This window comes from Nyctibius grandis, chromosome 6, assembly GCF_013368605.1.
Source record: "Nyctibius grandis isolate bNycGra1 chromosome 6, bNycGra1.pri, whole genome shotgun sequence".
In the NCBI taxonomy this organism is placed as follows: Eukaryota; Metazoa; Chordata; class Aves; order Nyctibiiformes; family Nyctibiidae; genus Nyctibius; species Nyctibius grandis.
The window spans coordinates 67,609,646-67,665,438 of NC_090663.1; the positions used below are offsets into that span (position 1 = coordinate 67,609,646).

Here is a 55,793-nt window from a genome sequence, read left to right on the forward strand (position 1 = left end):
TTGCTGAACAGTGTACCACAGAAACATCAGGCCAGCCCAGCACACCTGCTTTTCACCCTACTAAGGTTTTTTTTTTATTCCCATTTACCTTTGAATGTGTTTTCTTTTAAACTTTTTTCTTTCCCACCTTGAATCAAGACACAAGGATCTGTGTTTCTCTGGCCAGACCATGCCCAGTTTGCTCTGAGGGAGGCATCAATACTGAAGTTCAGTGCAGCATCCTTTCCACATGTGCAGAGATCCTGCGGAACTAAGCTGCCCGAATTCTGCTTTTGCTGCAGACAGCAACATTTCTGCTGCTGTGCAGCCCCTTTCCTCCTGCCTTCCCTGTTACCAGGGTCCCAGCATTTCATTCCAAGCTTGCAGAAAGCAGCCCTGGGGGAGAAAAGGCGGAGCACACCGAGCTGTTACCATTCTCATCTGCGTCAGGAGGTGCTGTGTAATATTTACTAGATAATGTGGTCCCAGCAATCAGGAGTGGGGCTGGTGACCTGAGTGTTTTTCCCACTGAGGCAGACTTCCGTTTCCTTACTACCAGTTTCTGGCAGCATTAACATACTTCATGTTTTTGATGTGATTTAGCCAATACCAGAGCCTGCTGGCCAAGGAGTTTCTATTAGGGCATGGATAAATAAAGGATACCTGCAAACCTTCCGAATGACAGGAGCAGAATACAATCTACTTGTAACACTGCTTAGAAACCTATAGCCTAGATCAAGGGGAAGCAAATGACTCCAGTTGTTTTTTAAACTCCTGAAACAAAACAACTCCACATTGATCCTTTATGTTCATCAATTATAAAAGCTTATGAGGTCAGCAAATGCTGGAAAGGAAATAAAATTAAGCTCAATTTTGACAGAGGAATGCAACTGTTTTGCCTGACAAATCTATAACTCTTAATCAGTTTACGTCACAGAAGCCAGCAATGATTTGCATTGTTATTTATAATATTTCTTGCAGTATGTATTGCCAAATCTACATTCCACGGGCATCGATATTTTAGGTAGTTTTCAGGCAAAACTGCTTTTTTAAACCTGGACATTTCTTCCCACTGCTGTTCTTCCTAGATGTACTTGCTATTCATGGCACACTGTTTCAAATTTTTAAAACTAAAGCCAACTCCAACTGTGCCACAGGAAAAGACAGCGTGCTGTGAAACTCAACTGACCCAACTTGCTAATGGCCAGCAGAAGCATGCTTGCAGTTTCACAGCGCAGCATGCCCTCGCAGTGGTAAGCAGGGCAGCACAGGCAACAATCTCCAGGTTCCAGGGACTGCAAGAAACAATTTGCACCTTATTTACACAGTAAATATACATGTCTCTGTATGGGTGACTTAAACCACTCTGCATTATTTCCACTCTTAGCTTTTAAAAATATACACAGCGTTCAGAATCCTCGCTAAACCTTTCCTTGAAATGTAAATCTCTCAGTATAAGTGTTAGGGAGCTTCTAGTGATGAGCATAGAGAAAAAAAAATATCCTCACGCCTAAGACACAACAGAAAGCTGCTCCACTGTACCCTGGGTTCAACATCTCTAAATTGCACTTCATAAAGACATGTTTTAATAAATTAACATTTATTGAAAATACCACATTAGCCTTTATTTTGCTCATTTGCCCCAGCGCAAAATTAAGCTATTTAACATGTAAATTGTAATAACAGAACTGCAAGCAGCTTCATAAAATGAAAGACCAAATACACTTATAATATGATCAGACTCTTTAATCTGATGGATAAGGAACAGTGGGGTGGAAGGGAATAACCTGTTTTAGAGCCTGATACACAACCTATCTTGTTTTAACACATATATCTGTTATTAAAAGCCACTGTTTAGCAGAATAACATGCATCTAAAAATTGACAATATGGGCCATCATCCATTAAATATACTATTTGTAGACAAGAATCATTAGGGATGGGAAAAGGATTAAAATAAAAAGAAAAGCACCAGGGCTCCACAGCCCTCCTAGAACGAAGTATTTTGCAGGGAGAGTGTAATGCCATTTGTCAGTGCTCTACCGTGACATGCTGTAAGGACTAGCATTTGGTCCATTTCCTGCATGTTTGCTGTAGAAATGCACTTCTTTGGAAAAGCAACTGTCAAGGCTTTGCAAATGCAGGGTTACTTCAGACACCCAGCTTATTGGCCTGGGTGAGGACAACTTTCAAAACAGGCATGAAAGCAGAGGTCTCGCTGAAGTTGCTGGTGCTGACTATGTGTGTGTGGATGTTTAGTCCTTCCTGGTAGTTGTGGGTTTCGATGCTCTTCACAATGTTGTGCAAACCGCTAATGATGGCTGGAGAGAGCTGCAAGGAAGCCAGGCAAGGCAGGTCAGCAGAAGAAAAAACAATGCATACACTAGTGCTAGAAAAACAGAAATCCTGAGTATAACATCTGGACCTCAGGAAGGTGCAGCAATTAGTTCCTTTCTTTAAAGGCAGCCGTCTTCAGAGCTGCATCACACTGGGAACAGTCACTGGGAAGTCTAACAGCAGACTTCAACAAGAACATACCTTCTCTGCAGTACTGCAAAGCCCTGCAAGCCTTCACTACCAGCCCCGGGATGCAATTCCCCGAGACCTACTGTGACAGACTGTGGCACATGAAAATCCGACTGAGCTTTTATGCCTTTGGGGTAAAGTTAATTGCTCAGCAAAGATGGCCTGACAATGACAGGGTTAGACCACTCTCATCCTAAGGTACTAAGAGATCTAAGCCCAGTCCTTTATCCTGCCACAGACCTTCTGGAAGGCTTTGGAAAAGTTACCAGATCTTCAAAAGTACCTGCACATCTGCCTTCCAGTGAAGCCAGTGAGCCTCCAACATCTAAATCTTCTGGGTTTTTTTTGACCCCAGGCTGCGTGTTTCTCACTTCCTGCTGGGAGTGGGGGAACTTGCTGTGTTGGCTCATTCTGCCAGCAGCTGGGCACGGGGACCCTTCTAATGCATTCACCCAGTGCCTACTGCAAAGAGCTCTGCTCTTTGGCTCAGTGCAGTCCCCGCACAGCACCATAAAACTCATGGCATGACCCCAAAACACTGTAAAGTCTGCACAGGCACTTGGGGCCAAGCACTCTACCTAACTGTTTCTGGGAAATGCATGGAAACATACAATATATTGATTCGAAGCATGCTTCCAAAGAAAGAACAAGCACCTGCTACATATTGCACAGGGGTCCATACCACCAAAGAAGTTCTTGGCCATACCTGCAGTATTTGATGGGAGGAAGAAAAAAAAAGAAGTAAACCAGAACTTACTGTCTGTTCCCTAAGTTTGTCATACAGAAACTCCAGGCGTTTATTTGCATCATCTAGTTTCCTCTTGGTTTGCTGCAAGAGAAAAAAATACATGAAAACACAGGGATTTTGAGAACACCATACTGATATGGTATCATTGCAAAGAGGTCCACGCAGCACATGAAATTCCTTTCTCAACAACATTCTCCTAACTCATCATTTGGAGTCTTTGCTCTTTACTTTTCTCCCCCAGTTTTGCTAGGAAAGACCGTGTGATATGACTGTAGTTCTCCACATGTAACTAGTTAGCTACAGAGAATAGTAAACTGTAGAAGTGAATCCCAAAAGCCACTGGTCATTTGCAAAACCCCCTGGTATAGCTGATATGGGAAGTGACAGAAATCTGAGTTGCAGCACGAATTTATTTTCGATGGTTCACTGGCAAAGCATAATGATAGCTGGATAAAGTTATTACTGGAATAAAGTATCCAGCAGTGTCAATGAGAGCTTAAGGGCACATACAGTCACTGAAGTCTAAGTATGTACAATTCAGTCATCATTTATGGCAAATCCTAATTATATTTTTCATGATGCAATTAGTAAAACCAGGAGTTTGTTTTTAAGTTTTTACTGTCAACAGAAAAACTAATAGCCTAACCCAAAGTGTCCTTACAGATCCTTTGCACTTCCATGATTTTATATAGAGTAAACCATCCACTGATGTGGCTGGAATTATTTTGCCACAAAAGGCTCCTAAAATAATCCCAGTATATTCCACCTGGAATACCACAGCAGCTGCTGGAGAAATGCATTTTTATTCACTTTTTTTTTTTTTTTTTAAACAAACAGCTACAGAAATTGAAGATTTTAATCCAGAATAATAAAACAGTAATTAAACATCAAGGTTACAATTACAGAAGCACAAAAAAGGTGGTGGTGAACAGCAGGAGAAATGGCATCGGTGCACAAGAGTAATGGAACTTCTTCCTATATCAGTACGCCCATCAATTCATCTTCACTTAGGATAGTGCCATTTCCCTGGCAACTGGAAAAGTTTCCCTGGATTAAATAATTGCCCAGAGAGAAAATAACAAAGCCTATGGGAATGCTGTAGTTCAGAGGTAAAGACAGACTGGTGGCTGCCTGCTGTGCTAGAAATTAGGGAAAGCTGCTCGAATGGCAAAGGGCATAAAGGAGAACATAGCATGTGGATCTCAGGCCACACGTGGAAAACCCCTCAGCAGGAGTTATGCTATCAAGGAACAGAGACAAGTAATGAAAAAGTACCCCAGGAGGAGCAGATAAGAAACTGGTTAATTCTTTTGGACTGGCCTTGACTTCAGATACATGACTTTAGAACATTTGTTTCAAAACCTATGAAAAGGCACACATACTTGCCTCCGTTTAGCCCACATCCAGGCCTAAACAATAACCAGTTGTTCTGTCACCCAATGACCCCTCCCCAGCTGAGAAAGGGAATTGGGAAAAGGAGACTCGTGGGTTGAAATGGAAACAGATTTAATAAAAATAAGAAAACCAATATTAATACTAATGCTAATATGAAATACAGAATTATACTCAGCCCAGATAGTGGTCGCGAGCTGCGCACTCCCAGCAGTGAATGCTAGATGTCAATCACTGTGAGCACCACAGCTCCAGCGAAAGCGTGACAGTCACAATGAATGGGAGAGCAGGCCTTGGGAGCAGAATGACAGGTAAGACCCTCCAGGGATGGCGACCGTTGAGAAGAGGGAGGCCATTCCCAGCAAACTTTCCAATTTATAGTGAACGTGACATTTATAGTATAGAGTACACCTGTGGGCCAGCCTGGGTCAGCTGCCCTGGTTTTCACTGCTCCTAGCTTTAGCACCTGGCTAACTCGAAACTGCTAATGGCCTTGATCACTATGGGAACCTACATACCGTGGCTGGCCACGAACTAAAACAAAGTGTCTTATCACCTTTGTTCCCGCCGTATTGGGTGCTGCAGTCTTCTCAAAAGTGCAGCTTTTCTGAAGAGAAATTTTATTCTATCCCAGTGAAACCAGGACAATGCTCTTTTCATTTCACAGATGGCCAACTAGGGCAAAGAGGAATAAATTGTGTTTAGTAAACAGCCAGACATCTCTCCAGCCAAAGGAAACTAGGTGGGAGAAGTACAAACTGGTTGTTCTCCTCACTCTTTGCTTCCTGTTCCCATTCTCCCCTTCAGAATGTAATAACCGAGTAGTGTCTGTGTTTGTTCTGACAATAACTGATGTATACAGTCAGGGTGGCGTCTCCCAGTGCTGCATGCCGGAAAAGCTTGCTCTGCCTAAGAAAATCAAAGACTTAACAAGAAGCAAGCAAAATGTGTTGGCAGAGCAGAAAAGCAGTTCCTGGGTGCAGATGTGAACTGAATGCTTTTGCCTTCTTTGTGTGTCTGGGAGAAGGGGCACTCAGAGGAAGAAAAGGTCAAAGGGTCTGTGCAGTATATGACTTCTATTCCTGCACTTTACAGCCTAACCTTTAAAGAAAGGATTCTGAGCAATCGAACGCTACTGAACCTTATGAGGTCTGTCCAAAGAAAGGTCTATGGCCTCAAAAACCTTCTGTAAAGGAGCGCATGGGCAAGTCCACCCTGAAACTGCTGGGCTGAGACCTAGACAGGAAAGGAGCACATACGTGCAAGTGTCAAGTCTAAATCACAGAGCCAGCTGAAACTGTACGGCAGACATAAGAGACACCAAACGCCCAAAATACTCCCACAGCCACAGAGCCCTCAGACAGCTCAGCTCCCAGTCACCCTAACAGGAGTGTGAAGTTTGTGCTGCTGACCAAGCACGTTTAATGCACAGAGACCTCTGCACACCACTAGCCTCTTTCATCATCCACCTTCCAGCATGCAGCAGGCACGAGCTGAACAATCAGCATCTGGGCTTTGGTGTAGCGTGTTACTTAGTGACCACTCGAAAGAAATGAGAAGCTCTAAACAAGCCATCCATCTCAAAAAGTGCTGACTGCCACAGGAAATGTTTTTCCTATCCAGCTCCAGTGGTCATGTTAAAGCCCATAACCTTCCACTTCTCTGCTACCCATTGTTTCCTTTTGAAAGGACTTTGTTATCACAAATCACAGATCAAGATCTGAGGCATGTGCTCATGTATGTGAGCCCTGGCTCGGACCTGGCATAATACCAGCTGCTTCCTGCTCTGACTTACAAGAAGCAGTTAAGCAAATGTACAGGGCATGCCTCCACAGTGATCACCTGACAGAAGGAAGGACAGCCCTTTCTGAAGGTTTTAGAATTTTTAATTTTATTTTTTTTTTTAACCATCAACATCAAAACCTCAACTATAACCAATTCCAACCCTCCTCCTTAGAAGAGAGCAGCAGAGGGGCCTGCAATTCCCTGTCCATAAATAGCACCATCATACCCTGCCCATGCTGAGGGCCGTAAGGACCAGAGTCAAAGAGCTCAGGCAGCTGGGCTGTGCTCTGGCCCCAGACTGCCTCATCCTCTGTGCATATGGCTTTTCTACACATTGCCTGGGGCTGCGCGAAGCAGCCTTTAGAAGGAAAAAGCTATCTCAGGAGAGGCTGCGAAGGTTAGCTGTGCTGCAGGTACCCTGTGCATTCACCCAAACACAGGGGTACTCTGGGAACACCACAGAGACCTACCGGATCAGAGGCAGACAGCAGGCACCTCTGGATAAGAGCTTCAAATGTAGTCTTCAGAATAAGGTGCTCCTCAGGGATGGGCTTCTTGGTAATCTTCTCTGTTGGCAGTGCCTGCACATGCTGAGAAAGAGAGAGCAGGTGAGGCTTTTCTAGGTCACCGTGCCCACATGTTCTTTTCAACTAAACCAAGTGGCATTATTAGCCAGCTTGGTACTACTCCTATTTCTTCCCTGTGGGTGTGTGGAGGTGACCTTATCAGCATCTGCTGTCACTCCCTCTGGAGAGCTGTGAAGTTACAGAAGGAAGCAGCTTGTTGGTCCATACTGACTGTATTAACTGCAAAGAGGTAGTGTCTAGGTGGAAATTACAGTAGAAAAATGCAGCATGGTGCAAAGCTAGCGACTAAAAAGTCTGCAGTACATGTTGGAGGTGTAAGAAATGCCCGGCCAACAGGGTCCCAGCCTGCAAGGCTCTGCTGATGTACAAACCAGAACTGTGCAATGCTGGGGCTGCGTTACCTGAATGGCATTGCCGATTGGGGCCCCTGGGGCCCCCTCCGTGCTGGGTTTGGAAACAGTGGGTGGCATGATGCACGGCCCCAGGGGCTGGGGAGCAGGCGGGTAGCCACCCTGCAGCACTGGCTGCCCTGCGGGGAGGTGCGGAGGCTGGAAGCTGGGTGCGCCCGTGAGTGGTGCAGGAGCTGGAGGCTGCTGCATCTGAGACTGTGGATCCGCCAGTGGGTTCATGATGGGGGAGGTGATGGGAACCGGAGGCAGGAAGTTATCAGGGACCTGGGAAAAAACAAACAGTGCATTTATGCTGCTGTGGCTGCCGCAGGCAGAGCACACCACCCCGCTCCTACAGACTCTCCCCACCCGCAGCAACTGAGAGCTCTGCCAAGCAGAACACTGAGCCCCCAGGATACAGAAATAACAGGGGCAGGCAATACAGGATTTCACTCTGGATAAACAAACCCATTCCTCTGGATGCAGCTGCACAGTAAGAAGTGCCCTTGGGCAGTAATATCCTCCAGTGTTTTGAGTCCTGTGCGCTCTGCCTGGCCTCCTGCCCGCACAGGGCAGGAGCAGTCTGCCCAGCCTGCCCCTGGCCGTAAGAGCTGAGTACAGCCACCTCAAATCAGAGCCACTCTCTCTCCCTGCTAAGGGCACAAAACAGACGTTTGGCAGACCACATGAACAGAAGAGTTGCACTAATGAAAACTAAACCACACCTACATCTGTTCTTACTATTGGGTCATTATATTTAGATTTTTGTCTCTTTCAAGGGTACATTTCTGTCCATGCAGTACATAGGTCACACCTAGCAACACGCACCAATAAAGCTTCTGAAAGCTTTTCGAGCTTCTGGCAAACAGGTTTGTGCTAAGACAGATCATGAGCACATTTCAGATCCATCCCTAAGCATCTGCCAGTCTTTACACATGGGCGTTTTGGAAACATTTGGTAGAGGGAAGAAACAACAAAATGAGCTACTGGCCTCTGCTACACATCATACAGGAATCCAAACTAAAGAAAGAACTCCCATGGGAATGCACACATTTCTTTGGGCATGCATGGAAAAAATAAAAGGTTACAGAACCCTGAATGCTACCCTGAGTGAATGATGCCAGAATTAAGCTAGTGGTTTGGGACAACAAGAAAAATATTCCAAATCCAGCAAAGTCAGTTATAAAAGCAATGAATCACAGCAATAAACTTTTGAGTGATGGATAAGTTCTTCAGAGAAAAACAGTTTCAAATTATGCTGTGGCTTGAAATGCCAGACGGTTCTTCTACAATAGCCCATGCGGCGATTCATTTTATAATATCCTAAACCACCCCCTCATACAGCGGACTTTAAGGAAACAAACAAACATTTCTGACAAAGGTTTGTTAAATACCCAACAGGGAATGCAATAAACATGACTCCTCATTTAGAAGGAAGCCAACCCTCAAGCCCTGGCTATGGCAGAAATTCTGGCTGTAACACACACAAACAGCAGTAGCAAAAGCCCTTGTTTACAGAAGGCTGCTTCTTGAGCTCTCAGGTCCAGCAGTTATTCTCACTGACAACTTTCCACCTTCTACTTAAGAGCCTGAAGCCTGGAAAGGCAGCATGCCAGCTGCTGTGTGACAAACATCCCAGCACTGGGGCACAGTCAGGAGCACAAAAAGCATCCCCTACATCCTCCAAAAGCTTCTTAGTCTTGAGCTGCAGAGACCAAAACCCAAAGGGTAAGAGAGACTTCTGCCTTCACCCAGACCTTATATTGCCTGCTCCAACCTTTTTCTCCCCACACTTTACACACTCCTGACTGACTCCTGCTTCCCAAATGCACCAGGCTCAGAGAGCAGCAGATGACACTGACTGCTGTGGAGATACGTAAGACTACAGCAGCACCAAGGGATGAAAAGGCTCAGTCTGCTCTGTGCCAAGCGTCCCCAGTTATTCTGTCCTGCTGCAATCTAAACCCTTTTACAAAACTACATCACGAAAATTGCCTGCTCTCAGCAGATCTCTCAGGGTCAGTCCCTTAATCAGGATAAATTGCTTTCAGCTACAGCAAAGTCAGTAATCTATAACAATTTGTACAGCCTCATCATTTCATGTAAGTATCTCCTGCAAAACTCATCTGCTTTACTGCAGATGAAAATAGCCCGAGGTATTTTCCTCCCTCAAACCAGGATCAATGTTGTTATTCAACCACAACTTTAGCAAAAAGCCACCATCTCTTTACAGGCTTAAATATTTTGAGAGAGAGAATGCATATTGGAGAGACACAAAGGCCATTTCTGCTAACGAGGTGCAGCTTTTGTTCACTGCTAACCCTTCTTTTTCCTTCTCCTGCCAACAAGTTTCCCAGGAGCAGCTTAAGTTACTGCTTTTCAAGTGGTCAGCACTCGATTGTGTCGAGACAGGATTTCCTAGAGTACCTTCTTCTTCTTGGCAGCTCTGTTCAGGGCAGGAGGGTCATTCCAGCCGTTCTGAGGCCCTAAGACAGAAAGAAAACAGAGCCTGTAAGTACCTTGGAGGAGGGCAGTGATGCCTTCTTGAGCTCAACTGGGCCAGCTCCCCACCACAGCTCTACTGGCAGGGACTTGGCAGGGCCTGCCCTCACCTGCCTGCTCCTCTGCCCTTCACTGGGGGCCAGAACAGCTCCTGCACCAGCCAGAGCCTCCCAGCCAGCAGGCCCTTTGGTCTGGCATCTTGATCAACCATTCCCAGGTTTGACAGAAGTTGATTCCTTTTTTTTTTATAATTAACTTTTTCTTCTCTTGCAGGAAAAAAAACTTTGAGCAGACACGCCCTTTGAAATGGCAGGCAGTTGCCTACCATGCCCAAAACACAGCTCTGCTATACAGACTGTATATGTGAACACAGTTTCAGTTACCAGTGAAAGTTTCTCCCATCTGTACCATATGAGAAGAAATGAGAATTGAGTTCTGAACATTTTTTTTTCCATGATCACTGTAACATTATTATAAGCATTAATCAGCAGCAGAGATGTCAGAAACCATGGGTGAATAAGAACACCATTAAGCTGCATCCATTTCCTAAGAGCTGCTACTGTGACTGCATACGGTGATGGATTTATACACGACAGTTAAGACCTGTTCCCTAGCAACACATCACAGAAAGAAGAGGCATAAGAGGCAACAGGAGCCTTAAACATTTCAGGCCAGATTTACCCAGCCACCCTGGAGATACAAAAGAGCCATAAACCCAGGTTTTCTCTGCCAGCTACAGCATGTTTATGGGTGCTTTGTGTCCCAAAAGCAGAGCAGAGCTGCTGGAGCAAGGTGGCAAAATCTAGCTTTTTGCACCAAGGGCATTTTGTTTGCAACTGGAAGAAGCGCAGAGCATGTCTGAGCAGATTCACTCCAGGTCCAGGGTGTTGTTCTGGATCAAACTTTCTGCTCTTCCATGAAAGCACGCTCCATGCAGCTGCAAGATTTGTACACCAAAGCTCACGTTAATGCATTAGAAATAGTCCCCCATCTCATCACGGAGCACATGTAACTGGGACCACAGCATTGTATCTCAGTATTATCGTGGCCTTGCCAAGTAATCAGGATTTATTGCACAAAGCCACAAGAAGCCAACAAAACCAAATCCCTGCTCAATGGACTTTTTCACCACAGTGTTTTTCACTTAGCAGATGATTAATTCACCTTAGACAGCAGAGCTTAACATCACTGCAGAATTTGATCAATTTATCTGAAATTCCATTTGCTCCTGAGCTTTTGTTAAACAAGTTCCACATCCAGAGCACGTTAACGGGTAAATGAAAAACAATTTAAAACCCCTTTCACATCTGCTTTCTCTTTAACCAAAGGCAGTGCTGTCTCCCGACAGCCATGTGCCCCAGGGGCTCCTCTGTTCCTCCCTATTCAGGAAATCCCAGAGTACTTCTGATACAGGAAGTCTAACTTCTGCAGTGTTGATAGTGGTATCATGTTAAGAAAATCTCCCAGACTGTTACTGCTGTTAATTTCCTGGAACAATTTGCTTTAAAAAAGGAAAACCAGCATTTGTTTCTGTGGTTAAAAACTCCAGATATGTTGTTATTGGTTTTAATTAAGGAATTAAAAATTGATTTGATTAAAGTCTAATTGGCAAACAGCATCGCACTTAATGTTCTCTGAAGAACATACGCATTATTGATATCTGCTCAGTTAATTTCATGTAGTAGCTGTAATTATTTTCAAGTTAGGTGGTACCTAGTTCACCTGCGAAGAGACAGGCCTGGTCTTGAGTTGGTAGGCTTTCTGCAGATAAAATGCAAAGAGAACTAAAAAAAGATTTTCTTTGAAAATAATAAAACAATTGGTCTGTAATTTTTGATTAGCAATTTAGTTTCAATAAGCACGAGAAGTCAGGAGAAAAAACGCCTAACCTACTTACAATGCCAGTTTAGAGAAAAGTCATTTGTCCAAACCACCCTGCGGAATTGCTTTTGTCTGCCTTCCCTGAAAACAAGCCTGTTGCTCTTTCCATGCAGTAAGTCAACGTTTCTAGTTGTTTCTTACAGATGTTGCAGAGTCCTTTCTTATCTCTTCCAGTGTTCTCATTTTCTATTCCTAGCAGCCAGCGCAGCTGACAGACCATCACTCTTAGCAACAGTCTTCTCACCATCGTTTTACCATTCCAGAAAGCTTTTCAGGAGATGCTTAAAAGTACTTGACTTCAAGGTGGACATCAAGTATTTTCCCAAATCAAGGCATGCTCTCAACTGCATCCAGCCCAGCAAAAAAAAAACCTATGTTCACGCAGCAGCTTTACACCCATGTGAAAAGACACATTGCCTGCTCAGACTGAACAACAAATCCAAATGGCAAAACACAGCCAATGAAGCCTTCGCCATTTCAAAGAGAAGAGGAATGTCGGGGATGAGCTAACTCCTGTCCCTGGGGTTGGTCTTAGGTGCTTATAGTTTTGGGGCAAACCCTTCCCTTAGTTCAGAATTGCTCTATCACTATTTCTAACAAGATTCAAGACTCTGAAAATTAAAACTTCCTTGAAAGCAGGTTCAAAGATCTATCATAAAACAGAGAGAGACAGGTTGAAAATCAAATCAAATGTGGGCTTTTCTTGCTTACTGGAGCTCCAAGCACAGCTTAACATAATGATGTTGTATGTGTTTGCAAAAACCAGAAGATATTTATAGAATTGTTTTTTTTAAGTGCATCTTTAAATCAAAGCTAGTTCAAAGGTCAGGTGCTTTTCAAGACTTCAAATTTGAGATCTTTTTTCCTTCGTCCCTTACCCCTGCCTTTAAATGAATCACATTTGCAAAGTGAAACATGGCGTTACCAGATTAGATCATCACCACACAAAAGCACACCACCTCAAAGCCAAGACCAGCATCACTACATGCTTTGCACTGGAACATTCAGAGTTACAGGTGAGATCTACTTCTGGCTGCAGATTTCTGTGGTTCTATGGGATCTCATGCCAAGGTGTCCTTCACTAAGCAATGCAGCTACTCTGGAAAATGTGTTGGTGGTTAAGCATATTAAGCATGTACACTGTCATTTCTGCATTTACAAAGCAAGGGGTTTTTTCCTTCTTGTTTACATGTTTTTTTTGAAAGGCATAACCTAAAAATTGCAAGAGGACAGACTGTGCTCTTCAGGTACCTCTTATCTTTTTTCCATACTTGTCCAGCTGCAGGCAGCAGTTGTGTGCCAGCAGCCCACATGCATGAGCCACCTGGCCTTGGCACCTCACTGTGTCCTGGAGTCCACCTCTGCATTTCAGCCCAAGGCTGGTGTTTGCTAGGAATCAGAGATGATGCCCAAATTTGGGTTCCTGAAGGTTTGACACTTTGTACTGGCTGCCTTCTCACCACAGCTGCTGGGAAAAACACAAGCAGCGCCGATAGTTCTCAGAAAGTTTTCTAAAAAGCCTACTATGGACAACTTTTAATTTTGAAAGGAAACCTGGCAAGGCAATGCGGGTAACAACTGCTTCAATTTCCCTTATGACACAGGCAAGATGTGTTAGACTACTATGTGGATTACAGTTTTACACATCACCTGGTATTGTCATTAATGTCCCTAATCTCTATTGTCCAGAGTACAGAGCTTCACCTGCTCTGAGAACGCCACATGGACTACGTCACTTCACTGATAATGCAAGAAACTTAGCAAGTGACAGTTCTGAAGTGCCTGCCAGTGACACAAGTAGAGCAGTAAAATGGATAAGAAAGAATAATCTTCTTGTTCCTTGCATTTATTTGGAGGTACAGAAGCTATGCTGTCTGCATTATAATGTACTGCTTCACATCCCAGGCCTAGAACCTCTTCCTCTGTCCAATTTAATAATTCCTCTGGCTTAGAGATACAAGTTTGACATGTCCCATAACAAGGGGTCAGGAGAGGTCACGGTACAGCATCTCCAAGAACAGAGAGGACACTGAATCTGGCTGCAAGATGGAGGGAAAAGACCTCTTCTCCCTTTGCAGTCCTGGCAGCTGCCCTACACCAGTCCTCTCTATTTTTTGAGAGCAAAAGACCATTTCTCCCCAAAACACGAGTGTGTGTGTGTATGAAGGCAATGCCATGAGGCTCCCAGCATCATGGATGCCAGGAGCACCTACCTACTCATAGAACTGCTGCTGCCAAGACAAAGGCAATATGCCTTTTCTGCACTGCATCACCCCTAACAGACTTTTAAAAGAACAGAGGGAGTCACAGTGTGGTCCTTAGGGCTGGTCAGTAGAGTCAGCATCCCAGGAACATCCCTCAAATCCTGCCTAGGATTCCCTCCTCTCCCTGCTTCCCAGATCTGGTCCTTGACTATCCAAGCTGGACCACCTGGATGTGAAGTATGTTTATGGCCAGGTTTAGAAAAGGACGGCTTATACTTCCTGCACAGTCCGACATATGCAAAGCTGTTGTTCCACAGGCTGCTAAGTGGAGAGACAGGTTTGTTATCACAAGCGATGTCACTGTCCCACAGCAAAGTTATGTCCAGGCAGTCACAAGGAGACACTGAGCCCCAGCTTAGTGCATGCTCTCTCACCATGTGTGCCCAAACGTGCTCTTATGTGTCAGCCACACACACATGCTTTTGATTAACATTCAGGAAAGAGACATGTAAAAGCATTTCTAAATCACTTCTGATTATCTTTTAAGGCATCCACAGCTACAGTAAATCCCATCACACTAAGTGCTTAGGAAAAAAATAATGTAAGTGAGCTGATGCCAGAGGAAATTCTGTTTGAATTAAATATACTGCCAATTCCGGACTTGAAATGCTGCTCACAAACCAGGGACACAGGGACATATTATATTTGCAAAATTGTTCTGTGAGGACAATTGGGATCATCTTCTCTGCAGTGCTTAGGGAAACTTGCTCATTTTTGTATTTCGCTCTCCAGCCACATAGGAGGTTTTGATGCCAGCCTCACAAGGTTAAAACTGTGCAACCACCCATCCACAGTATATGACAGCCTCATAACAAGGCAATGCTATAGCACCCTGTCTTGGGGCAAGACAAAAGCTCTGGGTTTGTGGCAAGGTCTGACTCGACTGCTCACGCTGCTCAGCAAGCGCTCACTGCAGCATCATAGCCATATCACTGCCAGATGCACAGGGAAGATGATGTGTTTTAGAAATGCTTTGAATTGACCTCTAAGCACAAGCAAACTTTGTACAGAGCACTCAAAAGGAAAAGGCGTGCATTTAACTGAGTAAGTAAAATGCAAACCCCTCCCCCTTCCCACCTGTCCCCCTGTCCAAGCGCAGACCTGTTCTCTGGGATGCAGGAAGGTCACTGGTTGCAGGCAGAGTACCTGTTGGTCCAGTAGGTAATGCATAAGCCACAGAAGTTGCCGGAGGTCCTGGCCTGCCATGCTGAAAGGATGCACCAGAAGGAGGAAGAGGGAAGGAAGACACGGGATTCAGGCTCGTTGGGGAGGGTTGAGGCTGCCCAGGGTACAGTGGGGAGGGCATAGAGTGGGCAGGGGCAGAGGGCAGGTAAGGAGAACTGGTGTTAGGGGCAGGGTTCGGGTAAGAGGCTGAAGCAGGGACAGCGACAGGCTGCTGAGGCTGATAGAGAGCTGGTCCCCCTGTTCCACAAGAGTACTGCTGTGTGGCCTGATACGCTACAAACAGGGAGAAAAGACATATTCAGTCAGTGAGTTCATAATAGAGGAGCAGGTTTTATCTGCCTCTGCTTCCTTCTCCACCTGACTCTCCTCTCTTCCTGCCTCTTCCCCCTCAAACCACCTACCTGCCCAACCAAATCCTGGCTCCCACAACTCTGCCTGCACTTGCAGGATTGCTCAAAATCTCAGCCTGCCACTGGAAGCAGGGAGACAGAGAAAGGACTGCCTTGGCTGTAAGGACTCCTATTCTCCACCACAGACTCTCCTGCCCAGAGCCATCATGACACACAGGGTGGGGCTGGGGCACATGGATGCTGCTGCTCTGTATGTTTTCTGGACCACTGCAATCCTCACTGTGCTTTTCAGGGAAGGAAAACCCCAGCCCCAGGTTTGCATGAAGAGAAAGTCTAGTCCAAGGAAGTGATCAGCAGTCTCTGGAAGTGAACGCAAGCTCACAGCCTTTCACTGTGGGCCCTGCAGCTTAACTTCACTGCCCTTCTCTGCCCATCTACATCTATTTTTCCTCCCTGGTACCTGTACTTTCAGTCCTCTGCTTTGAGTGTGTCAGTGCTCTGCCCCCTTCCTCATCCACCTCTACTACTGCCCTTGTTTCCTCATCCCCTTTCCCATCTTCATGTAGTCCCAATGAGAATTAAATGGCCCAGCCGCACACAGATGAGTTGGGTCCCTCTTTGCCAGGCCCATGCTCCATCTCCAGGACTCACACTGGGGGGTTTCTGACCCCAGCACACCCTTGGGAAGGGCCAGCTGAGGAGTGAGTCTAAGAGCCATGGGCAGACACCTTCTCAGCAGAGGAGACAGTGTCTGATAGAGGGTGCTGATGTCTGGACCCCACCAAGAAACGACAAACCTCAGATGTAATCTCAGGAGCTTTTTCCCCCCAAGAAATGTGGGACTGGCTTGGTCTGAACTCTCCCAACCCCAAGGAGGGGACTAGCCATCCCCAAGTAAATGCAGCCTCATCACCTGGCTGGCCCACCTGGGTAGGAGGGACAGGGGAGCTGCTGCTACTCACTCTGTGGGTACGGTGGCCGGGCCCCTGCTTGTGAGTACATGCTGTAATTGGAAGATGTGGCTTGCTGCGGTGGCATGTTGGGGTTAATGGCAGCTGGCATGATAAACCCTGGAGGAGGTGGGTTGTCTCCCTGTAAAAAAAGATTGTCGGAAAAAGGGTAGGGGGAGATAAGATTTAGTCAGCAATGGTAATGCAGTGCTGAAGCTGAACTATAACAAAATGATCAGTTCACATTTCAAGGCCTGAAACCGCCTTCCCTGGAAGAGCCATCAGCACAGGGGCAAATGCCTCCAACCACCCCAGTGCTTCAGGGCGTCCAGCGTAACACTGAAAGCAGAGCCTGTATGTGCAGTGACTTCAGCAGCAGCAGAGCAGCACATACCTTCCTGCACAAGGAAGAGGTCCTTGCCAGCGCTGCCTGTTATTCAGGCAGTCCAAGAGTGCCCTACCATCCACAGCTTTCAACTAAACGACTTAAACATTAACTCTGAAGCTTCTAATTTCCATGGGAAAGAGGGAAAGGAAAAATATCATCACGCTTCAAATTTCCCAGTGTGGGGCAAGGGCTGGGCGGGGGGGGGCTTAGGTCACACTGAGCTCCCACTCAAGGCTTTCCCGAGCCACTCATCTGGGCATTGGTGGAAAAAAACGTAACATGAGACACAGAGGAGCAAAACCAGAGCACATGTGGAAGCTGCTCCTTGTGCCTACCCATAGCAGACTGTGCCAAGCACACAGACTACACCAGGGGACATACTGGGGTGGAGCAGGGGCTCAGAGAGGAATAATGAAGGTTATACCTGTGTGTCAGAGGGACAGCCTGCAGGAGGATGGCTGGGAAGGGCAGTAGGAGTTTTGTTACTCCAGGTAGTGACAGTAGGGGCAATTCTAACCTGAATTGAACAAAGAAATACCAATCATGGAAAACAAAACAATAAAAAAGTCTAAGGGCTTTCACAAAATGAGATGCAAAGAAGTGAACACAAAAACGTTTGCATGCTGGCATTTGTAACACAGCTATAAAATCTCAGAGGAAGAAGGAAAAGTGCATTCAAGACAGACGGAATCACTGTGCACTGGAGCCAAAGTGAATTGCAGAGTGAAGACAAAGCACAGTGGAGACGCAGCTACAAGCAGCTGTGGAGCGAGTGCAGTGTTACACGTGCCAGTTAGCCAGGTCTGCCTCTTTCATCACATTTTCCTATTGCAGAAGCTCCCCCCAGGCTACTGCATGACACCGAGCATCACTAACCACAGCTGGAAGTTCCAAGTTCCATGTTAAATTCAAACATACTGCCTCATGTAAAAGCAGTCTGTTTAAATCGAGCTTAAGATGAATTAAAAAAGGTTAAAATCTGATATTCAGCTCTTGCACATGCACAAACATACATCTTAATGCTAATTGCTTCCCAGCCACTCTCCTACAGTTCCTTTGCCACTCCAAAGCCCTTCAGTTCCATACAACCACTACTACCTTTCTGATAGGACAGAAACGAAGAACCTCCTATGCCTGCAATGTCCCTTAGCAAGGAGAGGGCATGCTGCCCAGCAGTGGGATGCACAGTTGGGGTCAGTAGACTGACACCCCACCTGAGCACAGGTAGAGGGAAAGCTGCAGCGCTGAAGTCCTGGCTGGCTCAGCTGGCTTCAGTCTATTGGTCTCTAACCCTGCACAGTGCTGGGCTAATGGAGCAGTCAGCCATACAACAACCACTGCTGATGTCTGCACAACTCATGACTGGAATAATCTAAAAGACTTTTCCATCCACTTTCATGCCTGTTTTTTTCCAGATGAAAAACTAGGTTCAAAAACCTATGCTGAAAGGAAACAAAGTTTTAAGTACATGTTCCTATTTGGGACAGCAATCAAACAAAGGCTGCCTCAAGCTTGAACAAGCCCTATGTATACACTTTCTTAAAAGAAAGTCAAACAAAACAAGTATACTAAGACTCAAATATGCAATTTCTTTCCATTCTGGTTTATCAGCATACCGCTGGGCACCTTTCTGACGCAGCACCTGTCCCCTTCAAGCCCTTCCTGCTGAGCATGAGCTCCCTGGAAAGCCAAGAACACAGGGGGTAACTCAGAGCGTGCTTGTGGGCTTTTGGTACACTCAGCCTTTTATTAATGGGCAGGCCTTGCTTAAATAATAGCTTGAGGCATTCCTGAAACAGTAGGAGAAAGAGGGAACTCTGGTTGAAAAAGTATTACTCAGATCATGCCATCTAGAGGACAGCTGCTGTTTTCCACAGCCAAACGGGAAATATGCAGCACTGCTTCTCAAGGCAATTCATTGGTTACAAGGAGGAAGGTCAAAGACACAAGAAAGAATAGTAGGAGTTAATTATTGACAATGATGCATTTAAAATCATATGCAACGGTGTTAGCAAAGTAATCTTGTATGAACAGGATGAAGGCCTTGTCCCTTCTGAAATCTACCTTAACACCCTGGAGAGAAGGTGAAGGCACACACAGTTGTTGACATCTAGAGGGAGAGAACAAAGCCCAACTCTCCCCTACTTTTCAGCCCTTCTTCCCTCCTACTCCCATTTTTCTGGCAGGCAGTGCTTGAAGGGCAGCACTGACAGAGACATGCCTCTGCTTGTGCCAGCCTTCTCTGTTTAAGGAGAACATCCGCAGCACTAACACAGCTCCACTCTCAGAAAAGCCCAGCCCAGAGCCCCTGTGTAGAGCACGGCCAGATGAGCTCCAGCACTGTGCTGAGGGATTAGGGACTTGGCGATGCTCCTTAAGCATGCACAGAGACAGGGCTGCCTACCGCACCACACTTCAGTGATGGCCAGCATGGTCTGATTCAGTGTCATCCTCAGGCTAGAGATAAAACCAGGGTATCTGCCTCCTCCATTTCTCCTCTTCTCTGCACAGCCCCCAGCTCCTGTATTAGTCCCATACTCACCAGGCCTTTCTTCTGGCACAGCTCACTCTCAGCCCAGGCCTGCCTCTCTGCTCCTGTCTCACCCCCTGCCCGTGCTGCCTATGCCCCTTATGCTCAGCTGGGAAGGTGTTTTCATAGTAGGCTGCACCAACAACTGCTGAAACATGCCCTCAGTTTCCTATTGCCACTGCTCAGCAACTTCTGCAGCCAACATCAGGGCTGGGGTGGGGGAAATAATCAGCCCCAGAAGAGGCTGGTGAGCAGCATGAGCAAGCCCCAAGGCCTGCAGGGATGGGACAACATTAGGGACTACGAGAGCAAGCACAGAAACATCCTGAAGTGCTCTCCCACACAGTCATTCTTGGCACAGAAGCACATTTTCAAACAAAGGGGGAAAATCATCTAATCTTCAGAAGCAGGCTACTTGACAAGGTGTTTAATGGATGCTTCTAGATAAGGAGTAAAGGAGGCATCTTCACTGACTGAAAAGCAGCACCGATGACTTTCACCACAAGGCTCTCAGTAGAGGTATGTCATACAGCCCCAGCTCAGATCAAGAGAAAGGAAAAAAAATTCCTCTATCCATCACTCTCCAGAACTCAAGCACCATGTCCCTCCCTGACTGCCAAAACCCATTTACCTGTTGGTAATACTGCTGCGCTGGAGCCTGGGGCCCTTGCATCTGTCCAGCCACAGGGCCAGCTTGTCCTTTGGGCATGGGCTGTCTCTCATATGGTGCCTTGAGGGCCTCCTGTCCCACTGGGAGCTCCCCCTGGGCTCTGCAAAGCCTGTCCTGTAACAGCATGATGTTTGGCTGCAATCAGAAAAGGACAGCGAAGAAACGTTAATTGCACTGCCTGTCACCCAGTGCATCACACCAAGAGGCTGACTGGCCACACACTGATGAGCTCGCTTCTCAGAAGCCTGCTCTGCTTTATTTGATTGGAATACGTCTTTTCTGCATGACACATAGGGCCGCTGGAACTGCTTTATGTGTCTCTGCCTCCGATCTTAGGCGGCATCATTCCCAAGCCAGCCTGTCTACGAATATTAGCTGATGGAAGATGAGAAATCAAAAGAAAATGACCGACCAAGTGTCAAGGTACATGTTTCACTGTGTCTGGCTTGCAGGAGGGACAGCTGCTGGCTGGAAGGACAAGGGTGTGAAATGAAGAGGGAGAAGAACAAGGCCATGTACTTCTGCCAGCTCAGTGAGGCCAACACAGGGAAAGGGGAAACAGCCTGACCATCACATCCCAAGGTGCATTTCAAACGGCAGTCCCGCCGGCTAACTACACCATGCAGAGACCTTTGCTCAAAGTACACCTGTTCACACAGAGAGAGGGAGCAAAAACCTGAAAGCTCCATACCTGGTTGGTGTTCGCAGGGAGGAAAGTCAAAGCTGCAGCAATGCTGCCCTGAGCAGCCAGGAGGTTGGCGTACTGGCTCATCTTCTCAGCCAAAAGGGCCCCCACAGCATTAGGATCCACAGCCTGGGTTTGCTGCACAGCTTTGCGCAGGATTACGACTTTCTCTATTAAATCCTGGAAGATCAACCACACACCAAGTGACTTCTCACAGCAAAGCCAGCAGTGAATCTGGTAGAGTTCAAAGCCAGAAGCATTGCTTTTATTAAACAAGATTTCAGGGCCCTATTAGCACTGAGCATGTCCACCAAAAGAGTAGGCTTTCATGAAAATATCTGGTGAGAGCGGTGAGAGCGAATGGAAAACATCATGTCCAGCACCACTACTAGTGCTGGGGTGCTGCACATTCATTCGCAGCTTTTTCGTAAGTCAGTTCTTAATAATCTTAATCAAAAGGATCTAACAACTCCTTTGGGAGAGTTGTCCATGGTTTTCCGGTTGTTACTGCAAAGATGATTTCCTGATATTAACCAGGAATACTCCATATCTTGCCTTCCTTGCACATGCCCAAATACCAGAGCTGGTCTTGGTTGGGTTTCCTCCAAGGGCTAAGTTACAGGAACATTTTTTGATTAGTTTTCTCATATTTTTCCTACTCTCACTGTATTTTATTCGCAGATTCTACAAATATTCATTTCCCAATATATTAACATCCAATCCCTCTTTAAAATCTTATAACAGATTTAATGAGAGCATATCACACACAAGATTTCAACCATACATCGCTAATAAGGACTGTTTACTGACTGTTCAATAATACTTTTTTGTTTTTCCAACAAAATTAGCACTTCAAAAAAGGCAACTAAAAAAATAAATCAAGATAACCAACAGCTTCTATGAGTTTCAGCAATTCCACATCATGGTAAACAAGCAGCCTAATTACGACCCCAACAATATTTTTCAGTTTTAGTGTCCAAGAGAACAAAGCAATGCAATAAGAATGCATATTCAAACTGAAGGTAAATCTGTAAATGAAGCCCTCACAATCAAGAGATGGGAAAGTAATTTTGATAATTCAAAACTGGAGAGAGAGTTAATAATGTGAAGCAAAATTCACATATACTCCAGTTCCTTCAACTAACAAAACAGACTCACAGCACTACCAGGTAACATTACTTTAATTACTTTCTAAAACTGGTCCTTCAAAGGCCCTGAACAGATCGAAGAAACTAAGATTACACTATAAAATAAATTATTCCATAATTGCTTCACCTCACTGTCATCAATCCTATTCTCCCAAGATATTTGCTGTATGCCATATGTTTCACTGCTGGAAACCAAACCCTGCATGGGCAACCCCTCAAAGACTCATGAGAACCTTCCTACAGTTTTCTCTCCAGATTTAACTCTAATTTATTAGATTTCTTCCCCTGAACATCCAAGCCATCTCTTCCAAAGGCAAAAACGTCCAAGTACTCCTCTCTTGCAAAAGATGCAAGTATTCAAAGCCTCTTTACCAAAACACTCAAAGCCCTACAACTACCTTTTTTACACAAGAAGCATAGTAGCACAACTACCCAAAGAACAGAGCAGACATGAGAGCCATCATGCTTCACAACACATCTTCCAATACCATATTTGTGTTATTTCTACGAAAGCCACCCATTCCAGATGGAAAGAGCTTGCATCAAGAGATACATGCAGCTATCAGACAGGATCAAAGCTCTACACTAGCTAATTTGATTTAAGCACCAAATGATTGCAATGTGTTACTTCCAACATCTTTTTTAACAGAATTACTAACCTGAAGGGACAAGGGGCTGTTTCCATCCTGAGCATTGTTCCAACAAGCAACAAGTTTTTCCACATTGCCAGCACAAATATAACAGAGACAGGCCTGTGTCTGCAGAAGGCTGTCCCCCTCACTCTCCAGCCTGTTACCCAGGAGATCTAGGAAAAATATGAACAAAGACTATGCTGGTGAATCACTTTGGTGATCCCTCCATCACTGTCGAGGCTGGGGAAGCCTGCAACACCTGTTGTGTCTCTGCTCAGTACAGTGAGAAGGGATATTGCCTCTGGGCTCCACTGGTAAGTACATACTCCGGTGTCCAGCACAGATTGTCTCATGGGAGCCCAAGGCACTTCAGAGGCAGTTAATGTTGTAGCAACAAGGACTTGTCAAATGCCTGTAAACCTGAGACACAGAGAGGACAGTTCATCTGCTGATATGATAAAGAACAAGAGGCCAGGGTTTGATTCTCCCCTCTGCCACCCACTTTTTGCAGTCCCTCATTTCAGGAGCACGACCCAAGTGTGCAATCAACCAAGGAACTGTGAGCAACAAAGCTGTGATACGGCTCTGGGCTGACGTGTGCTGAAGTGAGTCATACAGCTCCCTAGACACCATGGCTGGCATCTGAGGGGCACACAGGTGTTACGCACACAGCTATTGGCAATATAACTTCCCTATGAGTTAAACCCAGTCAGCTGTCTGTCATGCAGCACACATGAGGGCAGGCACGCTCACTGCCTGTGAAAGACGACTCCTTCCAATAAGTCAAAATTGCTCTTGGGAAAGCAGAGCAAAGCACTCCCCTGAAACATTTTCACTTATGTCCCACGCACAAACACTCCAAGATGCTGGTCCCTTGGCTGAGACACCTGTCACATCAACATCACTGTTACCCATCTGGAAACAGTAAGAGATCAGCAGCTGTGCACTACACATGACCCCAGGACACAGCTGCTCACAAGGGTCTGGGTCCTGCACCCAGAAAATCAGTGAACATACAGGGAATACAGCACCCCAGAGGTTCCTCTCCTCTTGTCCTCGTTTAGCCTGCACCCAGGGCTAAACAATAAGCAGTTTTTCTATCACGCAATGTCCCTTCCCTAAATGAGGAAGGGAACTGGGAAAAGGAAGGAAACTTGTAGGTTGACGTTAAACAGATTTAATGAAATAAAGAAATCAATATAAATGACAACACAAAAGAGACAAAACTGTACTTATTGACATAGCACCAGCAAGTTGCTCCAGGAATCACAATCATTGGAAATGAGGAAGAAGGAGAAAAAGAGAGGAGAGCAAAAAGAGCCCCACCTCTTCCCAGCAAGCCCTCTCTTTTATAGTGAGCTTGATGTCAATGATATAGAATACACCTGTGGGCCAGCCAGGGTCAGCTGCCCTGGATTTAACTGCTAAGGGCCTTGATCACCATGGCTGGCCACAAACTGAAACCAAATCCCAATGAAACCAGGACACCTCTGCAACACAACTGAAGAACTATATTATCTATCAAAAAAAAAAGGAAAACAACCATGGCAAAGTGTAGTTTTGCTATAAGTGGAATAAATGACACTCAGTCTGTAAAGCATCCTTACCACAAAGGGCTGCAAACTCATCTGGCCTGGCATAAGTGAGCACAGCAGCCAAAGCCTCTCTCCAATTCTGCAGATCACAAGACTGTACAATCTCTTTCCAGTTCTTCGTTACCACTGCAGTGATGAGCTAGACCAGAAGGAGAGAGACCACAGTTAAGATCTTGGTAGGATTTCCTTTGTTGTTTTTTTTGTTTGTTTGTTTGTTTTTTAGGATACAGTATGATTTGTATCTACTCAAGTGTACTCATCCCCACTGTACCCAGGGTCACAGCAGCTGCACAAGAGTACATTTTACTTCAAAAGGAGTTCAGTGAAAAATCACAAAACAAGCTCAGATAACACAGGCCAATTATTCTTGCTACAAAGTGTTCAAGAAAAGAATGCACAAACCTCTGCAAGCTGGGATTGCTGTAGATGGTTTTCAGCACTGTTTTTGCAGACAAAGATAACATACCAACTATTTAGCTATAAATCTTCTACACAATGCCCAGCAAGGGGTATGAATTTTTTTTTGTCAAACTGTTTCATCTGGCTTTAAGCTCTTGGTCTCAGGCTGACCAGGTAAGGGGCAGTTGAAAAGGCTGCTCGAAGAAGCAAGTTGTCAGCAGTATCCCTACCCTGCACCCCCCCCGCACAGGCTGCCTGTCCACAAGCCCTCAGAACAAAATTCCAGGTTTTTCCATCTCAAAATCTGCCTCCAGTTATTTTGCTTCAGACAAAAGAGGGACTTGGCAGCTGTGCTACTATTTAGTGAACAAAGCCCTTGTCATGCCAAGACTTGAAGCTCAAACAGCTGAACAAGAAGTGTGCAGTTTGGGACAAGAAAAAAACACACCTGAACAACAAATGCAAGGTCATAACTACAAGGTCAACACTCACTTGTTAGCACAGGCACATATAACTGGTCAGTTCTCCATAAAAATACCTTTTCACAAAGGATGAACTACAGGGAAGAAATTTCCCACACACTACAAAATTCTCCTTCCTCAGATTAGGCCAGAGGCAGGAAAGGAGCTGAGGGCAGGGGAACAAATCCTGCAGAGTCTTAATACTTGAGATTTTCCTCTTTTCACTTGTCCACTACTAGAAATGCAAATTGTTCCCATCTCAAACTGGATTGCAGGCAACGATCAGCAAAATCCCACTTACAGACCCTAGCCTGTGGTGTTGCATGCCCTAACTCCCCAAGTGACTGTGCTTTGTGGCCTTCAGCCCTGCTTCAGGAAAGCACTTAAGCACACGCCCATTTTATAGGCTGCCTCCTGCTACTGTATAAAACGCCCTTCTTTGACAATGGACTGCTAAAAAGTGACCAGGAGCAACCTTCTCCTCTCCTCTAAAAGCAGCCATCCTTGCCAAACCCATTGTCCTGTGCTCTTTTAAGGCCACTTCTGTTTCATCCTCCTGTCGCTACTTTCTCATGTCAGCAGTAAAGAAGAAAGATTTAAACAAGCAGCATCGGCAATCCCTAGCATTGCAAAAAGCTGGAAAGAACAATAACCAGCTGGCCATAACGTGCTGTCTCCTAGACAAAGGGTGATTGATCTACCCTGGGCATACTAAGCTCTCTTCTGTGCATGCAGTGAAACAAAGCATCGGAATAATCTGTTAAGACTGATCACAGGCAGAAATCAACATAATGCTGCTGACACTGACCATGGGTCATGTGCAACTCTTGAAAAATGTGACAAGATAACAGACTGAAATGTGTGCTGCTTAAGACATTTATCTTTATCAGTGAGAATCTACTAGTGTATATGCAACTCAGACACTGGATACAAGGTAAAGAATACTCTTCTAGTGTGTTGATATCCAGGTAGTATGCCTCTTTTCTTATCAATGCATTAAGAAGAAAAACAGAAATCCTTCTGCTCCGAGATCTTATGGATGACTTGAATACTTATTAGCTTCTCACAGAAATAAACCTATGAAATGGCAAGAAAACTTTTAAGGTGAAAAAGGGAGTTGCTAAAGGCCTACATGCATGTTGTTTCTTAACTGAAAAAACATACCCTGGTAATTTTGCTCTGCATCTTAGCAAAGTACTTTTCCTGTGTCCTAGAAAGCAGCTCTTGTCCGCCTGCGATGGCCAAGATAATGGCATCAGCCATGCGGTTATCGTGCAAGCAGAGATCTACTGCGCTCTCAAAGTTACCCGTCAGCAAAGCCTGGGTAATCAAACCGTCCACATCTGCAACGAGAGGAGTGCATTTTCAAATGATAGCACAAAAGTCACTTAAATATGCAACAGCAGGTGATTCTGTCCAACTGTACAACACTGCACAAAGTTCCCTACAAACCAGCCTGCTCCAGGCAGGTACTTACAGGGACGCTCAAGTTCATCTCAAGTCTCGAACCCACTACGGCCACTGCCACATCAGGTGGGGCACTGTAAAACATCACTTACCTTGCTGCAGAGCAAGAAGCTAATAAATGCTAGCAAGATGCTAGAGGTCTAAATGACCTCTGAAACAACTACCCTACATACAGTGCCAGAAACAAAGTCAAAACTAGACAGGGGTCAATGGCTTCTGTGTTATTCAAGATCCCCTGGGAGTTTCTGTACAAACAGCGACGTTAGCACTTCCTGCCTGATCAGGTGTGTGTTCTTTTATATCAGAATTCACTGAGAGTAGCTACATTTCAGCAATGGGGTATACAAGTGCTGTATACTTCCTTTTCTTCCCTAAAGAAGCTGTATGTTCAAGTGCCTTGAGACTGCTGTGAAATGAATGGAGTTAAAAGGCAAGTCATGATAATCCTTCATAATCTGTGCAGAAATTGCCTTCGCACCAGAACACCAGTATCAACATCAGTATTTATAAATATCAGCACATACAATGAAATCAATATCAAGGGTTTTTTTACCTCCACTAACAGAGATGTTAAATGTCGTCTTTGCAGATCCCAAATCTTCAGTTTCTTGTTTATGGTCCTTCACCTTCTAAGAGAAAGGAAAAGCATAATTTTTGAGATTATGTAAGCACTTGGAATATATACACACATTCAAAAAATATGGCTCCTGCATTACAAGTTAAAGATTGACCTTCAGACTACCAGTCACCTAAAAGATCATTAGTTTAGGAGGGAAGAGCATCCCTGTCATTTGTTAGAACACTCTTTCAGCAAAGGATAATCAGCTTCCCCTGGTGCCTGCACAAAGTCACCTCCTAAGCACACTGAGAAAGGCCTGGGCTTACCAAAGGACCTGCAGTGCAATTAAACACACCATTATAAAAATCATTGTTCTGAGAGATCAGAGTGGACCATTTTTAAAAATGGAGATGCCAAGGGGAAAAAGTGCTGGAAGCCCCAGATTTCTAACCACCAGGGAAGGCTTATGCAAGCACCAGTGCGTATACCTAGAGGTCACAAATACCAGCAACCAGACACCTGGATCCTGGGTATTGACTTGCATACACACATCCGTGCCCATATACACACAACCCGCCAAAGCAAAACAACAGCCACAACCACAAAATCAGAAACCTCCCCCCTTCCCTCCTCTTTCAACTTCAACCCCTACCAAGAACAGTCTACCATAATGCTACCTAGGTTTCACTTTGCTTCACTTAGACTTTTAGCGCATCCTTGAAACACTCTGCAATAGGTATACACCCTAGTTTAATTAAGCAGAACACATGAACACATGCTTAATTTTCAACACAGAAGTCTAGCATGGTCCACACAGACTTAAGCGCTTTGTACTTGGTACAGGAGTGCTCAGTGGACAGAAGCTGCTTTTTTATAAAACTCCCCCAGAAATTAAGATAGATAGCATTTCCTGCAAGTACTTGGATTGTGGGATTTCACACAAAACCTTTCAATAATAAAAAAATAATGCCAAGAGGGAAGTCTCTCTCCACCATCAATTTTCACAGCACAGCCTAAGAAGAGTACATAAATTGTCCCACAAACTGCCTCCTCTGTCATAAGCCAGTGCACTAGTACATGCAGCTGGAGTTCAAGAGTCAGCTGAGAACATCCTGCTTATATGCTGATTAGTGAAATTGTACTTCAGAGGATGAAGAAGTACCCAGCTGACCAAGAACAGGTATTTGGGATGGGGAGGCAAGTCTGAAACAAGCTTTATGTTTGGCTTATGAAACAAGGCAGTGTCTGGAAAATTATTTTTCTATCAGATAATGAGTGATGTGTGTTTGGTATCAGTTGAGAGCTTGTTGTGACTATCGCAGGAACAATGTGCCCATCTTACGCAGTCAGATACATGCATCTGCCACTAAGGTGTCTAATGAATTAACAAGCAATCAAGCACTTAACCTAAGGAGAGCACTCAGTTTCAGTGTCCTTAACAGGCTGTTACATGGAGTCAACAAGTGCACCACTCCAACATGCATGAGCCATAAACCACCATCCTTATCTTCACAAACAACTGCAGACAGGCACCAAGCACAGGTTTGAACACGGAGAACGTAGGTAGTTTTGGGCGAACAGCTCAAATTCTAACCCAAAAGGGAGACTGAGGGAACAGGGGAGAACAAAGCTGGCCTGTTCACACAGCAATACTAGTATTTTCAGTGCTATTAACCTGACATGGCAGAGGCTGGGTCCTTAGTTCTAATTGTAGACCTGTCCCCATATTTAAAACACAGGGCTGAAAACAATGCTGCTCAAATGGACAGAAATGAACAAAAGCTGTACGATCTCAAAGGCAGATGTGGTGGAGCACAAACTGCCTGTGATACCCTGGCTAACTATTGCAACAGATGCTCATAAGGCTGCTAGCTACCAAAGCCCTGATACTCGCTGTTCAGGTGCAAAGGGGATGGACAGTACTGTGATGTTGGTGGGAAAGAATGAACGCTGCCCCTCTCCTCCAGTACCACAGCTGCATCTCTGCAAAGGGTTATACCTAGGAACAGGGAAGTAATAAGGTGACAGCTTGGTAATAATCAACCAGAGGGAGGGAAGAAAGAAATGAGGGAAGGGGGCAGGGCGGGAAAGGAATCCATTTAGAGTCATGGCAGAAGATCATTTAGTACATGTTAGGGAAATGTCAGAGTGAAAATTATGGCAGAATAAAGTCATTGAGTCTGGCACCAACTGGATTGTTACAAAACGAGCTTGTTCTTAATTGCCACCAAAATCTATTCACATGATATCTGAAGCTGATGATGTCTGAAGCAACTTACTAAAAGCCCATATTTTACTCATTCTAAATAACTTCTTGTATTTCCATATATCCTCAGCACTAGGAAAAGCCAACAAAATAAAATGCTCTTAATAGTAACAAAGTAAATACACAGAAGGTCAACAGGGTTAGTCTAGAGGGCAACAGATACCTCTCCCAAGAACTGCTCCTCTGTAGCCTGGCCTTTGTCCCCCTCGTTCAGCACAGATTCATCAGATTCTGCAGGAGCCTTCGGCAGAAAGAAGATGCCATAAAAAAAAAGCAGCAGCAAAAGAGGAAGAAATACTTTGCACTGCTGAGTATAGCCACCTTCCAACCAACAATAGCCAGAACCAGACTGCAAATCACAGAAATGCATTGGTAATATATGCTTGAGTACAACAAACACAGTAGAGGCCCTCCATTTCCTTGCTCTTTGTCATTATGCAGTACCCTGTATTGTTTTCATCATAGCTGCCTGAAAACACACAGCAAAACTTTTCTTCCCCATTAGGCAACTACAGATGACATCCAAAATGTCTATAGCACAGAACTAGTGCAGTCCTCCCCATTGTAGACTCAGGCCATTGCAATTACAACGGGCAACACCTGAACTGTATTTATCACTCTTGCAGGGAAATGTTACAGGACCACACTCTCTGTCCTGCTTTTTTTAAAGGCTGGGGAAGGTGCTGCTCTTGAAACCAACTGCCAGGCAGCAAGGCTCTGCCCTACCTCATGGGCAGCACAAAGTGTCACAGCAGCCAAGACATAGGCAGCAAGAAGGAAAGATGGAGGGACATCACTGAGACCCTGAACTAAAACCTGTGACTGAGAGCCCTTCATTGGAAAAGTGGAGGGGGAGACATCTGTGTGGAAAAAAGTGGTGGTTTTTTTTTTTTAAATAAGTACCTTCATCCTACTGAATGTAGGAACTTGTCGTATGCTGGGTTACTCGTGATTTACTTTGTGACAGCTACCAAGCAGAAAGAAAAACTATTCTTACTTTGCACATTACCGTGGCATTATAAAACTAAACACAGAGTTGTACGCATGTGTTTGCTTACCTCTCCCAAGTCACCATCTGCAAGACTCTCTTTATTCAGAGCGGATGTAATCTAGAAAACAACCAAGATTTAAGTAAGTGCCCTTTTATTTTAGGGAGGCAGACCTCTCACTGATCTCTCGGATTGCAAAACTGGCACATGTAGCTAATATGCTGCTTGCAGAACAGTTAACATGAAACTAAAGCCATTTCTTTTCCCAGCCTGGCAATGGATTTACTGCTAAGCCCGTTGCACCCCAAGCTCTGATGGAAACAACAGCTGCTTTATGCCTTTAAACCTTTAATTGTTAACTCAAGGGCCTCAAACCTCAATAGAGCTGCTGGAAACCACAGTAATAAAAATATTATCAGAGCATGCAGGACAAAACCCTCTGTCTGCTTTGGTAAGGGAAAATGAAGTGGTGACAATCTTTGTGGAGCAGGGAGCCTCTCAGGAAGCTGTGGTTTCAATCACAACAGACATATGGCTGTGAGCTAGGATTTTCCAAAGTACAGAAGAGTTAAAATGCCCAGCTTTTACTGTTTTGCAAAGCAAATCATGACTCCAGATTTACTTAGGGCCCTCAAAAATGCCAATTTAACATATAGAGTTCAGAATACATGCAGAAAATATATTAGTTCGGCATCTGGGAGCCTGGGTTTCCTAATGTGCTAATGTTATATACTGCTTTTAGTACTGCAGCCTTTGTTTTACCCACGTAGGCTGGTTTTCACAAAAAGCTGAGCTCAAATTGCTGGAGATAGTTTTCTGTTTCTTTTTTAATCATTAGTTTACAATAGAAAGGAGAAATCCAGGACTTGACTTGCATATGAGAATTACAGGTTTTAAGATAAAAACAAAACACCATGTGTTCTTAACAGCTTCTTTCAAGAAGCTGAAATCTGTGACCCTTTTTTACTTTCCCTACTCTACCAGTAACATGAAAAAAAGTTCTGCTTTAGTAAGTTTGTCATCTGGGTATCACAAATTTTCAGATGATCTGTCCTGTATTGTTTCTTGACACTAAAAAACATGGATTCAACTTTAACATGGAATGCTTCGTTGAGAAACAGCTACATGAAAATGTGGCCTTGCAGCTCCCCTCATCTCTTCCTCAAATACTGAAATAATGGGGTAGGCCCAGCATTCCAGGCCACTCAATTCAGCTACATGCATTTTCCCAGCCTCTCCCCATGCACAGGGCATATCAAACCCAGAGCAACAGCAGCAGTGGGCTCCAGTCTGCATGAGGCCACTCCACAGGACCATTACTAAATTTCAACTGGATTTCCTAATTGAGATCTGCTTTTCAAAAACAGGGTTTCCCTTGCTGTGCTTGCCTTTGACTCATGCAACAAAAATTTAGAAGCTGAGGACAGACTGTTAGCAAAAACATTATTTTTTTCTGTAATCATAATAAATTTGCCCTGGAGGCCATTTAATTCATAACCATAATGACATTTTTATCAAGCCACTCTGAAAATAAAACATTAGTTTGATACAATGAAAATGAGCCAAACACTCAAATCCACTGAATCAGAACTGAAGAAATACTAGACAATTCCTGGGTACAGCACTGAAAGCAACAAAGAGCCAAAATGCACAGCAGGTATACCCTGTAACACTGAGATAAGAATCTTCTTCAACTTGGAAGAAAGCTCTATACTTAAGATGTGCAAGTTGCTTCCTGGTAATCCAAATTTTGCCTTTCCAAATGTAACCAGGCTTGATCTTTGTTTTTTTTTCTTTTTTTTTTTTTTTTGTAAAAATGCATGGCATCCCACACAAAAAAAAGGACTATTCTAGGTTTTCCAAGGTAGTTAATGAAACCCTGAAGACTGCTTACATGTTCTTCAACCAGAAAGCCTAAACCAGATCAGATTGAATGATGCTACAGCAGAAGGATGTCAGATAACAAAGTTACACGAATAGTTTGACAGTCAGCTGCAGACATGCTTCTGAAGTCTGTTGCCTGCTTTGAAATTTTCATTGAACATCCATATTACAAGAAGATGACATAGCTAATAAAAAACCCAAGAAAGCAAACTGCTTGCTGTAAGAATTCTGAAGTTACGAGTTGTTTATCTAGACAAAATTTAAAAAGCAGAGTAAGATTTCTAGTGTCCTTTGAAACAAAGGAATTCCTTAAATGACACAACTATTCAAGTCAGCCATGTTTAAACAGAGGCTCCGGCACCGTAGGTTACAGTTGTATTATGGCTATGAGGAGAGCTACAGCACTGACAAATACTATTAGCCAGGAAACACACCAAAAATAACGTTGTATAAAAATGTTTATTCTATTGAATAGCCTCTGGATACTGGTAATTGCTATTCCAGTCCCACAGGTAAATGAGTACTTCAACCATACATGGCATCATCAACATTTTAGGCTGTACTCAGCAGATACATTTAAGTAAAGCACTTAACACAAGCACAGCTTCCAGGCACATTTACCTTCTTCCTCAGATCATCTTTCCTGTATCCCAAGAGCTCAAGATATTTAACACGTGAATCTTCTTCAAAGTTCACCTTTAAAAAACAAAAGTTAAAGAATATATTGCAATTCACAATTTTTCATTTTCTCCCTCACTGGCTTTTTACTTGACCGGCACAAATTACCCAGTGAGAGCTAGTGATCAGGGAGACTGAGTGTAATAAAGAGGACTGAAAAGGTCTTCAGTGGCTTGGGCACCCGAGCAGGTAGGCAAGGCTTCAATCTGGTTATTGTAGGTGAACAATCTGCTTATCTGCTTCACTTGGAAATCTCTAAATGTTCATAGTGAGCAGTGAAAAGCACATCTAAAGCTGTCCCCAAGCTTTATCCTTTCTCACCAGCTCCCTGTACAAAGATGTACTCATGGGGGATGTCAAAAAACGTAGGATACCCTCCTCCAAGCCTTGGCTTCTTCCATGATTTCTCACACCCCCGGGTCCTGAGGATGCTCTCTATTCTGGTGGGCCACCTCCAATGACAGAGCTTATGGGCACTATTCCAACAGCCTACACTTTTGGTTCCCAGCATCTCTTCTGCTAAAAACCATAATGCGCAGAAGGAACCATTTCTGCGCTGTCTTTCCAAGTCAGTGGGGAACTCCTGAACTGCTGTTATCCTGTTACCTTTAAGAAGGCCCACACATTTTTCTCAAAGTCAGCCTGGGCCGTGTCGATTTTCTTCTGGCAGTAGCTGACAAAGCCTTCGGACTGCACAGCCTCCTGCAGCTGCTTCGAGCGGGCCAGGAACTCCTTCTCTGTAACAACCTGGCTCACATAGACATGGTGACGCTGCTGCTGCTGCTGCTCGACGCCTGGCTGCTGCTGAGACTTGGCATTCTCAAATGTAACCAGCTTACCTCCAAACTGGAATTGAGGCACACATGCAGTATGTAAAAATACAAGAATATGAAAAAGTATGTGCATACACATGTGTATGCACATGATTTTATATACCATATATATGCTTATCATCCAATGGACAAACATTCTGGACATCAACTCCTTGATTTTTTTTCCCCACCACCCCATATTTCTATGCATGTGAGGACCTTGTTGGGTGAGTGGGTGCACATTTAAGATTTATGAGCACAGCTACTCTTATGCCTGTTTTTTCTCAGGCAAAAGACTGACTAGAAACTGAGAACTGGAGCTGTGGGTCTGTATAGTGCCCAGCATAAATGGAGTATCTCATGATATTGCCGTGTAATTACCAAAGAAACCTATGCTTCATTAAATAAATGCTCAAACATGATGTCTGCCCTGCTCTTGGCAGGCTCTATACAAGTTAAAAGCCTACTGAGAGATGGGCAGTAAGTTGTGTCATCATTTGGAGAGAAGTAAAATCAACAGAAGAAAAAATTCAGAAGGGGCTTATGATATTATTTCATTCTGTAGCTCAAAGTTAATTTACACAGGCAAGTCCAATAAATAACAAAGTCAGCATTACAAAAAGCAAAAAGCCTAGTCAAGAAAAAGGCTGACAGCTGGCTCCTGGAAAACCAGGACAAGTAAGGGAATAAACACCATTATAAAACGACACATCAGTCAGTGGCCAGGCAATATCAGTTTTCTTTGATGGGAGAAAATTGCATTTCATTTGTGCATCAGATTGTGAATAAGCAGACATAAGATGCTGAAAATTGAGCAGTATTTCGGCAAAGAAATCCATTTCAAGTGGACAGACTAAAATCTTCAGGAGATCCCTAAGGAACAGCCGGTGGATCTAGAAAATAAGCCAAAGGTGGAGCTGAAGAGCAGACGACCGCTCTCACAAAAAGCAGGGTCTTGCCACCCTCTCATGTGGCTCCTCTGCAAATCAACCAGCCATGGAGAAGCCTAACTGTGTGCTGCTACAGCAACTCCTGCTACCTTGATCAGAGCTAACCTGAGTATTCTCCACCACACCGACTCACATAATAGCTTCAAACTGCACTCAGGTCTCAGATACTTACTCAATTTGGTCCCATTCCCACCACCCAATATATACTTGTTTACTCCAAAGCAAGCACTACACATAAATAAAAGCAAAGCCCTAATCCCAAACCAGAAAGAAACAAGTGCCTGTTGGCAACACAGAAAGAAACACTCCTTGTTTCTTTTTCCTAGGTATTTTTGTCACACACTTGCTGGCTTGCTGTCCCAAGTGCCCAGTCTGGAAGCTGCCGCAAGCATCTCCTGTGAGGACAACAAACTGGGGAAGTTCTTCCAAGGTGGAGCACAACGTCGAACTCCCCTCTTCATAAAGTGTTTTGCATGTGCCACCAGTATCTCACTCCCTGCCTGGCCAACCGTGCCCAGCCTTTTCTCTCCTGCTTACTGAGAACGATGCTCCCACGGGTCGTCGGATCCATTTGGGTGGTTTCTTGAGGGGCAAAACGACACTCTGTGGGGTGGTCTGCTGGGGCAGCTGCAGGGGCGGGAGGGGCTGTCCTGTACCAAATGGATCAAGGTTCCCAAAAGACGATGAAAGCTTTGATAACAAAAGGGGGAAAAAACAAAAGTGACATATCTCCAATATAATAAACATAAGCATTCATTTGCACCGGATTGCTACTCCTGCAAGCAGGGCTGCAGACAGCCACCGAAAACTTCCCATGAGCCCACGTTTTTTTCCCCCCTCTCTTTCTGTCCATATTCTTAGCTGAACATTTCTCAATACCTGGTCAACTTGCTTCTGCCTCAAGCCATCTGTGCTGCCTCCCATGATGGAGTAAATGCTAATCCGCCCGTCAAATGAAGCCGCAGACAAGACAGCAGGGTTCCTGGGACACCATTGGATATCAAAGCACCATTGTGTGTTCGTGGGCAACTCATACAGCACCTGGGCAGCAAAAACATGTCCAACAAATCAGGGCTTTTATGAAGCAGCATGTCCAATGTTCTCCTGCCTGCCCTGCGAGTGGTCTTCTCTTGCTCCCCAGCAGCCTCCACATCACCGTACACACTAACAGTGGGCAAACCCTGACAATAGACAAACAGAAGATTATCACACACCACTGCTTAATTTCCTTTTCCTCCCATTAAGTCTTCTCTTTAATTCACACAGGACAAACTATGCAGGCAGGGTATGTCTGTGCTGTCCCATTGCAAGCTGTGAGCTGCTACTGATATTCATGCTAGCTCATTCAGAGCTAATCTGGGTATCTCTAAATACTACATGGAGACATGTCCAGGCTCCAAAGTAAGTCTGTTTTCACAGAAAGATTGGAAAAGTTAACATCTGCATTCTAGGCAGACAGCCTCTCCTGCCCTGGAACAGACAAGCCCACCACTGCAGCAGACATTTAACCATAAACTAGGAGAAACTCAAAGAGCAAAATGCTAACTGCCTCGCTGTCTCCCAGGAAACTGGTTTTTATTTTTAATAAAAACATGTAGTATGATTCTCATGGTCTAGGGGCAAACACTCAAATTGTCTGAAAAAAGGATCTGCATCCCCTTTGAAAGGTATCCTCATGCCCAAAAGGGTGCAGTGGGAAGACATTCAAGTGTCTCTCACTCATCTGCCACTACTGTAGTAACCTACAAAATCCCTCTGGTCTAGATAAAAGTTCTTATGCTTACAGAAGGAAAAAGGCAATTGCAACAGAAATCCAGCCACACTGGGTCCAAACCAAAGAGTAGGAAGCAAATACTTAGTTTAAGTGGAGCCATTTTTACCCCTTATAATGAGTAGGGACCTTACTACTTAGCAGGAGAGAAGAGGTAAGGACAAATGTGTAATATCGACAATACTAGGAAGGAATCCTACACCACCAGAACAAGCTCAGAATGCACATACACCAAACATAAGTACACAGAATAGGGAGAAACATCCCACAGAAAAATCATTCCTAGAAATGCAAGCACACCAACACCTGCTTTGCATATGCCACTGTGCCACCTCTGAACAGAGATTTTTTAAGTGGTGTGCATACAATACCTCGCCTGTGTTAGGGTTGGAGCAGAGAATTTTAGCATCTTTCCCACAGCTAAGTAGCAGCTCTGAATCCGCCATACTCCAAGCAATGGCCAATATACCCCTGTGTGAAAAGTCACAACCAAAAAAAAGTTTAATGTAAATGCAAAATGGTGAATAAATAAAGCATATTTTAAGTGGAGTTTCTACATTAGCTGAGCATTCCACCTCAAAATACCCTCTTACAAGAGGAGAAATTTTTCAATGTTATCAGCACTTTATTTATTGAAATAGACGCTGTTTTCTGCATGAAGAGGTATAAAAGTGCAGCCATTTTATCTGAAAATTAAATGCAACAGTCATGCGAGAGAACCTGGACATCAATGTAACAAAATGGTTTGTTTGCCTGCAGCATCATTAACATACAGTGTGCAAACCTGCACGTAAATGTCAGTGACTACGAAGTTTGTCAGCTTCTTTTTATTAGCAGGAGATTAAAGTCAGCAGAACCACTGGCAGCAGTTTTTGTAGAAGTACTGGTGTTCTCTCTCCTTAAATCAAGCACTGGTTTTGGGCAATAAGAAAAGTTTCACTAACAGTCGAAGAGGGACGAGAATTTAACAAAATCTTTCCTCGTACTCAAATTTAAGGCATTTAGGGGACTGAGGGTCAGAGAAACTGTGCACGTCCACATGTGAGGATGTGCCGAGGTGCACCTTCAATCCATTATCCAAGCAAAATCAACTACTACTAATTCTTTGGTTCTCAGCTCCCTGTTTCTATGCTTTTCAAGAAGAAAGTAGCAACCTCGGTGCTTCGGCAGGATGGTGTTTTTATTTTGGGGCCTGTTCCCTTCAAACCAGAAGGCCCCCAAAAGGCAAGACTTTCAGGACACAGGGTTGGCTTGTCAGCAAGCCAGCATATAACACTGCCCATTGCTGGAATCGCCACCTCCAAGTAAGTGAGCCTTCACAGGGAACTGAGCAAGAAGTAAGATGTACAAACTGGTACGCAGTCACCAACAGCGCAAACACCACGGAGCAGCAGGCTACATAAGACTCATACCTTGTATGGCTTTCTAGAACACGAAGTGGTGAGGAGGCAAATCTTAGGTCCCACATATGAATCACAGGCAACCTGTCATCCTCCGAGGCCAAAACCATCTGGGTAGCAACATCAGGGTGCCATGCCAGGCCTGAGCAGTGCATCTGAGGGACAACATCGCGCCACAGCATAAAATAACTAAGCAGCATTAAAGGACAAAAGACAACTAGCCTAAATATGTCTACATGCATGGTAAAACACTGTTGTGAGGGAATTTGCAGCTGTGCTCCTGGGCATTATTTCTGACTGCATTCAGACTGGGATACTCTCATTTCCATGAGTGAGTAGACTTGAAGTTAGTTTCCCAAGGTTCTCTCAAACAGATGACTTTATGCTGTCTTGTTCACAATCCTATGTTGTAATGTAAGAAAACTGTAAAGCCCTCTCTGTACAAACCTTTTTTCTCTAATATTTTTATTGATATTTTAATAAAAGCCATCATTAGGCAGAGGTTATTGTCATGCAAAGATTGTATCACTAGACTACAATCACATGATGAAGACAGCCTACTGTGCTGCTGTTATGATAGGTAACAAATACATAAAACATTGAGAGTTACACAGTTTATCAGAATAAGAGTGCAGTGACGAAGCAGCTACTCCAGGAGCACCTATAGTAAATTTTGTTTTGAACTCTTGCTACATCTTCAAAGTTTGTTATAGCAATATTCCATTTAAAATACATAGAATTATACAAATATGTCACTCTCCACAAGTTCAACAGGCTCTTTTATTTTTTTTTTTTTTGCCATCCAGAGGGACCTTGACAGGCTTGAGAGGTGGGCATGTGCAAACTGCATGAAGCTCAACAAGGCCAAGTGCAAGGTCCTGCATGTGGGTCGGGGCAATCCCCAGCACAAATACAGGCTGGGCCAAGAATGGATTGAGAGCAGCCCTGAGGAGAAGGACTTGGGGGTGATGGTTGACGAGAAGCTCAATGTGAGCCGGTAATGTGTGCTTGCAGCCCAGAAGGCCAACCGTATCTTGGGCCGCATCAAAAGCAGCCTGGCCAGCAGGTCGAGCGAGGTGATTCTGCCCCTCTACTCCACTCTCATGAGACCCCCCACCTGCAGTACTCTATCCAGCTCTGGGGCCCCAAATGTAAGAAGGACAAGGACCAGTTGGAGCGAGTCCAGAGGAGGGCCACAAATGTGATCAGGGGGCTGGAGCACCTTCCTATGAAAACAGGCTGAGAGAGTTGGGATTGTTCAGCCTGGAGAATAGAAGGCTCCGGGAAGACCTTATAGCAGCCTTCCAGTACCTGAAGTGGGCCTACAGGAATGCTGGAGAGGGACGTTTTACAAGGGCATGTAGTGATAGGACAAGTGGTGACAGTTTTAAACTGCAAGAGGGTTTATATTAGATTCATAGATTTATAGATTTATATTAGATATTAGGAGGAAATTCTTTACTGTGAGGGTGGTGAGACACAGGAACAGGTTGCCCAGAGAAGTTGTGGATGCCCCCTCTCTGGCAGTGTTCAAGGTCAGGTTGGATGGGGCTCTGGAGCAACCTGTCCCTGCCCATGTCAGGGGCGTTGGAACTAGATGATCTTTAAGGTCCCTTCCAACCCAAACCATCCTATGATTCTATGAGGAGTAGGTGCAATGGTTGTAACTATATGAGGCAGCATCCCCTGTAACCTGCTCAATGGCAACACTCCTCTGTGGCGCTCTCCTCCACAGACCTTGCCCTCTCCAAGCTCAGCTGCAGCCTGCTCCCATTTCCACACCCAGACCAGCAGAAGCACAGACCCCAGCTCCATCAGTCAGTGTCCTGCCAGGGCTCAGCCCCTGGTCTCATCCATTTCTCTCTGCCTGAGCACTAAGTCATGATGTCACCTGCTCTGCAAAATTACATGTGCTCACCCAGAGCACATCAGCTGCAACCTCATCTCTCCAGCACACAAAACATGTCATTTCTGACTAGCCGAGTAAAAATCTTTCTGTGGTATCCCCAAACAGGTCAGTAATGGCTTTCTCCAAACTAACTTATCACTCCGATAGAAAATCTGAGTGCCTTGCCTTGCTTCAATTTGCATCTGCCTATTTTCATTTAAAACACTGACAATCCCTCTGCGTATATGCAGCCTTTTAAGAGAAAGCATTAGATATTCAGCATGTTGTATAAAACTGGGCCAGGCACCAGTACCTTTATGTCATGTAAGAAGGGGTGCTATGACCTGTCCCACACGCCAAGAGGCACCCCACAGCTCTCCACAAGCACCAGCACGGCCACACGAGAGCTAACTCACCCGGTTATTGTGGTCACTGACTTTGATGATGGGTTCGTTCTTCCTGAGATCCCACACAGTAGCTCGGCCGCTAGGGCTGGCGGATGCCAGGATGTGCTGGACTTGCCTGTTCCACGCGATGCAGCTGATGTCTTCGAGAGGCTGTCACACACACAGAACAGCCTGTAACAACCTTTCCAAACTGAAGACTCAAAACTTGTTATTTTCAGGACTTGTTAAATGACAAATGTGCAAGGAGACTCACCCAGGCACTGCGTGTATTCTTGTTTCCTATGTACACATGCTGTAGGGTACAACACCTGAAAACCCCGATTTATAAGCTGCTAGTATTTCTCCGTAATATCTGCATTTTCTGCTTTACAATATGATACATTAGTCGCTTAAAGAAGACAGCACAACTGTCTTCAAGAACAGAAAATTACTCCATGAAAGTATATCCAGGCATATGAACTGCGCTTTTGCCTTGGATTATTAGGTTTTAACTTACAAAAAAAAATATGTTTGCTTGGAGGAGTTCTGAGGTGTTTTTTTATTCCCCCCAACTGCTTATTTTTAGTGTGAGAATTAAAAGCAAAGTTAACCCAGTCTTCATTGCACTATTATTTCCAGCTGTCATTAAGCATATGGACTAAAAGGTTTCCCAGCCTAAAAAAAATACTATTAGACATAAAAAATCCTATACAGGGATCTTTAACTAAGGTGAGTGCCCTCCAAAATACCCATGTGACAACAAATGATTCAGACTAAACAAAGTATCCAAACCCACAGAGTTTAAACTAAAAATCTTTAAACTGAAGGTTATTTCTCATCCCATTTCCTCACTTTGTTGTCTCCAAATTATCATGCAGTAATAGACCCATTTTCCAGTAACCACCAACTTCTTGTGCAATTTTGTAACAGCTACAGAAACGTACATGCATTGAAACAACTTCCTCCCACTCTTCTATCTCCTTCACAAGGCACAAATTACAAAAGGCTATTGTTTTTCCCAATAGAGCTTCTTTAAGAGACGGGCTAAACACTAGCCCTTAAGTATAGCAATTAAACACTCTCTGAAACCTGTGAAGGTAACTGCCAAACCTACTGCCTCATCTTCTGACTTCTCAGTAGCTGCTTTTTATCTTCCTCCTATTTTCCTCAATCTGTACCTTCATGATCTTCAGATTCATGCACGCAGTGAAATATGCAGAAGACAACTAGAAGACGTGTAACACTCGGCTTATTATTACTTGTTGCTTGATAAAATGCAACATTTCTCAAAGACTAAGGGGATACTTCAGCTTTCCCTGGCTGAATACAATTTAAAAAAAAAATAAAATCCCACCACATGAAGACATGAATCAACTGCTTGTGCAGCCAGCCAAAACTGCAGGTCTGTTGTGGATAAACATGACTGCACATCCAGGGTTGCTGCACGGGAAGCAGAGCAAGCCACTCATCACATGGACCTGCGCATGCTTGCACCTACCGGCACAGCCAGGAAACTGCACTCCAGGGGCTAGAAAAGCAGCAGCATCCAATCACCCTTGTATGGAACTGGGCAAAACATCATGGCTAGACACAAAGTGGGGCAAAACAGTGCTGTCACGACTGACTTCCTTCCAAAAGCGTTCACTGAAAGCTACCTACGCTGCTGCTCAGAGAGTACTGTCCTTGGGGACATGGAGAGTACCTGGGCTCCTGCTGTATGCTTTGAGTCACAGGCATGTCACAAGGAGAAAAGTATCTTTCTAATAAACATGTTACAAAAATTAAGTACCAATAGAAGGCCTATTTTTGTTGGCCTTCGGGAAAGCCACTGGAGAACAACATGCAAGAACATATTTTTTCTTTATTTTGATATGGAGAGATCTGCTGTACCACTCCTTAAGGACTGTATCTAACATTGCCAGAAATGTAGCTCATGGCTAACTACAATTAACTGCTACCCAAGTAAAGACTTCAAACGGCTTCCCCCCCCCACCTCCTTGAGACTGCTTTAAAACTGTAAGTTACAATGAGCTCTCAACTTAAGCAACATGCATATTTTTCATTAGTCTGCTCTGCAGTATTTAACAAATACAAATCTGGTACCTGTGTCTTCACTCCTGGTGTCATTGGTGTGGCAAAATTGTTCAAGTCCCAGATATAGATTTCAGACTCATTAGCACCAGAGGCCACCAGATTAGTCTGTAAGACACATTAATAGACGTTAAGAGTATTTTCAGCATCAGCTTTCACAGTCTTAGCTGCTGGGAGGCATCAGATCCACAGGACTGTGACAATTTCTCCTATCAGCTCAGGATATAGCCTTTGGCTCACACAGAGCAGCTTAGGGAAAAAGGCAAGTTTTTTGAGATTGCAGGTAAGACTGAGTTAATTAAAAAAATCCACACACTGCACTAGACTGGCATGCCGAGACCAAAACTCCTGTTTTGTGGAGGGCTCCTCTGCTGCACAGCAAACACCCATGAGGAGGCTGCAGGGGGGCAGCCACAGACAGGCGAGTGGAAAGCAGTGACACTTCTGGGAGGGGGCAGATGAGGAGGCAGTGCCGCAACTATCATTGCTGCAGAGCTTTGCTCCAAGCAGACCACAACATGTGGGGTCTGCTGGAAGGAATGTGGCATTTGTGCCTCCAGCAGCAGACAGCACCCTGCCCACAGCGAGTGCAATCACCCACAGCAATCCTGTGTCTGGGATGCAAAAGTCCAGGCAGGGCGACACAAGCCAAGGGCACCGAGCGCCCTTTGATCACATCCCGCAGCTGGTGTCAAGCAAGTCCTGGCTTCATAACAGGCAGAAAGGAAAATGAAGCGATTGAGAGAGCACACAATCAACACAAGGCAGCCTTGCTGAAAGCAACTGTGCCAGGACAGAACTGCTATTTAGGAAATGAATTCAACTGAATTCTCACACAGCTGGTGAGGACAAGGAAAAACCAACCCACTGTATCTAGAATGAAGTAAACCTTCACTAGTGATGGAGGAAAGCTTGTTGGTTTTGAGAGCTCTTCTGCTAAAGAGGCCACATTGCCATGTTTCCTGTTCTATGTCCTCTTTCCAAGTAACAATACTTAGGGGACTTGAAGATGGATCCTACCCAGCCCCCAAAGGAGATACCTAAAACCTGATGTCACCAGAAACATGAGCAAGAGCACGTAAATACTCCCCGTGTGATAAGAACAATACTGGCACAGTACACGGGAGCTAAAAAAGGAGACTGGCTAAAAACACCACAGAAGACTACCTCTACTTCACACATAAGCTGAGCTAAAAAGACACACTAAATTGACAACATAAACTGATGAGGGGAAGGAATGAACCAGACACCTTAAATTCTTTCATTCCCCATCCTGAAATGCCACTAACAGGACAGGTTTTCCTACTAAATACAAACAGACACTCAAACACCAAATTTAGTTCATGCTTTTTAGGGAAGGGGAAAGGGACAGAAACATTTAAGGTTACAAGTTAAGACAGGCCACTCATCTATGACAGCATGTGAAAAAGAACAGCAGAAAACCAACCTGGAACATGTTGACATCAAGCGCTCTTACTGGTCCCGTGTGCTTGTCTTTCTGGGCAATTATTACTTCAGCATCTCCAGCTATGATTTTGGCTGGGTCATACAGAATGACATTTCCATTTTCACCCCCAGCAATCAGAACTCCGGAGACACTCTCACCCGAGGTCATGCTGTGAGGCCCCCAGATCAGCTTGTGGTACCTGTAAGACACAGAGGTCCCCACAGTCTACAACCATCCACCACCAGCTCCACAGACACTGATGCACCCCATTTTGCTCACGCCAGCTAAAGCCTCCAGACTGCTGCTAACAGACAGAGCAGACACATCAGAAAAGCACTGCCTGCACTTCTACTTAAGGATGAATCTCTGTACTTACAATCCCTTCTGTCAGAAAGACACTGTGTCCCAATTCTGCTTGTTATCAAGACATGCACAGCCAATAACCTGGTAACTGATAACATCATTCATCTCCTGGCTGCAAAATCAGGTAAGTGCTCCCAACTGCACATGATTTTGAGCTCACCTTTGCAAAACAATAGCAGTAACCAAAGTAAGGACCATAAGCCCATCCAGCTGCAGCCTGGAGGTAAACCTCTGCTATTTGCAAGCAACTCTTCATACAAGAGAGGAAAAAGGTAGAACTAGAAAAATTTCAAATCCTTTCCATATCTGTGCTTCTGGATGTGCAAGCATTTTATCTGCTGCACTGCAGGCTCAGCAAGTAGCTTATTCACATCACAGACATGTGTCTCTTGGACCACAATCTACTTTCCACACTAAATCAAGAGGAATTAAACATACTTCCAGAAATGAAGCATTTTCACACCACTGTGTCCATCTGCAAATACCCGAATTTCCTTCAACTCAGTGAACTTGCTGCATAAGCAGCATTCCTGTGTATTCAGCCATGCAAAGAAGAATTTCTTCTACATAAAATGACACACTATCACATATCAGCTCTTATGCAAGCAGAAAGCAAACCCACACTGACTGGAAGGTGGCAAAGAGTTACTTTAGCATTCACCGTGTTATTATTAATCTCTTCGTTACCTCTGGACAACTTTCAAGCAATTTCTTTAAATCACAGCAACTTCAGCCTGATAAAATACATACTGCAGAAAGCTAGACAAAGAGCATATGCTGGGTGAGAAACACTGTAACAGCCAAGTGCTCAGTCTCCTAGTGCAGTGTTCAGATTACAATGGGGGTTCACCAAAGAACGATGTTACAAATGGAAATCGGTCTGTGGTATCAGACAGACCCTTTCCCTGGGAACGATTTTTATACTTCTGCACCTAATGATGCACGGTTACAAGAAATTGAGTGACCAACAGGGTTGTCCAGGCACTAGTATTACACCACCATCAAGATTCAACAGGACTTAAGATAATCCAAAATGAAGGCAGAAAATGGTGAGGAACAAAAACCAGAGTTAATTGTGCAATTACTTTCCTCTTGCCCTTTGCTCTTTCCAAGATAAAGTATGGCTCTATAAAAGCAGTACAAAACTTTCCTCGGAGGACAATTTAAAAAGCTTGTTGCAGGATTTATCTTTTGTGGGTTTAATCGCCCAGACAACTTCATTTGCTGCAAACCAAAATAAAGCTTGACGTATACATTGCTAGCTGGGGCATTTCTTGTTATTTTTAATAATAATAAAAAAATTTTTAAAATCAGCCTCCTTTGTAATGCATTTTCTGAGGCAAAGTCAAATTCTTGTGTTGCTCACCAAGGGAAGTACTTTCAAAGGAGCACTGCATCCTGTCTGTAAGGAGTGTTTTTTGAAATTCAGTAAGCAAATGTCACTTGGCAAGCCTTGAAGAACCTCACTCATAGTTAAAACAAGGTAGAACAAGGAAATTTTAAAAGATCAAACACCTCATTCTGCTCTTGGTGTTAGATGGAAGGATGTGTTAACATCAGCTTTGCCCACAGTGCAGGGCATTAAACAGAGACTGTGGCTGTTTCTCACAAGCCCCACATACTAAAAGACAACTGCAGGGTAGACATTGTGAGCTGCCTGCACAACTGCTCTGCCAGCCCCATGAATCATTACAAAATTGATGTGGCACAAAGCCAGCAGCCTAACACCTTGTGCTTACTCCTGCAAAAGCTACTGCACAGTTATTTACCCAAATCAGGAGAGCATCCCTAAGCAGAGTCACAATCTTATTGCGTGCAAATGCATGCAGTTTCAACCCTCTCAAGTTGTTTACAGGCAACACTTATAGGAAAGCAGCAAATCGCATTTGCTCAAGAACTTCAGGAAACAGTTGCAGGTCCTTAGGTCTTGAAGTTACAGTTCTAGAACAGATACTGAAGACTCAAGTCCAAATAATTTCTACTCATATCAGAGGTGGGGGAGATGGCAATTGCTTCTCTAGAAGTGTCAAATTCTCACTTGAACATACCGTCAAAATGCTGTAATTGCGTGCACCTCCAGTCATGTCGTTTTGGGCTACCAGGGGAAAGAGTGGTTATAATGACACTGTAGCTGGTATGAAAAAATCATGGATCTTCCCCTTCTTCTCTACTCACAGAAACATCCTGCACTTCCCTTTACGTTGTTTCAGCTCACCCACAACAAGCAGCAGCCACTGCACCAGCCACCAGAAAGCTGCTACAAGTGCTGCCAAGATGGAAATTGGACGCTTTGATGCTAACAGTATTTCTTTGGACAAACACGTGGTAAGGAACTAAGAGCTAAGTGAGGTTGTACAGTCAGGAACTTGGCTTCCCAGCTGTGGGGTGAGGTATGATACTACACACACAAGATGACCCAGTTTAGTTACATTACAGGAGTCTCCCTGAAATACCTAAATGTAAACAGAATGGGGCAATGTGAAAAGTTGCAACTGTATTTTCATCATTTCCCATTTCCTTCTGTTCTCTGGAGAATCTCAGAGGCTGCCCAAAATAAACGGTCTGCATACATATTCGAACCTACCAGCCAATGTCAGATTTTTAGGTTTATGTCAGAGCATGAGCTGCCTGCAACTCCTCTGAGCCCAAGCTCACTGCCTTCACAATGACACCTCACTGTCCCACAACACCAGTGGCACTCACACGCCTTCATCCTTCAGCACAGAACTTCTGCTCCTCTCCTTAACAACTGCAGATAAACCCCATGAAGCGGCATTTCCACACGCATCACGAGTAACAACCATGAGTAACAGTTTCACAGCTGTTATTCTTCCCTTACAACCCCACTGCTTACCGGTGAGAGGAGGAGAAGGTGGCACAGGACTTCATATCCAGCGAAGGGTCTGATAAGTCCAACTCAAATATTTCTAGAGAAGCACTTGTACTGAAGGTTGCATCCAGCTGCTGAGCTGATGTACCTGCAAAGAAGCGTACTTGGCAGTGAGAAAGTCACAATACACAAAAAAGCAACTGCAAAAGTAGCACAAGGAGGGGCATAAAAAGATCATCCTTGCGAAAAGGACCCTGAGATGGGGTCAGGTTTCTGTTATTTAGATGTAATTCTACAGAACTCTCCACCCCATGGTTCATCATTAGGGGGTTTCTTAACCAATATGAAGAGGAAAAGCTTTGGGCAAGTGCCTCTCTCTCCCTGACGATGCACAGAAAATGATCAAAGTTACAAAAAAGCAGCAAGGGACAGTAAATTAGCTGTTACGATTGGTGTCACCTTACCCTGGCAGAAAGAAGAGGATGCTTGCTGTCACTTTGCAGAATGCAAAGCATGTTTTCATGCACAGCACAACTGGAGAGCTCCACTAAAGGCACCACACCATATATGCTGCTCCAGCCTTCAGGACACAAAGTTAAGTCCCACAACTTTCAATTACAACCACTTCATGGCAGCTACCACACATAGCCTGAGGCCTGCTAGCACATGCTTCCCAGAAACTCACCTGTGGCCAGGTAAATGGGGTGCTGCTGGGCAGGGCTCCATGCCTGCATGGCAGTACGATCAATTTCCTTCAGCTTCATTTCACTAGAAAACAAAATCAAGAAAGGTAATGTGGGGGTGCTGATCCACAGCCGGCTAAACATGAGCCAGCAGTGTGCCCAGGTGGCCAAGAAGGCCAATGGCATCCTGGCCTCTATTAGGAATAGTGTAGCCAGCCGGTCTAGGGAAGTGATCGTCCCTCTCTACTCGGCACTGGTGAGGCCGCACCTTGAATACTGTGTCCAGTTCTGGGCCCCGCACTTCAAGAAAGATGTTGAGGTGTTGAGCGAGTCCAGAGGAGGGCGACCAAGCTGGTGAAGGGTCTGGAGGGTCTGACCTATGAGGAACGGCTGAGGGAGCTGGGGTTGTTTAGCCTGGAGAAGAGGAGGCTCAGAGGTGACCTTATTGCAGCCTACAACTACCTGAAGGGAGGCTGTAGCGGAGTGGGAGTTGGCCTCTTCTCCCGGGCAACTAGCGATAGGACAAGAGGACACAGCCTCAAGCTTTGCCAGGGGAGGTTCAGGTTGGACATGAGGAAGCATTTCTTCTCAGAAAGGGTCATTAGACATTGGAACGGGCTGCCCAAGGAGGTGGTGAAGTCACCATCTCTGGATGTGTTTAAGAAAAGACTGGACATGGCACTTAGTGCCCTGGTCTAGTTGACATGGTGGTGTCAGGGCAATGATTGGAGTCGATGATCCCAGAGGTCTCTTCCAACCTGACTGATTCTGTGAAATGGAGCATGGGGAGACTGCACTGCCAGAGTCAGCAGCTGCATTAGGACTTGGCAGAAGCAGCCAGGGTGATCGTTTTCCTAAAGATATCCCACACACAGACACCGAAGCCATCCTCACCCGAGCACACCCAAGTAGAAGGGGAGGAATAATCCTGCATTGGCAGAGTAACATCGACACATAGACGAAACTGACGGTTGCTGAGCAGACCATCACACAGGAAAACGTGATCAAAGCGTCAACTGCTCTGAAAAAACCATTTTCCAGCAGCATCAAGGCACACATCGTGCACCCTACAGCACCTTTGAGCCCTAACCCGTGAAACAAACCCACCCTCGAGAAAACCCTCACTAGACCTTCGCCGCCAAACACCCTCAGCAGCCAGCCGGATCAGAGGACGAAAACCGGTTTCAAAACCTCCACCGTCTCATTTTTTGGGTCTTATTTCAACACCTTGGGGCTCTCCTCGCCTCGTCAACCGGCACCTACGCCCCGCTTCCGACAGCAACTGAAGGAAAAAAGGTAGAAAACAAGGGTTCTCCCCCCGCCTCCGCTCACCTCCGCGTCCCCGGCGCTCAGCCGTCCCCGGCCCGCTCCAACGTGGCAGCCGCGGCACCGCCTCTCGCCCGCCGCCGGTTTCCGGGCGCGCCCCGCGCCTTCCGGGCGGCGGAGAGCGGAGCTCCACCTTCCCCTACACGGAGAGGGAGGGGGAGGTGCGTGTCGGGGGGAGCGTGTGCCACCGCCTCCTTCTTCGGGGCCTCCTCTGGGTCTCTCGGGGCAGGAGCAGCGATCAGCCCTGGGGAAGAGGGAGAAAGGCGTTAGGGGCGACCGCCCCGCTGGGGTTTAGAGGAACTGGGGAAAGTGCGTGTGACACGGGGGCTCCGGTGCCGCCTGTCCTCAGCTCCACGGCAGTAATCACGGCGTTGTCATGATGTGAACAGCAGTGAGGCTCATCATCGGAGAGGGGCCAGAGCAGGGGGTTCCTCCGCCTTTCGGGGCGTGGGAATAGCACCAACACGCGTGACTTCGCGACCCAGCCGCCACACCCGTCAACCCGCCGGCTTTCACAGCCGGGGGGGCGCGGCTCGTAGGTAGAGGCGCCTCCGGACGGGGCCCCCGACCCACCTCTCACGGCAGCCGGAGCACAGCTCCGCTACAGCCTCTCGCCGCCGAATTCCGCGGCCGCTCAGCGGGCAAATGCTGTGCCCGGGACGAGCCCTGCCCCGACCCCATGGCGCGGCTGCGACTCCCGCCTCGGCGAGACTGAGCGCCCGCAGACAGCGGCCCCACTGTCGGCCATCTCCCACCCGCGCACCGCTGTGCTACCACCAGCACCAACCACCACGCGGCGGGAAAGACAGCCTGCTCCCCCCGCCCCGCTATATATAGGGACTGGGAGCGCTGCTCCCATTGGCTACGAGGATCACCGCTTATCATTGGCTACTTCTTCCTCCACCGCCGCTACGGGTTGGCTTGGTTCCCTTCCCACTCCCACCGCCTGCTGCTCTGCTGTCGTCAAAGCGAGGCGGAACTGCACCACCGCCACGCGAAGACGGGAAACGGCCGCCGCGCCCAATGGAGAAGCAGCTTCCGGCAGGGAGGCTCGTGGGCCAATGGGAAGGAGGAAGCTGGGAGGGGGCGGGGTGCCGCGCGGGGCGGGCCGTGGCGGCGGGGCAGCCATGACACGGAGCTGCTCGGCGCTGGGCTGCACCGTCCGCGACAACGGGTGGAGCCGGGAGCGCGGCATCTCCTTCCACCAGTAAGTGTGGCCGTTCCCCGCGGCGGCACCCCGCCCGGGCGGGACGGGCAGCCCCCGCCCTCTCTCTCTCCCTTTCCGTTTTCCGCAGGTTCCCGGTGGATGCGGCGCAGCGCCGCGAGTGGATCCGCGCCGTGAACCGCGTGGATCCGCGGAGCCGCCAGGCCTGGCGGCCCGGCCCCGGGGCCATCCTCTGCTCGCGGCACTTCGCCGAGGCCGACTTCGAGCGCTACGGGCTGCGGCGGAAGCTGCGGCGGGGGGCCGTGCCCTCCCGCTTCCCCTGCCCGGTGTGTGCGCGTACCGGCCGCGCTCCCCTCTCCCCCCTGAGCCGCGCCGCGTTGGTGTGGGTGTGCCGTGACCTCCCCTCTCCCTTCCGCGCTAGGAGCCGGTGGACGCCGCCCGGAGGAGCCGGCCCCCCGCCCGAGGTCTGAAGCAGCCTCTCTCTAGCCCCCGCGCCGGGGTCACCGCCGAGGACCACAACTACAGCCTGAAGGGGCAGCAGGTAGCGGGCGGGGAGGCGCGGCCGCCGCTGGAGACCCCGGAGCAGCAGCAGCAGCAGCTCCCTGCGGCCGGGAGATGCTCCCCCGCGCACCGGCCCAGAACGGTGGCGAACATCCTCCGGGAGCTGGCGGAGAAGCAGCAGCTCTCTGAGGAAACCGTGAGTTTGCTGCAGGCCCAGTTTTCAGGTACTGCTGAGGGCGTTGGCTCAGGCAGAGTGCTTCAGGGTCTGTACTCCCTCGCCCCAGTTTTATGTATTTGTTTGACTTTATGGTATCGGTAATCTTTGATTGTTAGACTCCTAGGTCCGATGCTATAGCACAAAGGCTTTGTGATTTGTAGGTCCGGAATGCAACAACCAATCCTGCAAAGAATTAAAATCTCCCTGAAAAATTCAGTTACTTGAGGCTAGCTATAGTGGTCAGGTCAGACCTGTAACCAAGGCTTTTAAATGGAACCGTGCCACCATTCAGCTGATGGAGGACTCAAGAGTAGAGTATATTTAACTAGGAAAACCTTGTCTTTTGTGCTGTCTAGAAGTGAGCTCTGTTAACATTAATAACATAACCTGAAGAAGCCATTTCAAATTGCAGAGTCAGCCGTAAGTTAATGGCTTCTCTCCTGTTATGTCAATTTTTAAGCAGCACCCACATGTAAGACACAGTCTTTCCTCAAAACTGTGGAATGACATTAGATAGGAAAAGACAGGAAAGAGGTGTTGGGGACTTGGCCTCAGACAGCGTGGTAGGGCACACACTCCCTGGTCACTGACCATCCCTAGGAAGAGGTAAGGCATGGTGATAGTATTGCTGAGCTGTACACTTCACACCAGACTTCAGGACTGAGTGGTTCCAGAGGTCACCCTATTGCCTTGTATTCTGCAATGTATTGTGCATCCCTCTGTTAAGTTATCAGCTATTTATTTGCTTCACTAATGCTGACCTTTTTTTTTTTTTTTTTTTTTTTTTAAAGCAGATTTGCCTTGTGAGTTGCACAGCTGGAGGCAGATGGCAGAATACTCACCAGAAATGAGGCAATTTGCTTGTATTCTCCACCTCTACCATATTAAGGCCTATGATTATCTACGGAAGATTTTTCCCCTCCCTCATCCTTACAGCCTGACAAAGCAAGTTTCTATTCATTCATTCATTCTGAATGTATTTCCAGCTACTCATGTAGAAATAGCTGTAACAAATCTCTCCCGAAAACATTCAGCAGTAGTAGTTTTTCCCTGCTTTTAGTAACAGAAGCAAAGTGGGAAGAAAATGTCAAGAAATATTGATACCCCTCATCTCAGAGAGCTGGAGCTGGTATGTGTTCATGCATGTGGATCACAGCATGAGAATAATACATTCTTCCCATGAACAATTTTAGAGCAAATGTGGAGTTAGCTGCTGAGTATTCCCAGACAAATACAGTGTGAAAAAAATCTATATTTCAGGGCATCAGCTGCTGTAGGGTCTGTATGTGTTTTACTGTTCACTGGGGAGAAAGGAGTAATACAAAAAAGAGGTGCTTTACTACACTGGCATGCACTCTTGCCCTGTGATATGCAGCGTAGACTTGTGAGAGGGGAGGAGTGAGCCAAACAGTGGAAGGAAAGGCAAATATGAGTAAGGTCATCTAAAAAGAAGCAACAGGAGGCAGTGTTAAGGGAGCACCTGCAGTATTCCACCAACAGCCAAAACCGACTGAGGAGAGATGGGCAGGAATAAGTGTCAGTAGAGGAAATCAAAACCAATAGGACTATACGTGGAAAATGCTGGGACTGTTCTCTGGAAAAGGGAGAAGTCAAGAGGGGAACATGAGAAAGTGAAGGACTGCAAAAAGCGGTTAGACTAGAGCTTTGGTTTTTCTCGCCTTGCCCCACAAGGACTCTGGCAAGTTAGTAAATCTTGACAAGTGTCTCTTTCAAAGTTATAGAAGGGAGATATTTCTATATCATGTAACTCAGTTGCATAACGCATTGCAAGTAGTTATGTAGGCTCTGATTTTACTACCTGAGGTGCTATTAGACCCATTAACCAGGAGTGAAGCTGTAACAGCACACAAAAGCTGAAGACGTCAAAGTCTCAGACTCCTGTAGTGCATTTGGAGGGTGGCCAACAGATAACACACATTGTCCGTGCCAGCCTGTGGGGGTTTCACACAGCTTCCTCCAAAGAATCTGCTTGAAGGCGTGGCAGGAAGTAGCAGACAGTGTTATTGAGGAGAGTAGAATTCCACATGGGTTGCCAAGGCTTTCAGATCTTCCAAACTGGATTAAGATGTGGAGAAAGCCAGTTGGGAAGGAGAGCAGCCTGGTATTTCTGGCCCTCTGCAGAGCCAGATTTGCACTTCAGTTTAATTTTTTTTTTTCCTGTTTTCCTGATTTCTTATACATTGGAGAGGCAGGAAGCTGCTTCATTTCTGCTTGGCTTCCCATCACTATGGTGTGAGAAAAGAAACTCAGACTATGCATTAAGAAAGGCAGGGCTGCTTGCTTTATATTCTGTGTCAGCCTGCTCTACAGCTCTGGACATGTGCCGACTGTTGCCTCAGTTCTCTCAGAATCACATCTTCTAATCGCATCCTCTCTTTTTTTTCCAGTTGGCTCTCTAATAATGAGGCTGCTGCAGGCTTCAGCAATGACATTTTTCTCCGCCTTCAGGAAAAGGTGGAGAGAGGGGAACAGGCCTACCGCTACTGTGCCCTGATGGTACAGGACATGTCCCTGCAGAAGCAGCAGGTGTGGGACCCGCAGACCCAGCGCCTGACAGGCTTTGTTGACTTGGGAGCAGGTGTCCTTGATGCTGATGAAGCTCCGCTGGCCTCAGAAGTGATAATCCTCATGGCAGTCGGCGTCTCAAGTCCCTGGACAGCTCCACTTGGCTACTTCTTCGTGAACAGCACGACTGGCCACTTACTTGCTCAGCTACTTCATCAGACCATCAATAAGCTGAACAACATTGGCATCATGGTGCTGGCTGTGACATCAGGTGCCACCGCTCGCGGTGCTGAGACTGCCAGAGCTCTGGGGATCAGGATAGATCCCGAAAGGATTCAGTGCACCTTCCAGCATCCGCCTGGCTCTGCTCACAGCATCCCTTACTTCTTTGACATTTGCCATGCACTCCAGCTGATAAGAAATGCTCTGCAGTGCTTCCAGAAGATGGAGTGGCTCAGTGACACCGTGTGGTGGCAGCACGTGGTAGAGCTGGCAGCTTTGTGGGAGCAGAGGGTATTAGAGCCATGCAGTCTGAAATCAGGTGCATGTGGGAGGGAGGAGAGTTACCACCTGAAGGTCAACCTTGCTACCCTGTTGTTCAGCGAGGGTGTTGCTGATGCACTGGAACACCTCCAGAAGCTGGGCCTGGCCTCATTCCAGAACTGCAGCGGTACTGTCAAGTTTGTGCGTCTGATGAGCCGTTTGTGTGATGTATTTCATGGCAGAGGCCCCTATAGAAGGGGACTGAAGTGCCATTTGCTAGCTGGAAATTACACCAAAATAAGCCACCTCTTTAATGAGGCCAAGAGCTGCTTTGTCACCTTAACAGACTCTCTGGGGAGACACATTATTAAGAGCAAACGCAAACTAGGATTCCTGAGTTTCTTACTCAATGCAGAAAGCCTCAAGTGGCTTTACACCAACTATGTGTGTCCAGAAAGCACTCCTTCCCACCACTTCCTGACCTATGCCTTCAGCCTTGACCCGCTGGAGCTGTTTCTCAGGGCCCTTCAGCAAGCTTGTGGCACAAGTGGGAGCCCCACCTGTACCATGTTCCAGGCTGCTTATCACAAACTGCTGGCCAGCTGCAGCCTGGCACCAGGCTCTCCACACAGCAGTGATTCAGGCCATACAAGCTCCTTGGACATATCCTTGTCTCGTAGGAGAGATCTGACCCTTGGCAGTGTTCATGCTCAGTATAACCCAGCTCGTGGGAGGACAGTGGTAACAGAGTACCCCTATTGTGCAGGCCTTCTCTTGCAGGGCTCCGCACTGAGTAATGCACTGACAGACCTATCACTGTATGCACAGAGTGTCACCTGCACTGCAGGCTTTGTTGCTGAGCAATTAGCCTCTGACTTGCAATGTGAGGCTTGTTTTGCTTCCCTCTTTGAGTCAGATGAGAGCAGGCTAAGATGTGGGTCAGTGCTTTACATAAAAAAGTTAGGTGGAGTGAGTCTGCCCTCAGCAAGTGTGTACCACATAACAAGTATTTCAGAACAAGTCCTAAATTGGTATGGCAAAGTAGGAGACAACAACAAAAACACCAAGTTATGGCATGTGTCTCTAGAACAGAAAGTCTTCCAGGAGCTTCTGGGAGAAAGTCCCCTCTTCCCCACCCTAACAAACCACTTATTTCATGGGGAGTTGTGCGTCAACAATCACTACACAATCTTAGTAAAGGAAATAACACAATGTTACTTAAACATCAGAACAAACCATGCCAAACACCTGAACTTGAAATACCATTGTGGAAGGCACAGATTGAAGAGACTGAAGGGAAAACATTTGTTGCCATCGCCACTGGGTAGCTGTCAGTCAAGCCAAACTCAGGCGGGATCATGAGTAATTGCCGTTCCAAGGATGGCTGTCCCCTACCGAGGCTCTGTGATGGCAATGCCTGTGAGGAAATGATGTGGCGTCTTGCCCTGATTTGGCCAGCAAAACTGGTGTTGATAAGTGGTGATATGTTGGGCCACTGCAAACCATCTCATCAGAATTTGAGCAAAGCAAGGAGGTTCATCTGATCCTGTGTTCCATCTAGCAATCCTGCAAAGCAGCCACATATTTCATGAGACTTGTGTGACAGGTCAGGATGAGCAATGGTCCTGAGAAAGTGGTAGGGGACACTCTGCAGTGTCCCCTGGAGGTGCTGGGTGCCTTAGTGCTGTGAGTGCTCTTGCCAGGAGAAAATTGATGCATCTTCCATGCAGTTTGGGGGATTGTGTACGGGCATTTTGATTTCACCAAAGCAGATCTGCTTTTAAAAAGCTGGAGGCAAAAAAGCTTGCACAGCTTTTACTTGAAAATAAAGACGTGAAAAGAAAACGACACTCAAGTTCTGCACGAGCTCTAATCTCCATTCCTATATGTCTCATCAAACAGCTAAACAAGCTCTTTAAGTCTAGGTCCTCTGGACAGGGGACTACAATATCAAACTGCACCCCTAAAGCCTCATGTTTTTTACAAATGAGGCAGTGGATATTAAGCAGAGAGGCTATTGTCCATGAAGGTGAGGGGGCAGTGCAGAGGCTGTGACCAGGCTGTTG

General features: G+C 45.8%; 2 protein-coding genes across 13 annotated transcripts; one reads left to right on the forward strand and one right to left on the reverse strand.

Annotated features, from left to right (window-relative positions):
* Nucleotides 1-1,710: 1,710 nt before the first annotated feature.
* Nucleotides 1,711-49,781, reverse strand: SEC31A (SEC31 homolog A, COPII coat complex component). Of its 12 annotated transcripts, none has more exons than XM_068404230.1 (30): nt 49,711-49,781; nt 48,842-49,079; nt 47,512-47,594; nt 46,851-46,974; nt 43,634-43,832; nt 42,199-42,294; nt 40,126-40,266; nt 37,834-37,976; nt 36,793-36,892; nt 35,530-35,691; nt 35,188-35,340; nt 33,495-33,734; nt 32,832-32,906; nt 30,396-30,446; nt 29,501-29,578; nt 27,066-27,141; nt 26,210-26,388; nt 24,198-24,324; nt 22,618-22,763; nt 20,817-20,990; nt 20,087-20,260; nt 17,350-17,442; nt 16,550-16,679; nt 15,130-15,510; nt 11,621-11,668; nt 9,833-9,891; nt 7,418-7,690; nt 6,900-7,019; nt 3,262-3,333; nt 1,711-2,309 (listed from the first exon to the last, which is right to left on the reverse strand). In XM_068404230.1, exons 3-30 carry the CDS (start codon nt 47,588-47,590, stop codon nt 2,130-2,132), a joined length of 3,873 nt encoding a protein of 1,290 aa, XP_068260331.1. In that variant the 5' UTR covers nt 47,591-47,594; nt 48,842-49,079; nt 49,711-49,781; the 3' UTR covers nt 1,711-2,129. The 12 variants fall into 12 exon arrangements, with proteins under 12 accessions (XP_068260331.1, XP_068260334.1, XP_068260332.1 ...); XM_068404233.1 differs by lacking the exon at nt 49,711-49,781 and adding an exon at nt 49,409-49,571 and having other exon boundaries at nt 15,199-15,510; XM_068404231.1 differs by lacking the exon at nt 49,711-49,781 and adding an exon at nt 49,409-49,571 and having other exon boundaries at nt 15,154-15,510.
* A 181-nt stretch (nt 49,782-49,962) lies between these two features.
* THAP9 (THAP domain containing 9) lies at nt 49,963-55,571 on the forward strand. The gene is made up of 5 exons (XM_068403608.1): nt 49,963-50,042; nt 50,131-50,326; nt 50,422-50,725; nt 51,513-51,663; nt 53,127-55,571. The coding sequence occupies exons 1-5, from the start codon at nt 49,963-49,965 to the stop codon at nt 55,087-55,089; spliced, it is 2,694 nt and encodes an 897-aa protein (XP_068259709.1). The 3' UTR covers nt 55,090-55,571.
* Nucleotides 55,572-55,793: the final 222 nt, after the last annotated feature.

What these genes read in the sequence shown, in the direction of transcription:
- THAP9 (XM_068403608.1), top strand. Translation starts at nt 49,963, where the DNA reads ATGACACGGAGCTGCTCGGCGCTGGGCTGCACCGTCCGCGACAACGGG. An exon ending in CGCGGCATCTCCTTCCACCA is followed by an intron (nt 50,043 to 50,130) that starts GTAAGTGTGGCC and finishes CGTTTTCCGCAG; the next exon opens with GTTCCCGGTGGATGCGGCGC. An exon ending in CATCCTTACAGCCTGACAAA is followed by an intron (nt 51,664 to 53,126) that starts GCAAGTTTCTAT and finishes TTTTTTTTCCAG; the next exon opens with TTGGCTCTCTAATAATGAGG.
- SEC31A (XM_068404230.1), bottom strand. Translation starts at nt 47,590, where the DNA reads ATGAAGCTGAAGGAAATTGATCGTACTGCCATGCAGGCATGGAGCCCT. An exon ending in ATGTGTGGGCCTTCTTAAAG is followed by an intron (nt 32,907 to 33,494) that starts GTAACAGGATAA and finishes TGTTTTTTAAAG; the next exon opens with GTGAACTTTGAAGAAGATTC. An exon ending in TGCTGTCTGCCTCTGATCCG is followed by an intron (nt 3,334 to 6,899) that starts GTAGGTCTCTGT and finishes TTTCTCTTGCAG; the next exon opens with CAAACCAAGAGGAAACTAGA.